Consider the following 72,089-nt stretch of genomic DNA (forward strand, 5'->3'; position numbering starts at 1 on the left):
AAGGACAAGAAAAGCAAAAGACGGCCTCCAGGAGCAGTGGATTAGAGTGCAGGCATAAAGCTCCAGCAATAACTCTGAAGGCAAAATAATAATTAATAACAATAATAAAATGGTGTGGAAAATACAATGGTTACATGGGTGGGAATTTGTTAGGATCAGAACCTTGGAGGGGAATAGTAACATTTGATTGTAAAAATGATACATGTCATCCCTTCACTTGAGAAGTTTATAGAAGGGTAGAATATGTTAGGTAATAAATAAGTAAATGTGTGAATTAAAATGTACAAATTACAATAAGGATCAGGGAAAACATGGAACTGTATCATAAAATAGACAAACCTGAGAATATCACTTTACCTGCAGTGTCGGGAAAAGTTTCTCAGAGGAGCTGTCATTTAACTGACAATTAGAGTAGGAGGTTGCCATGATCATGGTAAGTTTGTCATGGCATCAGCCATTCAGGAAGTTGTCAGTAGACAGCTGTATATATGCATGGAGTTCAGAAACATGGTCTGGAAATCATTACCTGCACATGATAGAAATGCCATGAGAACTACCAAAGATGTTCTACATCAGTGGTTCTCAATATTAGTTGCTCCTTGGATTCATCTGGTGCAAATAAATTATCTATGCCCTTACTATGTCCTCCTACACTGGTCTAAATAGAACTTATGGGAGAATAGAATTTGGCACCAATATTTTGTTTTCTTTCTTTTCTCTCTCTTTCTCTCTCTCTCTCTCTCACTCTCATATGCTGCTGTGTTTATTTGTAGAACTGGGGCTTCATTCATATGAGATGTATGATTTCAGTGCTATAGGCCATTTCTCTTTGTGTTCAGATAGACAGACAGGAGAAATTGGTGGGAAATTCAACAATACTGAAACTTCCTCCACTGCCTTAGTACATACCATATAGTACCAGGGCTGGATCCTGGATCAAGTACATGACCAATTAGCACCCCTGCCCCCCCCCCCACAAATATTCTGTGAACTATCTCCCCAGGATAGCATCATTATTTTTTTAAATTATCCAGATTATTCCAAAGTGCTGATAAATTTGAGAGCTCTTGTCAGAAATGTTCATCTATCAGAGTTATGTTAAGAAAGCTGTCATTATTCCTGCCTTTCTTCTCCAGTGATTCATGGAGAATTTGCCACTGCTTGGAGATATTTTACATTGTCACTTCATGAGGTGAGGCTGATACTGGCTTTCAGAATTTAAAGACCAGGGATACAACACAGAGATATCTTTCCAACCAATCACCATCTAGCTCCAAATATCAAGAATGCTAAAGATAAAAACACTAGAATAAACATGATAAAAATAATGGTTCTCAATTTTAAGTGTTCATAATTATCACCTAGAAGTATATATTGCTATATTCTATCACAGAGCCCAGTAGATCTGGAGAAGGACAAATCTGTCTTTCTAATAAATTTACAAGTAATGCTACTGTTGACCTACATGTCAATAATCACTAACCGAGGCAAACTTGACTGATTATTGAACTCGGTAGGTGAGGGTGGAATGATAATGGTTATGCAAAAAGTCTTTACTGTCTGAGCATCCAAATTCCCAGGTTCTATCCTTCCCACCACCATAAGCCAGAGTTGTGCAGTGCTCTTATCTATATATCTGTTGGTATGCTTCTAAAAACCCCTTCTGTTTCATTGGTTTAATCCCCCCTGCATAACACTATATTCTATTTATATAACCACTGTTAACTAAGCACTGACCTGCCTACAGGCCATTGGTTTAATCCCCACTGGTTCATGATGTCTTTTTGCTCCACCCCCTCTCGTAGTACACCCTGATTTGCACCAGTCACTTTGCGCTCCACCCTCTCTACGTCACATCCTGTTTCCACGCTACTTGGCAAGTATATATATAAGGACAGGATTGTGATTATAGTTAGTTTAGATGGCTTAGATTGTGCTGTGCTCCACATGAATAAAGAGATACTGCTGCCAAGCTCAGCCATGAGTCCCTGGTCATCTGTCTCCCACCCACAAAGCTAGCCTGGCATAATGGCACCCAAACAGGGACTGGCATATATCTTTCTTTCTCTCCTCCCTCTGTTTCACTCTTTTTCTCTCTCGCTCTGTATCTTTCTCTCTGCATCTCTCACTCATTAAAATACAAAATAAATAAAACATATTCAAAATGGAGAACAAAATAAATCACTAGGTGAAACTTTAAAAATGTAGATGCAGTTTCCCATCCACAGAGGTGGTGATGCACTGGATTGTTTAAGTCTTCTCATGTAACTCTAGTATTTATCCAATGTTGATGTAAACAGAATAAAACTAGAAGAGGTGGAACTAACCCCCTTGTTGTATGACAGGGTTTGATGGAAGAGGTTTTTTTTTTATTTTATTTTTATTTTTAAATTTTTTATTTAAGAAAGGATTAGTGAACAAAAGCATAAGGTAGGAGGGGTACAACTCCACACAATTCCCACCACCTAATCCCCATAACCCACCCCCTCCCATGGTAGCTTTCCCATTCTCTATCCCTCTGGAGCATGGACCCAGGGTCGTTGAGGGTTGCAGAAGGTAGAAGGTCTGGCTTCTGTAATTGCTTCCCCGCTGAACATGGGCGTTGACTGGTCGGTCCATACCCCCAGTCTGCCTCTCTCTTTCCCTAGTAGGGTGTGTCTCTGGGGAAGCTGAGCTCCAGGACACATTGGTGGGGTCTTCAAGATGGAAGAGGTTTTGACAGAAGAAGTGTTTGACAAGTTCAGTGGCAGAAGAAAGAATAGAAGATGACATGATCATTGATGTAGGTGGAGAGAAAAGACTGAATTCTTCAAAATGGGGAAACTGGACTGCTTAGCCCAGTATTCTATTATTTTAAGAATGTCAGCCTGCAAGGTCATTGCTAATCTATCACTAACCTATGACATACTCACCCTATAACTAGACCTTAAAACTTAAAAAAAAATAAAATATTTATTTCCAACTGTCTCATCTCAGATAGCTTGCTGAACTCTCTTCAAGGACCCATGTGAAAGACTACCCTTGACAATACTCAGTTAAGAATCCAAGGGTGCTGAGATCTATACTGCCTGCTCTCCATAGGCCCAAGGCATGATAAGATTAAATGCTCTTGTTTTATGAGTGATAAAATAGAGGCTTAGAAGGACAGTGCTTTGGTTTGTTATCCATGTTCAGACAAGAACTCAGACTTCCTAGTTTTCTTCTCCATGTACTTCATACTCAACAAATCCTTTTCATCTGAAAAGTCTTCAAAGTAAATTTCTGGAAGGAGTGTCTTAAGATCCAAAATATCTCCTGTTTGCAAGCTTTGCTTCACTGTTTGCTGGTTGGAGTGTGTCAGGAATTCTTGCAGGCAGAGCCAGGCCAGAGTTGGGGTTTCCCTGCTGACTCTTGCAGGTGGAATGTGTTAGCTAACAAGTCAACACTCGTGTGAGGCAGGTAAAGGCCCACATCCGTTGGATCAAGGACCTGGAATCTTTCATTAAGTAATTTGTTTCCTTTGTACCAAGCCCAACTCTTTGACTAGAGCCCTGGGATTCACCAGTCAGGTCCTTGCTTGGCAGTGACCTTGCTATTAGTGAGGTCACATTACCAATCTAACCAACCAAGCCCCAGTGGATGTAAATTCATTTAGACATAAATGAGCTGAGGGAGTTTTATAAAAATCCTTCACAAAGTTTTCATTCCACAAGTGGGGTCTTGAAGTTGCTTCAAGGGAAGTTCTTTCTTTCAAAAATCTTCTTGGGGATAAGAAGAATGGAGAGGTAGGATCTTAGCTGAACAGGGAATCATACATACCTGCTAACTTTGTCCTTTTTTTTTTTTTTTGTATGTTTCACTGCTAGTGATGTGTCAGGTTTGCTAGATTCCAAAAATTAGGTTAACCACAAATGAAAAACTCTAGTCTTCCCAATATTGTATGTTAAGGTAAAAATCCATCTACCTTTCTATCAATCTGAGGATAAGTAAGTTTGTGAATGCAAACCGACATTAGAAATAAAGAATAAGGGTGGGAGTACAGCATAATGGTTATGTAAAGAGCCTTTCATGCCTGAGGCTCTCAAGTCCCAGGTTCAATCCCCCAAATCCACCATAAGCCAGAGCTGAGCAGTGCTCTGGTAAAAAAAATAAAATAGAAAAATAAAAAATAGTAAACCTTCCAGTAGAGGTGAGTGTATATGGAACTCTGGTGGTGGGAATTATATGGAATTGTATTCCTCTTATCTCACAATCATTCAATCATTATTAAATCACAAATAAAATAAAATAATAGAAATAATATGAGCTAATAAAGTAAGCCTCCTTTTAAAAAGTATATTTTATTTTATCTAGTATAGAAACAGAGAAATTGATAGGGAAGGGGAAAGTAGAGTGGAAAAGAGGGGAGAGGGACAACTGCAGCATTGCTTCAGCACTCATGAAAATTTCCCCTGTAGGTTGAAATCAGGGACTTGAATCTGGTTCCTTGCACATTATATTACCACTACCCCAGCCCTTGTTAAGTTTTCAAGGCTCTATCACTTTTCTTTAAACCTGCCGCAAACTTACAGAAATCTTTCTTTCTCTCTTTCTGTTTCTCTCCTCCTCCTCTCTCTCTCTCTCTCTCTCTTTCTCTTCTCTCTCTCTCTCTTTTTTATTTTTAGTTATTCTATAAATCAACAAAGAGTTCTGGGCCAGGCATGTTTTGTTGGTATTTTCGTGTTCTCGTGGGCCTATTCCAGAAATTAGGTGGTAGCTAATATATCTAGGATAGCCTCACTCACAGATCTGTTGTGGCATGTTGGTTGGGGTAATATAAATGATTGATTCAAATATCTCATCCTCAACAGATAATCTTTAGGCTTCACTAGTTAGTAGCTTCAAAGTTCCAAAGAGCAGAAAGAAGAAAAAAAAACAGCCTAAATTCTCAAGGACTTTTCAAGTCTCTGCTTGTACCCGTGTTTGCTGTTGTCTCACTGGCCAGAACCAGTCACACAGTTGATCAGAGCCACAGCCAACTCTATAGGACCATAAGAGCTGTAGAGTCCTCTTCCATACTTCCTCATATTTCATGCTACCTGAGTGGCATGGCTTGTTCAGTATCCTCAACATAGCAGTTACAAATTCTAATTGCTTGGTGGTGGAGCGGGCATTCTAGGATAGAGGCAGCAGTAGCTAAATTAGATCTCACTTGACTCTTTGATTTTTTTTTTAATTAACACATCAAAAGCATCCCAGAAACTCATGCCCCAAGCAGGAATAGAATTAATAATAGAATGCATGACAAAGTCAAACATTTATGCTTATAAAATGTAATAAGAAAAATAACTTAATTAAGAAACCCCCAGTGTAAGGAAGTAAAAAGTTCAGATATTAGTGTAACTGCAGTATAAAAGTGATAATGTTTTATCAAGTTCCATGCATTCTCTATTTCCTACTGGCTTATGTATCAGACTGGTGTTAGATAACCATTTCATACAATAGAAAGATTTTTTAAAAATTTTTTATGGAACTTGGGCCTTACATATGTGTGATTTTATGATTCCAAGCCCCACTATTTTCATTCAGACAGAGAAAATAGTGGTGGTGGGGGAGGTCATTGCACTCTTTCCATCCTCTTGCTACCTTCCAATTACTCGACTATTTCCCGAAGATAAAGAAATAGCAAAGTACTATGGTTTAAGTACTAAACACTTATACAGTCAGGAGGAAATGCTGACCCAGGGTAAATTGTGTACAGAGTGGGAGTTTAACTCTCCTGAGAGATGCCAGCTCTTCCATATACAACATGTACAACTAGACTCCAGTATTCATATGTAAAAATATCCAGTAATATTTATAACGTGTGCTTGTGATTCGTGAAAACATGCTTATGTGAGCATAATCTTAAGGCACCATGTATATCCAGATACATATACATATTAACATATTGCCATGTGTATAGTGAATACTCTTGGTTTCCCTCACTAGAGCTCTTTTACAAAGCACTGAACATTGTACTAAATGTTCAGTGTATTTTACACTTGTTCTCTTGTTTGGACAATGTCCTTGGCCAAACTAGATCCATCTTGCCTAGGTTACACTTTCAGTTTCAGGGAACTTAGGAGAGGTAGCCAATGATTAACATACAATGAGATTTAAAAAAAAAAACCAAAACAGTGAAAACAGTTGTCTTGCCTCAAGGCAGGATAACTAATGTATAAATCATGCTCTAGTGTTCCCCAAGGAAAGAGGCTGAAGCTCAAATCCAGGTAAATCTGTCCATTTGCTTAATACTTTCCTTAGATCACCCTATTCCTTTACTCCCTCTCGCTACAAGCGTGTCTTCTATATGTCATGTGCAGTAAACCCCCATCTCAGAATATGCATGTAGAGATCCTAACCTGAGACAACCCCTCATTACTGCTCAAAAATTTGTCAAAACCCAGAGCCCAAAGTGAAGACTGGATTTGGTCTAACTCCATATCTAGCTTAAAATCTTTTTATTTACTTAAATATTTATTTATTATTATAGAAACATAATTTGAGATGAAAGGATAAATATATATGTTTATATATATATATATATATAATGATATATATCATTTACATAAGCAACAAAGTTGGCTACTTTTACTTGAGCAGCCTAGAACACTGCTATAGAAGTTCAAAGTTGATTTGCCTTCTGTACAGTAATGTATAGATTGGGTTACTTACTCCATGTGAGAAGAAAATAAAGCTTTAAAATGATGCTTTTGAGACCATAATCAGTCTTGAGTTTGAAACCTACAGGCAACTGGCATAAAAGTGGTTACCCTATCATAACAATACTCATAACAATATCATTTTCTGGAACCAATGAAGCAGACTCATTCTTTGATAAGCTCTGACAGACATAAAATGTCCATTATTTTCTTATAATCTTCCTCATTATGCAAATCCAATGCTCTTTTTCTCACTTATACAATTATTTTTTCTGACTTTGCATAAACACTCTTAAACATTCTTAAAACTGAAGATAGAAACACTTCAAGTAAAATGAAATGAAAAGCTTAAGTTATCATATCCGATAGCATATCATTATAGTAAACACTTCTAAGGCAGGTATGTGTCTTGGAATTTAATATATGTATCCACAAGTCAATTTCAAACTATTTTTTTCTATCTTTTCACCAGACACAGAAATGAGCAAATTAGACACTATGCATACTAGTTTTCCTTGCACCCATCATACTTCTCATAACTAATGTTCACTGAACATTATTTAGAAACTTGTTGCTTTAAACATGATTTATGCAGCATCAGCATCATCTGGGAGCTTATAAGAACTGCAGAGTCTGGGATTGGGGAGACAGCATAATGGTTATGCAAAAGATGTTCATGCCTGAAGATTGGAAGTCCCAGGTTCAAACCCCAGAAACACCTTAAGCCAGAGTTGAGCTGTGCTATGGTCTGTTTCTCTCTCATTAAATACATAAAATAATAACTTAAAAGAAGAAAGATAGTAAAGGTAGTGGCAATAAATGCTAGAGAAGTTAGGGGGACAAAGGAACCCTCCTGGATTGCTGGTGGGAATGTCAATTGGTCCAACCCCTGTGGAGAGCAGTCTGGAGAACTCTCAGAAGGCTAGAAGTGAACCTGCTCTATGACCTCCAATTCCTCTCCTGGACATATATCCTAAAGAACCAAACATACCCATCCAAAAAAGATTTGTGTATATATATGTCCATAGCAGCACAATTTGGAAGCAACCCAGGTTTCCCACAACAGATGAGTGGCTGAGCAAGTTGTGATTATATATATCACAAGCTATTAAAGATGATGAATTCACTTTCTTCATCCCATCCTGGATGGAGCTTGAAGAAATCATATTAAGTGAAATAAGTCATAAAGAGGATGAATATAGACACTCACTCATAGACAGAAGCTGAAAAACAAGATCAGAAGGGAAAACCCTAAATAGACCTTGGACTGGAGTTGGTGTATTGAACCAAAGTAAAAGACTCTGGGGTGAGGGTAGGGGTTCAGGTCCTGGAACATGATGGCAGAGGAGGGCCTAGTGAGGATTGTATTGTAATGAGGAAGTGTTATGCATTTACAAACTACTGTATTTTACTCTTGACTGTAAACCATTAATCCCCCAATAAAGAAATTTTTTAAAATTATAGGAGGTCAGGCGGTGGCACATTCGATTAAGCCACACCATTGTACTAAGCTCAAGGACCTGCACAAAGATTTGGGCTCAAGTCCCCAGCTCCCCACCTGAGGAGGCATGCTTCACAGTGAAGCAGTTTTACAGCTCTCTCTCTCTCTCTCTCTCTCTCTCTCTCTCTCTCGCTCTCCCTATCTCCCCCTCCTTTCTCAATTTCTCTCTGTCCTGTCCAATAAAATGGGAAAAAAATGTTCTCCAGGAGCAGTGGATTCATAGTGCTAGCACCAAGCACCAGCAATAACCCTGGAGGCAAAAATAAATAAATATAAAATAAAATAAAAACATGTTGGAGGGTAGATAGCATAATGATTATGCAAACAGACTCTCATGCTTGAGGCTCCAAAGTCCCAGGTTCAGTCCCCCATACCACCATAAGCCAGAGCTGGACAGTGCTCTGGTAAATAAATAAATAAATAAATAAATAAATAAATAAATAAAATAAAAACAAATTATAGTGCTGAAGTAATAACTTTTACTAATTACTATTTGCCTTTTATATGCGTAGCATCTAATTTAAAATTAAACAACTACTGTCATTTCCCTAACAGAGTTGGGAAAATTGAAGCTCAGACAGACTATATAAACTTGCCAACTGTCAGAGATATTTCTATTATAGTTTCTGTGGGGTTGGACAAAGAAAAGTGAGGCTTACGTTCCCTAACTTCTTTTTCTTTTTCTGCTGCTGGGGCTTCATTCCTACATAATTCTACCATTCTTGGTAGACCCTTTTTTTTTTTTTTTTTCAGATAGAGGGTGAAATACAGAGAGGGCTGGAGGGTGAGAGAGAAACACTGAGAATGAGAGATACCATAGCATTGCTCCACTGTTCATAAAGCTTCTCCTTCTTATTTTGCTCCTATGTGGTAGCCAAAAGCTTGAACCTAGGTTTTCACTTAAGTGTGCTCTCTACCAGATGAGCTATCTCCTGGATCCCTACCACCTTCTCTTTAGTTCTTTAAGATATCTATGTTGACAAAGGTTGAACATATGACATGTAGACAATCCAGACCACCTATTCAAACTTTGTCCATACCCTAGCACACTGCAAATCATTGCCCCTCAGCCTGAAGATATTTACGACAATGATATTGTTCATTCTTAGCATGTTACCCTAAGAGAAATGGTTCTTGCAGCACTGAAAAGAAGTCAGGGTAGTTTGGTAGGAAGTCCAAGTTCTCTGATGTGTATTCTAACGTGGGAAGTCTGAGATCCTGATAGGCAAGCATTCCCAGACAAGCAGACTATTCCCACAGGGACAACTTCAATCAAGTATAACCATATATGAAGTCCAGTACAAGAGCCCTGGTTAAACAACTCTGAGAATGAAACTTGCGCCATGCCTAAGAAATGACTGAAGCCAGGATTACCTCCAGATCCCCAGGAATCTTTACTAAAACTTTGATTCCAACATTCTGCTAGAAATTAGATTCCTCTAGTTTGTGAATTTCTTTAGCACAAAAAAGGAATCAGTGAACCATCCCAATGCTTTTTATTCTTTTAATTGGAGTATCTGTATTCCTTGGAATGCAACATTGACTAGAAAAATAACAAACTGGCCTTTAAAAGTGTAGATAATCAATAGCAATTCTTAGCAGAATTCTTTCCATACTTAGAATGCTTCTCTCAAAAGTTCAAGGTCTAGGCAAATAATTAACAAGAGTATACATGCCTGCCCACCTGGAGGCAAAGAAAAGAGAAGGTAGGAAGGAGAGGTTCAAGGCTTTCACCTCATGGTAAATTAAGAATCAGGTATGACTAATGAGAGCTAGCACCTAGCTTCTGTTTGGAGTTTATGATACTCCATCAATATTTCAAAACTTGAATTTGTGAGGTGAATTTAAGTATTTGACTCTTCTTTCTTTGGTATTATGATTTATCTTTTGGGGGGCTTGACATTCTTATTAATGCAGCTGATGTCAATCTGAGCACTCTCTGTACAACAGAACAAATATTTCACATCACTATTTCCTTAAAGAAGTTTGACTTTGGATGTATACCCTCAACATTCCTTAAAACTTATAGATGCAAAAAATCTGCCACCTAAAAACTTCCTCAGCTCCTTAAAGATTAACCTCCTCCAACCATTACTGCAAATGATACTACCAAAAGTCTCAACAACCTTTCAACCAGCAACCTATATACAGAGATATGATGACCCACTCTTTTCTCTAACATACAAAATGCTGAGTGGGCAAGTACAAAGCAGACTCTATCTTCTTAATTTCTATGAAAAAATCATGCTCAGTCATGCGGGAGGTGTGTATGTGTTGTGTGTCCTTTGTGTGTGTTGTGTGTCGTGGCCGCGTATATGTGTGTGTAAAGGGAGGTAGAGTCATTCATACCAGTGAATTAAAATTAAATAGATACAATTGATTTACCTCAAATAGAAAATAAAATAGAAAAGTAAAATTATATGGAAGTAAGTGTGTTACTATACACATACACGTCCATATACCCACAGAGACATAGTTATAGATGTAAAGCTATCTAACAGGATAACAGAAACCATTTTATTTCTACCTCTTCATATTAGAGAACTCCACTGTTTTATAAAGAAGCAAACTAAATGAAAATACCTGTGTTTGTTTTTATAAAAGACTGGGTTCAGAATATTTCAAAGATGTTCGGTGAAATAGCTACACACAAAAAAAAAAATGGAATGAGATAGAAAACATTAAAGAATGCATGTAAATGTCTAAAGACCACTAGTTGAGTATTATCAAATATAGAAAACACTAATTTAATCTTTAAATTCTGTAACTATATCTTTTTTTAGTGATTTAATAATGATCAACAAGATTGTGGGATAAAAGGGGTACGATTCCATACAATTCCTGCCACTAGGTAGCTGTAATTCTTAACTCTCATAGCTGTCATGTATTCTCCACACATTGAGAGGATGAAAAGAACTGTTAGCTGGTAAGATAACTCAGATGGGAAGTGCTCGCTTTGCCATGTGTGCAACCCAGGTTCAAACCTCAACCCCCACAGCACAGGGTCTCTCTCTCTCTCTCTTTTTATCTCTCTGTATGTCTCTCTGTTTCTTTTTAGTTCATCTATTTATTATTGGATAGAGACAGAAAGAAATTGAGGGAAGGAGGAGATAGCGATGGAGAGAAACAGAGAGACACCTACAATAGTTTCACCTCACTTTAAGCTTTTCCTCTGCAGGTGAGAACCAGGGACTTGAACCCAGGTCCTCGTGCACTGTAGTGTGTGCACTTAACCAGGTGTGCCACCAATTGGCCCCTATGTCTCTTTGTTTCTATATTAAATATTTATCCTAAAGCAGTGAAGCCCCAGAAACCATTAACCCACCAAAATAAACAACATAAACACAGCAATGTTTGAATTGGAAGATTTTATCACCTATCATGAAGCTCTTCTTGAACTTCATGCAATCTTATGTAGTTGTTCCTAATTGATGTTTGAATCCATATGGATACAACTCTTTGCAAATAACCTTGAGGGATTTATGTAATTTTGGGTACAGATAAACCTGAATTCCTAAAAAAAAAAAAAAAAAAAAAACCCTCTCTTCTCATTAGCCAATCCTTTTCCTTCTATTTCTACCTATTTTTGTCTATGTTGCAAAGGACAATATAGCATATATTGTTAATGCCTCAATCATATCCAGTTGTTATTGCCATTTCCATGAATGCTGACCAGATTCCAATTTCCAGCTCTTGGGTTTTTTTTAGCATTATTTATTAGACATTTAATAATGATTTACAGTATTGCAAGTTTGTTTGTTTGTTTGTTTTCTTCTAAGAACTCTTCCTGGTTACTGGAGCCTACTCTTTATATGCTATACAAAAAAAAAAGGAGTCATCCTCAAAGATCATGCAGAAATTCATTTTCTACATTGCCTCTGGACTTTCTTTTAGACTGAAAGTCCAAATTGCATACAAACACTTGTTTGTTTATACACTATTTGTTGACTTTTTTTTAACCCCTTTTGCTTCACTTCTCTTTGTCCTTACTATTTGTTCTTGTAAATAACCCCTTTCTGAATTAAAAACTAGTGGGGGACTGGGTGTTGGCACACCTGCTTCAGCGCACGTTACAGTGTGCAAGCTCCTGGGATAGAGCTCTTGGTCCCTACCCACAGGGAGAAGGCTTTGCAAGTGGTAAAGCAGTGTTGCAGGTGTCTCTCTGTCTCTCTCCCTCTCAATTACCACCTTACCTCTCAAATTTTAGGTGTCTCTATCCAATGAATAAGTAAAGATAATAAAAACTAGTTATATTCTAATTTTTGTTTCATGATCAGATGAGGAGGACTCCAATCAAAGAAAGATTGCCGGAGCTAATGTAAGACCTCCCAGAGAGGCTTCAACATTCAATTCCAGCAAGCCCTACTACTCAAGTGGAAACTTATGCAAATGCAATATTAATAGTAAAGTAGTAAGCAAGGTGAGAAGGAAGAGAATAGAATATAAAAGGAAAATGGAAGAGGTAGAGGGAAGGCTTTGGTTAAAGAGGAAGAGGAGGACAAGGATAAGAAAGAAGGAAGAGGAAAAGATGGAAAAGACAAAGAAAGAGGGAGAAAGAGTAGGAAAGGGTTAGTGGCAAAGGGCAGGAGAACAACAGCAGCAACATTGCAAATAATATTCTCCAAGTAGTTGTCTTCCAAAGCCAAGACTTAGATCAGAAGTTCCAGGGTACCTAGTTTATTTGTCAAGCCAGGGACAGAGTGATTTGTTGAAGATATAGGTTAGCATTTTACCCATGCTTTGGACTAGTGCTGAGTGTGTGAACATGGCTTGGCATTGCAAGGGAAATGTTAAACTAAAGACTTGGTAAATGATTTCTACTTTTTAAATAATATTCTGAAGCCATTCCTCTAACTTGGTTGTTAATGAATAGTCTCTCTCTCTCTCTCTCTCTTCCTCCTTCTGATTCTCTGTCCTTTTTTTCTTGATTATGATAAACAAGTGTTATATTTATTTCAACGGAAATGAATTAGTAAAGAAAAGCACAGTTATGTTCCCTGAAAAGAATGAAGGTCTATTCAAATACCAGTAAACTCATTAGCTTGGATCAAGAGAAGAAGACAAGTTGGGAGGTCTCTTTCCATTTATGTTGACAATATCAGCTTATAACCCTTAGACAATTATTAATATATTGTTCAGTGTTTTCAAGAAGCCATAAATTCAAACATTTACAGAAAATCTTCATGTAAGTATTTCAAATTATACTATTGTTTCAAGTTCAAAAATTTTGAATAGGGGGCTGGGTGGTGGCACATCTGGTTGAGCACACATATTACAATGCACAAGGTCCCAGGTTCAAGCCTCTGGTCCCCAACTGCAGGTGGTGAAGCAATGCTGCAGGTATCTCTCTTCATTTCTCCCTCACTCATCCTCCCCTCTCAATTTTTCTATCCCTATCCAACAAATAAATAAAATACTTTTCTTTAAAAAATGTGAATGCATAATTAAGACTATCACAATATAGATCACATGTACATATTCTGGAGTTTGTTTTCTTCCTTTGTAGTCAGGTGTCACCACTGAATTTTATAGACAAAAAGGACAATCTTGGTTACAACCTATTAATTAAAATATCCCTCACCCTAGAGTCACCCAGGAACCCTCTTATTTGATTTGCTCTGAGATTAGGACAATCAAATTTTGGGAAAGCTTAGTTCCTCTCCCCCCCCAACCCCAGGCACTTCTGGTAATACCTTGAGCAAACAAGCTTTTCAAGGATGTCTTTTTTTGTTGTTTTGTTCTTTATCAGCATTGTCCAAATAAACAAAAGCCTCCATAGACTATCAATACACCACTCCCAGATGGTCCATTTTGGGGTCATCTGTGTTGGTTACAAGGAAGTGTGAATGGCATCACCTACCCCAAACAGAACAGACCTTGTGCCCCTGGGGAAAAGCAAACATCCTTTCCCTGAATATTTAACTAAAAAGCCATTGCTTATCAGTATTTGGCACAACTGAGTTGATCCAATCTGTCTGTGTTCTAAAATATGTACTAGGAAGATGATTAAAATGTTTTCTGTGGTGACTTCCATTGCCTTGGGAGCCTGAAGCTTTATATAAGGCAAATTTTAATGAAATTGCTTCTCCCCAAGTCTTCTTCCCTGAGAGTCAAATTCAAAGTACTTTTGCCTGTAAAGACTTTAAAGGTTTATCTGATTTATCTTATAACAGAAGCACTGGAGATAAAGGTGTCCACTATAGCATCAAGTTATTCCACTAATGTAGTTGTTATAGAACATTGTTGATTTTGGAGAGATTCTGGGGTAGGAAATGAATATTTAATGATGATAATGTCATGACATCTGAAAAAAAGATAACATCAAGTTTGACCTAGAAACTATACATGGATTTCTTGAAATATGAGACTAGAACATTCTAGGGAAACTATATATATATATATATATATATATATATATATATATATATATATATTTGCAGAATAATGTGAAGAACAAACTGCAATTCATTTAAATGTAAATTTCTTTTATGTGGCACTAGAGAATAAACTCAGCCTATATGATACTATACTATTATACTACACGTCAACCTCCTCAGCCAAAGCTTTTCTTCTTCTTTTTTTTTTTTTTTTGAGAGAGAGAGAGAGAGTAAGAAGGGAGAAAGAAATACACTACAGCATTGCTCCACCATCCATGATGCTCTCCAGTGCCATCCATGGTGCTCCCAAGTGGTACTTGGATTCAAACCCAAAACCCATATACAGTAAGGTGTATGGTCTACCATGAAAGCTAACCTTTGATCTCTGAAAAAAAAAAAAAGTTAACCATTCTCAGACCTTCAAATAACCTATCATATCACACACTACAACACAAGAAACCTAAAAATCACATCAACATATAGTAAGAGTAAGAATGATATAACTGGGAGTCAGGCGGTAGCGTGGCAGGTTAAATACAAGTGGCACAAAGCACTGGGACCTGCGTAAGGATTCCAGTTCGAGCCCCCAGCTCCCCACCTGCAGGGGCGACCCTTCACAGGCGATGAAGCAGGTCTGCAGGTATCTTCCTCTCCCCCTCACTGTCTTCCCCTCCTCTCTCCATTTCTCTCTACCCTATCCAACAACAACAACAACAATAATAACTACAATAAAAATAAAAACAAGGGCAACAAAAAGGAAATAAATAAATAAATGTTTTTAAAAAAATCTCTAGAAAAAAATAATAAAACTACACAACGTGCACAAAGTAGCACCCAATAAGGAGCTTACGGTGACACCCTCAATTTCCAGGATACTACTGTTTCTTTAGATGGCTATCAGAAAGCAAATTCTAATGCTATTTTCATTGTTGGGCACTAGAGGTGCCATTTCAATTTTTGCAAAAAGGCAGAGAACCTGAATTTTCAAAGGTACAGGGTGGTGTGAGAGGGGTGTATCAGTACCAAGGTTTATACATTTCAGGACTATTCAAAAGATTCCCTGCACCCCAAAACAACCATTTTTAAATTTTTTTATTAGTGATTTAAAAATGATTAACAAGGGGGCCGGACAGTAATGCATCAGGCTAAGTGCACATATGTGAAGCACAAGGATCCCTGTTCAAGCCCACAGCTCCCAATTTGCAGGGAAGTCACTTTGCAAGCAGTGAAGCAGACCAGCAAGTTTTTCCCTCTCCCTCCCTGTCTTCCTCTCCTCTCTCAAGTTCTCTCTGTCCTATCCAACAACAACAATAGCAACAATAATAATGGGAGAAAAAGGTTGGGTGGAAGATAGCATAATGGTTATGCAAATAGACTCTCATGCCTGAGACTCCAAAGTCCCAGGTTCAATCCCCCACACAACCATAAGCCAGAACTAACCAGTGCTCTGGTTAAAAAAACAAACAAACAAAAAAATGGGAAAAGGGGGGGGGGATCAGGAGCAGTGGATTCATAGTGCAGGCACCAAATCCCAGCAATAACTCTAGAGACAACAACAACAAAAAAGATTAACAAGATTGTAAGATAACAGGGGTACAATTCCATGCAAGTTCCTACCATCAGAGTTTCATGTCCCATCCCCTCCATTAGAAGCTTCCTTATTCTTTATCCCTCTCTGGGAGTATGGACCAAAAATCTTTATGGGGTACAGTCAGTGGAAGATTTGGCTTCTGTAATAGCTTCTCCACTGGACATGGATATTGGCAGGTCTATCCATACTCCCAGCCGATTTCTATATTTCTCTAGTGGGATAGGGCTCTGGAGAGGTGAGGTCCCAGGACACCTGGGTGAAGTTGCCCAAGGAGGTTGGAATGGCGTCGTGCTAGCCTCTGAAACTTGGTGGCTGAAAGGCAATAAGATATAAAACAAATTGTTCAATAAACAGAAACCCAAAGGTAGGAATAGAACAGATGAAAATAGAGGCTTTCAAATGGGAAGAAGCTGTGAAGTCTATTTTAGGTATGTTCCATGTGGCCCATGATTTTAGTAATTTTTGTCTGAGTTTGATAGCTAATATACAGGTAGACTAAAAGTATTGTCTGGGAAGATGGTGTCAGAGTAGTTTCTTAACCTATTAAAAGATACTTAGGAGGCCCTTCTAACCCCTTCTACTCCCTGCTGGGCCTCCTGGGTCCAGACTCACATGAATTCACACTGGGGACTGTGGGCTTCAAATCTAGAGCTTCAGGATTCCACCACTGTTGTGGCTCTGCTGGTGAGGGCTTATTTTCTTTCCTTTACTGCCTTTATGTAAGCTTGAACCTCTGAATAAGCTAGAAATTTTCAACAATATAGAAGTCTTGCAGTGATTCTTTTTAAAATAAGCACAATATGCTTTGAATTTGCCTTTAGAAATTTACTCTAGATTCATACATCTGTTAAAATATTTATAGTGTTAAAAGTGTCTCTCTTCTGGAGACTCTGGTTTACCAAAGAGAAGCTCTACCACATAGCAAATACTGTACCTCTGTTGAGAACTGAGTCTTCTTCCCCTCATGTTCTCTGATAAGAGAAAGCTGTGAAAGCTGTGAAAGCAGTGCTTCTCTTAATTGCCCTTAATCAACTTTCGAGAGAAAGTTGGGCCTATGTCCCAGTCAAGAAAATATTTCAGTAACATTGAAAATCATAGCACACACATTACACATTCACCAATGGTTTCTGTGTCTTGCAGAAAACAGTTAAGAAACTTGAGAAGATATTTACACAAGGACTTAGTTGGATCTGAACTTTAAGTGGGAAAATCAGCCTTCAAATTTACTCTTATCTCAATAGACTGAAGAAAGCTCTTGGGGCAGGGATGGATAGCATAATGGTTATGTAAACAGACTGTCATTCCTGAGGCTCTAAAGTCTCAGGTTCAGTCCCCTGTACCACTATAAACCAAAGATGAACAGTGTTCTGGAAAAAGAAAGAGAGAGAAGAAGAAAGGAAGAAAGAAAAGAAAAGAGAAGAAAAGAAAAAGAAAAATGCTTGAAAGTTTTAATACCAGTGTGGGAATCTTATCATATTCTGATTCAAAATTGGACAACCATGCAAAGATATAAAATAAAATAAAAATAAAACCAGTTGTGTCAGTTAAGCTTCTTTACTTCTCTTTTACTTCATCTCTAAAAGCTGAAAGAAAGTAGTCTGTATCTGACTTGGGATCAGTATAGACAAGTCAATCAGTGAATGTAGAAGTCTAGTCCTGTCCACTCCCCATGCCCCCACTCCATTGCCATGTTTTTCAAGTGAAGCCCCTCATTTCTCCTCCCATCAGTGGAAGACAAAAATCCAAAATGCAATTTCAATTGTAGCAGTAACAAATTCATGACACTTGGCATCTGTCTGAATAGTATGTCAACCCTTTTTGCTAGTGATGATGAATACCATGTCACCAACCATCTAAACAAATAAGAATGTGAGTATGGGAGCCCGGCAGTGGCACAGCGGGTTGGTTAAGCACACATGGCACAAATAAGAGTGAGTCTATGAGTCTCTGCAAAATCCAAATAAGCAAAGCAGATTTTCAGATTAATAACAGAACTTTTGAATCTCCATCCTATTATCAGAGGTCAAATTTATCACTTCGTATTTGAATCATTTAGTTAGGACCTTCATTTAAAAGTTCATGAGGCCAAGCGAAATAGTGTTGATAAGAAACTAGATAGATCTAATATATATATATATATATATATATATATATATATATATATATATATATCATTTCAAACCTATCTGACAATTTCTAAAATGTAACAACTGCTCTATATTGTAGAAACTTTGATAGTAGCTAGTGGTTATTTTATGTGTATATGGATATATAAACAGAACATCCCTTATAAGAATTTTTCTCTATTCCAGAAATTAAATTGGCTATTTTGTTGTATTTAAAATCCACAATGACTTTATGAATTTTACCTATTGTGAAGATAAGAATTTGAGTATCTGAGTCAGGAAATAATTTGTTTATGTTCCTATATCTATAAATTCTCAGTTATTAACTTAAAGTCCAATCCATCCAACTCCAGATACTATAGTCTAACCATGACCCAATACAGACCCCTTCCACATATAAAACACAGCAACAGAAATGTTCCATTTCCTGATGAGAACCAGTCTAGGCAAATCACTGGTCCTTTGGAAGAAGTGACAGGAGTCTTGGCTGAGCAGGATATGGAACCAGGGAAATGTCAGATCAGCCAGAAGTAGACAGTCCACCCAGGGGTCAATTCACTGAAGCAAGCTCAGAACTGTGGAGCAAAAATGGGACACAAATGAAGAACCTCAGGGTCAAATTTAAAGATTTTACTAATAATAGCTAACTTACAATTAATAAGCTACTCTAGGAGTTTTGCATAGAATTATTCATTTATGCATAACATTTCTCTAATATCCATTTTGTAGGTAAAAGATTGAGACAAAGCAATGTTAAGTAACAGATTTAAGATCACACCAGTTATGGATGACAAAATGGGCATTTAAACCCAGGAAATCTTGTCTAAATCCTGTCTAGGAACATAAATGCATAGCTTTTCTATATAGTTATGCCCTATGCTCTCAAATGGAAGTAGGTATAATTTTGGTTGAAATTTTGCATGAAATAAAAGAACAAAAATCTCAGAATCTATATATGATCTCTCTTGTTAATAAGCACTAATTTTTCTCTTTATGATAAAATAAACTGTCTACAGCTCTGGATAATAATGAGCTCTATAGCCCATGGTAGCCAAACCACTATTTCCAAAATTATGAAAACCATACTAACTACTAACAATAGTCATAGTGATAAGTTATATTCCAATTCTGCTTTTTTCCAGTTGACACCTGGAAAGCAAGTGAAGTCAGGGTGGGTGGTATCTCATCATTGTTAACTGATATGGCCCTCTGAAAAAGTACTAACATTACTGGAGGCATACTAACCATCATTAATAATCTATCAGTTTAAGGATTTTAAATGTAAAGATAGGTGGTCTCTAACTTTCTATTCCTTTTAATGGTTCTCTTTAGTCTCACAAATGGAGACAAATTATAAATAGGAGAATCAATTCTACCACTTGGAAATAATGAAAGCACACACATCAAACAACAGCTTCTTTTATTCTTTCTAATTAAGTGATCCATCCCAGAGGAATGCTATGTTGGTCAGTACAAATATAAATTACACTAAGTAAGAGTGTTATAAGATCAATGTAAAGGTCTCTATGTGTCCCTTCTTCTTCCTATACTTTCCAGACATAAAATTACTGTGTGGGTGATGGCAGTAAGAACATAAAACATGATTTCAGCTGGCAAGAATCAGAATCCCTCACGATAACAAATCATGTTCATCTGTCCTAAAGAAGTCATTAGTCACCAAACTGGCACCAAGGGAAAACTCACCAGGGTTTCAACTGCAGCCCCGTCTTCCCCTTAAGCATAAAAATATCAACAGATATATCTGGTTTCTGAGTTATTGGCTCAAATTTCCTTTATGTAGAGGGTGTGAGAGAGCGTGAGAGAAGGAGAGGTACCACAACAATGCTCCACTACTCATAAAGCATCCTTCGTGGAAGTGCTCCAGTGTCATGGCCAAGGGCTCAAACCTGAGTCCTCAAGCATGGTAAATAGTGTATGCTCTACAAGGTTGGTTATCTCCTGAACCCAGTAGCTCAGGTTCTGAAGAACATCTCAGCAATTTTTTTTTCTGGGTTGCTTTATTCTTCATGATATATTATCTTTGAAGTGAAGGGTTTATCAAAGAAATCATTAAATTTTTAGCGTTGCCTAAGAAGTCAGGAATAGTAGAATGGAACCCTGGGGTGCTAAAGGCCAAATCTGATTCTCTGAAGACCTTTAGATAGCTTTTTAGGTAATTTCTAAGTTAACTTAGGAATTGCATGCAGTATTAACTCACCAGCCATACCATCCTTTAAACGACTAAAATAGGACTAGAAAACAGCAAAATGTGAATAAATTTTCAATGTATTTTTGCTCATGGGATATAAAAACCAATATTATTTACTTTAATGAGATTTTAGAAGATTCTTTTTTGTTGTTGTTGTTAGTGATTTAACAAGATCAACAAGATTGTGGGATAAGAGGGATACAATTCCATACAATTCCCACCACCAGAATCCCATATCCCATCCCCTCCATTGGGAGGTTCCCTATTCTTTATCTCTTTGGGAGTATGCACCAAAGATCTCTACGGGGTGCAGAAGGTGGGAGGTCTAGCTTCTGTAATTGCTTCTCCTCTGAACATAGGCATTGGCAGGTTAATCCTTATCCCCAGGCTGTTTCTATCTTTCCCTAGTGGGATAGGGCTCTGGGGAGGTGGGGTTCCAGGACACATTGGTGAGATTGTCTGCCTAGGGAAATCAGGATGTCATCATGGTAGCATCTGCAACTTGATGGCTGAAAGGCAGTAAGATGTAAAACAGGAAAAATTGTTTAATAATAGGAACCTAAAGGTAAAAATAAAGTATGTGGGGAAAAGCTAGGAAGTCTATTTTAGGAATATTCCAAGGGGCCTATGACTTTGCTAATTTTAGACTGAGCCCAATAGCTAACATGCAGGTGGACTAAAAGTGTTGTCTGGGTAGATGATGTCAGAATTTTGAACAGGACTACAAAGCTGGACTAGGGCAGAGAGTAGCTCCCAAATATGGAGGAAGTATATAACTACCATTAGCTGTAAATCCTACTGATCTGACATAGGGTCCATGTCTATTCATATTTAGCACAGGAGACTGTGTAACCTCTACATCCCTGTCAGTCTAAGTTTATAATCCATGGTCAAAGCTAGAAATATTTTAGGCTGTACTCATTTCAGGACCAGTTTTCCTCCAGTGGCAAAATAGGTTCACTTCTGAGGAGTGGGGCACTTTCTACCATTGTTCTACATTAAGGGCAAGTTCCTGTAGAGACTTAACAAATGACCAATATCTTCAAGACTCCTGGGGGAAGTATACATAAATATCTTAAATCCAGGGACAGAAAGCAGGGAAGAAAATAATGAGTCCAGGGGCCAGAGGATAGCTCATCTTGTAAGTACTTACCTTGTCATATGTTGCATCCAGATTGAAAGCCCAGCACCACATCGGAATACCATGGTACCAGGGAAACTCCCAGTACTATGGCTTCTCTCTTTGTCTCTCTGTTTCTGACTCAATCAATATAAAATAAAGATGATAAAGTATGTAAACCCAAAAAAAAAATCACAAAAAGAGATCCCTTACAGAATGGGAGAAGATCTTCACGTGTCATACATCTGACAAGAGATTAATCATCAAAATTTACAAAGAGCTCAACAAACATAGGAACAAAAAAGCAAATGACCCCATCCAAAAATGGGCAGAGGATATGAACAGAACATTGACTACAGAAGAAAGCCAAAAGTCAAAGAAACACATGAAAAATTGCTCCAGGTCACTGATTGTCAGAGAAATGCAAATAAAGACAACACTGAGATACCACTTCACCCCTGTGAGAATGGCATACATCAACAAGGACAGTAGCAGCAAACTCTAGGAGGTTGTGGGGGGAAAAGGAACCCTTCTGCACTGCTGGTGAGAATGTAATTTGGCCCAACCTCTGTGGAGAGCAGTCTGGGAATTCTCACAAGGCTAGACATGGACCTTCCATATGACCCAGTAATTCCTCTCCTAGGGATATACACCAAACTCCATTACACCCAACCAAAAACATATATGTACACCTATGTTCATAGCAACACAATTTGTAATAAGCAAAACCTAGAAGCAACCCAGGTGCTCAACAACTGATGCGTGGCTGAGAAAGTTGTGGTATATATACACAATGGTATACTGCACAGCTATGAAGACCAATGCACCCACCTTCTCTGACCCATCTTGGATAGGAGGTGTACTTCTTTTATCCTATGGTTTGTCAATGTTTCCTTTATTTATTTATTTATTTCCTTTTGTTGCCCTTGTTGTTTTATTGTTGTAGTTATTATGTTGTCATGGTTGGATAGGACAGAGAGAAATGGAGAGAGGAGGGGAAGACAGAGAGGAGGAGAGAAAGATAGACATCTGCAGACCTGCTTCACCACTTGAGAAGTGACTCCCCTGCAGGTGGGGAGCTGGGGGCTCGAACTGGGATCCTTACACAGGTCCTTGTGCTTTGTGCTACCTGCGCTTAACTCGCTGAACTACCACCTGACTCTGGATGTTTCCTTTTTATAAATAAAAAAATTTAAAAAACAATAAAGTAATCCAGGAGTGATGAAATTACATAAAGAATATATACACACACACATACATCTCCATAGAGGAAACTTTTCAGAATTTTCAAAATAGCACTGCATGATGGGCTGAAAATGAGATATTATTATACATTTATGATACAGTCCTAGATCTAGAGTAGACAGTCTAATTAATTCTTATTGCCAATGACAGAAATTTTGAAATGCATCACCCCAATTTCCATGATGTTAACACCCAAAATGATGTATCTTAGAATTGGTAAAAGATGCTGTTCAACAAATTGAATCTGACTCTTTAATATATAGTCTGGAGACCTGAGAGACTATTGAAAGAAAAAAGTTGTTACTACTGTGGTATTTATTAGGTTGCCTGTGAATCACCTGCAACCATTTCCCACAGCAGCAATAGTTCCTAGCCATAACTACTCAACTCTTACTCTCAGTAAATGAAATACGATCATTGTTCTTATTAGGAAGACAAATCCTTCAAAGAGAAGCTGTTGATACAAGTCTGGACTGTTTCATATTTATATACAAAGGAACTTATGATCATCTGTTCACACTATTTCACCTATTACATACATAGAGAACAACTGTCATTGAACTTTCTGATTGAAATGTCCCTGTTGACAGTCTCTAAGCCTACCCTGCCTGAGGAAAGCTTGAGTCACCAAAAACAGAGTAAGCTCTTCACAGTAAAGATGTACCTAAATAATACAATAATGCCAGACTAGTTTAAATACTTTAAATATATATATATATATATATGTTATTTCATCTTCAACTTCAGGTTCATCCTATCTAACCTGTTGTTGGAATATAATAATCTTTCAAAAATTTTTTAAAGGAAAAACTCAGTCTCTATCCTGTTTGAAATAGAAACCATTGAATTTTAGGATAATTGGCATCTACCCCTGTTTCTCTTTTCTTCTATGAGACACTGTGTGTCCTCTCTCAGGTTTATACTTTGATCCTTTTCATACACAGAATTGAGACGTTTCAATGGGTCTAAGTGTCTCATTTCAAGTCAAGACTTTATAATAAAAGAAGGGAGTCATCACACTGTATCACTAAGTTCAAAAGTATTTCTGTCATTTTGAGATTAAATTAAAAATAGATCAGACTTAACTGTACTTTGGTAGAGCAAATCTATTATTTACATTTTCTGACTATTGTCTTTCTTAAAATGAAAACATAACAAATTGTCATTATTGTATTTTCATATACAGCTTCAGTGTCATAAAGAGAGAAACTCAGAAGTTGCTTAATCTGACAGCCTTGGAAAATATTGTTATATGTGCGGTAATTCATAATTCTAGGTGGAAAAAAATTAAATCTTAGCAAAAGATAATCTAAATGTCAGAATTACTAATGTGCACCAGTGTATCCTCAAAGTAACAAAGATAGCACACAGAAAGGAGAGTTTAAAGAAATGATTATTAACAGTAGGTATACAGAGTGTAAAATATCAATACAGAAATGGCAAGAGATGGAGCCTATGTTGACCTCCTGAAAAAGAAAAAACAAGTTAGAAGCAGTTACTAGAATGCTAAATGATTGCTGTTGGAAAAGACTGGCTAACAGTCATGTTATCCATAACAGGACCAACTGATGTACTCTTAGGTGTCAGAGAAGAAATCACAGGAAAAAAAAATTTCATCAATATTCTCTTTTCCCTTGTTCTCTGTGATCTCCCATTGACCAACTAAATTAAAGTCAAAGAAGATCCACATGGGTAAGAATAAGACAGATAAAATAAAATGGTAATGGATCTAAAAAGGCAGATGGAAGGTACCAGTATGTTGTGGGATATTAGATTGTGTCTTAGACAAGGTAATTATATATCTCTGATATCTCCTAATACTTTTATCTCATCTCTTCCTACTCCATAGATGATCCACTATCAGATAGTTCAGCATTCTGTGATACTTATGTGACTATCCATGATCAGTTTAGAACCTCTACATGTTTGTTTTCTTTAAATCACAGTCCATATTTCAGATTAGTATGGGTCTTGTATTTCTACTCCATGACTTTCTATATCCTAGCCATACAAGAAACGGTATAATTCTAGGTAGCTACTCTAATAAATAATTTCACGCAGTTCTCTAATACCACAGATTGGACATCATCATAGATACTATTGATAGAACTAGAAGAGTTCTCAGCAGTTACTTCTGACAGTGTCAAACTATTTGGAATACTAATACAAATAGGCAACAGATACTTAATAACATATAGTTATTATCTTTAAAAATTTACATGCAGTACCACTTAGAGCAATGCAGTACCACTTAGAGCAAAATAATAATAATAATAATAATGCTTAATACTCCAAAAAAGTCTATTTATCCTGAAATATAGGACTCACCTTACTTAGGTAACCTTCATACAAATCAAGAATATGAATCACATAGTGAGAAAATTCTTTTTATACTCAACAATTTATTATATCAGAGACAAGGGCTTTATTTGGAATTAAGGCATCTTAATCCTTCTTTACTTTCTGCATGTCCTGTCTAACATAACAACAAATATCAGGCACAGACTTCAAGATTAGGCAATAGTTAAGAGATTTGATTTGATAATATTTTATATTATTTGAATAAATATTTTGAGTTACTTTCTGTTTCATAAAAAATATATGAGTTTTATTATTGCCTTCAATTTACACTGACAGTAATACTTCCTTTCTAGTACATTTTTTAAGTTTTAAAAGCAAGCAATTTAAAGAAAAATATATGTAAACAGAAGTTGTTTGATGTTCAAATAATAAAAGTGTCAAATAAAGCAATGTAGTTTGGAAAACACAACTTTTGTTGAAAAAGTTGTATCTGTAATTCTGCAATTACATAAATCTAAATTACCGATGTTTTGTATGTCTGTATTTGTAGTGACTGAAAGAATTTTAACATGAGCTCAAATAATCCTTGGTATAAATTTTCTATAGAGTTACTTTCCATTCTGAATAAGCAAAACCTAAGGATATGATGTAATAATTATTATATTCTATAGCAGAATGAGATATATAGATGTAATTAACACCCCTATCAATTAAGTTTCCATTAATCAGAAAGGAATTTATCTCAGCTATACTTGACCTTATCAGATAAATTATGTGTAAGATGAGAGTCGGGCAGTAGCACAGCAGGCTAAGAGCACGTGGCTCAAAGCACAAGGACTGGCATAAGGATCCCGATTCAAGCCCCCGGCTTCCCACCTGCAGAGGAGTCGCTTCAGGTGGTGAAGCAGGTCTGCAGGTGTCCATCTTTCTCTCCCCCTCTCTGTCTTCCCCTCCTCTCTCCATTTCTCTTTGTCCTATCCAACAATGACGACAACAATAATAACTACAAGACAACTAGGGCAGCAAAAGGGAATAAATAAATAAATATTTTTTTAAATAATGTGTAAGAGGAAGAAAGAGCATCAGATGTTCTTCTATTGACTTAGAAGGAGTCAGTCTTCCCACTGCAAAAGGAGAGGACCATGTGGTGCAGATGTGAAAGCTACATCTAGGAGCTGAGAGGCACCTAGAAGAGAAACTAGAAAGAAAATAGACCCAAGCATTATAGTCATGTTGAAAATGTCTGCTTACAACCAGTGAGCTGGAAGAAGAACCTGGCATTCAGAACAAACTCTAAGTAATAAGTTTTCCTTTTATTCTGCTAAGACACTGAACATATGACTCAGTTCATACCCAAAACTTTGATTCACAGAAACCATGAGGTAATAGATTTGTGTTATCTTAAATTGCTGTTTATTGTAAGTTGTGACACAGTAGTAGGAGAGTTATGTATCTGTAAACACATATGTATATGCATATGTGCACTAATGTTTTCAGTATAAAAAAATCTTGGAGAGACTGAGGAGACAGCATAATGGTTATGCAAAGAACTTTCATGCCTGAGGCTCCAAGGTCCCATATTCAGTTCCCAGCACCACCATAAACCAGAGCTGAACAGTGCCTTGGTCTTTCTCTCTGTATTTCTCTTTCATGAAAATAAAATAAAATAAAAATATTTTTAGAAACAAAATTCTTGCAAAATTAATTGGAGATAATATTTATGAAAACCGTTATAATATACATAATCTACAATGCTGCCTATATCATATAGATATTATATAATTATGCAACTACCTATAGAAACTGTTCTTTTTTATTATTTATTTATTGGAGGATTAATGTTTTACAGTCAACAGTAAATACAATAGTTTGTATATGCATAACGTTTCTCAGTTTTCTGCATAACAATAGAATCCCCAGTAGTTCCTCTGCCATCATTTTACAGGACCTGAACTCTCCCCCCACCCACCCCAGAGTCTTTTACTTTGGTGCAATACATGAACTCCAGCCCAAGTTCTGCTTATTGTTTTCTCTTCTGATCTTGTTTTTTAACTCTGTCTGTGAATGAGATCATCCCATATCCATCCTTCTCTTTCTGGCTTATTTCACTTAACGTGATTTCTTCAAGCTCCATCCAAGATGGGCTGAAAATGGTGAAATCACCATTTTTAATACCTGAGTAATAAATACTCCATTGTGTATATACACCACAACTTGCCTAGCCATTCATATGTTATTGGACACCTGGGTTGCTTCTAGGTTTTGGCAATTACAAATTGTGCTGCTATGAACATAGTTATACACAAATCTTTTTGGATTGGTGTGTTTTCTTCTTTAGGATATATCCCCAGGAAAGAAATTGCAGGGTCATAGGGTAGGCCCATTTCTAGCTTTCTGAAAGTTCTCCAGACTGCTTTCCATAGATGTTGGACCAATTTACATTCCCACCAGTAGTGCAAGAGGGTTCCTTTGTCTCCAAAACCTTTCAAGCATGTTGCTGCTATCTTTTCTGGTGTATGACATTCTCACAGGATTGAAGTGGTATCTCATTGTTGTCTTTATTTGCATTTCTCTGACAATCAATGACTTGGAGCACTTTTTCATGTTTGTTGGCCTTTTGAATCTCTTCAGTGGTGAATATTTTGTCCATGTCCTCTTCCTATTTTTAGATGGGGGTCATTTGTTTTGTTATTGTTGAGTTTGGTGAGCTCTTTATATATTTTGGTTATAAATATATATTTTTGGTTATGTATTTTGGTTATTAGTCTGATGTATGGCATGTAAAGATCTCCCATTCTGAAAGGGGTCTCTTTGTTTAGGTAGTGGTTTCCCTTACTATGCAGAAGCTTTTTAATTTGATGTAGTCCCATTGGTTTAGTCTTGCTATAGTCTTTTTTGTAATTGTATTTGGTATAGAAACTATTCTATCATTCACATAGAATCACTGAACTTTCAAGAAACAATTAGTATTATTTTTAATTAATTAATTATTATTATTTGTAATTTTTATTTATAAAATGAAAACACAGACAAGACCATGGGATAAGAGGGGTACAATTCCACACAATTCCCACCACCAGAACACCGTAACCCTTCCCATCCACTGATAGCTTTCCTATTCTTTAACCCTCTGGTAGTATAGACCCAGGATGATTATGAGGTGCAGAAGGTGGAAGGTCTGGCTTCTGTAATTGCTTCCCCGATCAACATGGGCATTGAAAGGTCGATACAAACTCCCACCCTATCTCTCTCTTTCCCTGGTGGGGCAGAGCTCTGCAGAAGTGGGGCTTCAGGACACACTGGTGTGGGCGTCTACCCTGGAAAGTCTGGTTGGCATCATGGTAGCATCCGGAACCTAGTGGCTAAAAAAAAGTTAAGATATAAAGCAGAACAAATTGTTGACTAATCATGAACCTAAAGGCTGGAATATTGCAGATGAAGATTTGGAGTCTCTGTTTTTACAGACTAGTGCTTCATTGTGTACATAAATCCCTGGAGTATCTTGTTAAACACAGGATCTGATTCAAATAGTATGGTTAGGGGTCCTAGAGTCTGCTTTACTACCAAATTCCTGGTAATGTCAATACTGTTAGTGCAAGTATTGATTGTTCTGATCCTTGCTCCTTTTGCTGAATAGAACTTTAAGATATAGAAAATGATTTCCCAATGTGTTTAAAAAATTATCAAGATGATACTATCTCCTTCCCATTGTGCAATGTGCCTGAGCCCTTCTGTTCATTATCCATTCAAAAATAAAAGGTCATTGGGAAAAGTAGATAGCTTAATGGCTATTCAAACAGACTCTCATGCCTGAGGCTCCAAAGTCCCCCATACCACCATCAGCCAGAGATGAGCAATGCTCTGATAAAAATAAATAAATAAATAAGTTAATTAATTAATTAATAATAAAATAAAAGAGCACTGAGGCTTGTCCATCTCAGAATTTAGATAATCAAAGCTGAGTTGAGCAGTCACTTATGTGATGTAAGGCAGGTCACCTTGAGACCAGAAGTTCTGTTAAAATATACATCCAAGATTTGCAGCATAGTCTAACTCCTATTCAAACTTCTGAGATTATGAAATTAGCCTGGCAGTCTCCACATTTATTATAAGATTCCTGGTATTTCCTGTTCCCAGACACGCTGACAATATCACAAGCATAGCTTCTCCCATGGTTTTTGGTGCTCCTACTTACCATTCCACAGAGAATCAAAATGAATAAATTAGTGCATAAAATATGCAATTTTCCAAATAAAAATTGTGAGAATTTTGTTCATGTAAAGTCCTAAGATGTTTCATCAGACTTTCAGTGCAATGATGACAGGTTATTTCTTCAACTATATCAAATCATGTTCCTGATTTTCCTTCTCCCACTCTACCTTTTCTGCATATTTCATCTCATTTTACTGGATTGCATTCTAAATCTGAGAGTAGAAGGAAATTTTAAAATATTATCTGTCTGATCTACTCATAGTAAATCAACCATCATTTGAATATAAATGTGCTCATTGATTTGTTTGAAGTTTGGGATAAACTGGTAGCATTTCCAAAAGAATCTGAAGGGTTGTCTTGATTCATGATGCTTCCCTTCTTATGTTGACTGTAGAGAAGCAAGAAAGAGTTGTAATGGAATGATTTGGATAGCTCTGGAAAGGAAGGAAATTGTGGCTAATTAAAAGGGAAATATATTTTTAAAAAATAAGAAAAGGAAACTTGACAATAACTACAACAATAAAACAATGAGGGCAACAAAAGGGAAAATAATTAATTAAATATAAAAAATAGGCAAAGCAAACTATAATACAAAAATGCAGTCTGTTTTTTTTAATATTTATTCCCTTTTGTTGCAGCCTTGTTGTGGTTATCATTGTTGTTGATGTCCTTCGTTGTTGGATAGGACAGAGAGAAATGGAGAGAGGAGGGGAAGACAAAGAGGGGGAGAGAAAGATAGACACCTGCAGACCTGCTTCACCGCCTGTGAAGCGACTCCCCTGCAGGTGGGGAGCCGGGGGCTCAAACCGGGATCCTTGAGCCAGTCCTTGCGCTTTGTGCCATGTGCGCTTAACCTGCTGCACTATGTCCCAACTCCCCAAAAAGGCAATTTTGATGGAACACAACTAGCAGTATTCATAATAATAAGACTGGGACATAATCAGCATACGGCTGATGTTAGCCTAGGGGCTATTGTGGGTATGTCAAAGAGATTGTGAGTATGTCAAAGTGATTCAAGTGCCAGACGGCCAGAAGTTGCTTTCTATTCCTGTTAACTCAGCTTCAGCTGTCTTCTTCCTGAACTCTCGGTGCCTTCTCTTGTCCCCAAGGATCTCCATGGCCACTTCTCCCAGGGCCTGTACACATGGAGTTCAGTTCTGATAAAACTAGCTGAAAAGACTCTCTCCTCTACAGCGATGACTAGCTGATATTTGCACCTTTGCCTATTTTGCTGTACCTAAATAATATTGTTCCATACAGCATACTGCAATGTAATAAACTCCCCATTTTTCTTAAACTCCAACCACAGCTGCCTCCAGTTTTTTTTTTTTTAATTACTATACAATCTGACAAACCTTCCCATCAAGTTACTGATTCAACCACTAGTGATTTGTCCAGATATAAATAAGTAAAATATGAGCCTAGCTGTTGGGCAGTACGCCAGCTTCCCCCTGCTTATCCCTGCGGTCTATTTACATAACCAGTTACCTAGGAACTGCCCTGCCTGCAGGGCATTGGTTTAATCCCCACTTGTTCACAATGTCTTTTTGCTCTGCCCCCTCTCGTAGTCACTCTGATTTCCACCAGTCTCTTTTCGCTCCACCCTCTCTACGTCACATCCTGTTTCCACTCTACTTGGCGAATATGTATTCAGCTGCTCTTCTGTTTTAACACACTTGGGATTGCCTTCTGGCTCCGAGAGTTCCAGAGTCTATCTAACTCCTGCCATGCTATCAGCATGAGTTCCTGATCCCTCTCCCATGCAGTAGCCTAGGTTGGCTCCAGTTGAGTTCTCTCCAACCCAAAGAGTACTTGCTCGGGAAGAAGCACCCTCAGGCTATCCCAACACCTAGCCTCTACTGTTCTGGGGGAATCTTTAGTGTTACAGTGTTCCCTCTTTTTTTTCCCCCTCTCTCTTTCCCACCCAGGTTCTCCTAACTGCGTGATTAACTGGTTTCTTAGCCTTTATTTCAGCATAAATCCCATCACTTCCAAAAGGTCCTCACTGAACTTCCTTTTCACTCCCCAAGTTCTCTTTCCTCATGCTATCTGACACCATCATATTTATCATTCTATAGGATCCAGCCTACTCTTGCACTTTCTTCTTCTTCTTTTTGAAAACTATTTGCATGTTTTATTTTATTACAACATTATGATATTACAGAGTATAGTTCTACATCATGCTCACCACCAAAGTTGCATGTCCCTAACCCCCACCGATATCTTATCTTCTTCCTCTCTCCTCTGTCTTTTTCTTTCTATCTGGAAAATCTAAAACAGAGAAGTCCCCTTGCCACTAAACAATCAGAGGATGGGATATCAGCATCACCTACCCAGTGTGCTTTTGAGAATATCTTTCAGATTTTGGATCAAAGTTTTGGTGGACTAATGTCAAGAAATGTGTGTTCCTTGATGTATTCTTTGATGCACTTTCTAAAGGTTCCCTTATTCTGGAGCAACCTTGACTCTAGCCATCAAAACCTCTACTAACACCTAGTTTCCAGGTTTGACTTAGAGTAGAAGACCACAAAAATACCCTAATGCAAAAGGCTCCTCCACTCGAGTGGTCCGTCGCAGATGTGCCAGCAGGAGTGTTTAGTACCTACACTGCTGTTAATAATGGTTCCACTTGCAGCAAAGGCGTAGAAATAAACAGGCACACAGTTTATTTCCCTATGCATGCACATATAGAAATATACACACTCTATAAATATGACATATTCTTTTCTAAAAAAATACCATTTTCACTTATTTTTTTTGCTGTCACATAGCTTCACTCTACAAATGATTCACAAAGCTGTATATATATATGTGTGTTTATGAATACATGTTCACTTGTGTGAACCACTTAAGATAGCCATGATGGAAGGCCAACATGATTCTTAAATGAAATGTGTTCGCATGATAAAGGACTAGGCACCAAAACAGGAGACCCACAGTACAGAGGAAAGATAGATAGCTCAGTGGGATATCTTGAGGGCCTGACACTTGGAACCAATAATACAAACTCTTAACTATAAAATTCTCACATAATTATCATACCTCTTCACAAACATACAGAGAGAGAGAGAGAGAGAGAAAGAGAGAGAGAGAGAGAGAATGTCTACCTGAAAGTTCCCCAATAAGATTACCTGCTACCCATCCATTTGCTAACATATCTAGGAATAGAATGTGTCCTGTTTTTCTCTTTTCCTCCGCCAGCACCACCTCAGTCAACACTACTCAGACTTCCTAAATCCACATGCTTGCCTCTGCCTCCACATATGACACTAGGAGGAGAAATAATATCATTTCAAGAAGCCACACATTTCTGACTCTAGCTAGATTTTATTCGACATCTCTGGTTAATCTCAATTGAAGACCAACAAACTATAACAGTGAAAAGTTAACATATTTTGGGAAGCAAGTTGAAACCCTATTCAAGGATGATCATACAGGAGATAAACTCTCCCAGTGAGGATATATCTTTGCCCTGAGTTTGAGCCTTGGCACCACATGAAATCTCCATGGATAGGGGAATGTTGTTGTAGTATTCTCTCTCTCTCTCTCTTCTCCTCCCACTTCCCTCTCTTTCCTTCTCTCTCTTATGAAAATATCACAGAGCAGTGAGCCATGGAAATCAATCAATCTGCAGTGGTATAATGCACAACAAGTGAGATTCTGGGTTCATTTTCTGGTGTCTGATTAAAGGAGAAAAAAGAAATGATCACAAAGATCAATGAAATAAAATATGAAAAATAGAGTAATCCCCCTCTTGAGCAATGGTTTCATTTTCTGTGCTTGCAGTTAGCAACAATCAACCTCAGCCCAGAAATACAGTATTTGCAAAAAGATCTTGAGAGACAGAGAGAAGCTTCATTCACATAGTTCTCATTATAGTAAATTGCTGTAATTGTTCTATTTTATTAATAATTATTGCTGTTGAACTTTTACTGTGACTGATATATATATATATATATATATATATATATATATATATATATATATATATATCAAACTTTAGATAGGTATATTTGAAAAAATATAGTATACGTATGTTTTATTACTGTCATAGTTTCCACCACCCACTGAATGTTTTGGAATATATTCTCCCAGTTAAGGGAGGACTCTTATCACTCTGTCAGATAACTGTGGTCGACTTCATGACTTAATGACTTCTCTGTGACTTTCATTTGTCTGTCTATGCATTTGCCTCTTGATCCTTTGATTTATTCCCTACCTTTACCCAGTTCTTTTTGGTACTTGAGCTACCTCATGCAGGATAAATCCCTTAGATTCCCTCACCCATGTATTTTACTCATTTTTTTTAACAGAGACAGGGAGAGGCAGAGAGAGAAAGAGAAGGAGAAGGAAAGATACCACAGTATGTAAATTTCTTTTAAAGCAATTGGCCAGGACTAAACACGAATTGTGCACATGGCAAGGCAGTGCACTCTCTAAGCAAGTTATTTTGTCAGCCCTCCACTGTTTTCTAATTATGTTGAGACAATGAGAAATACTGCCCTAAGGAACTAGTGATAAAAAAAAGGCAGAAGTCAAGTATTTCATCTCTTCTCTGCTTTGCATTCTATTTCAGACAGTATTTGTCTCTCTTTTATGACTACAGCTGTTGCCAAGTGAGCTTTCCTCCTAAGATACATATTTCTCCAAGAAAACTCCAAGTTCTCCTAGATTCTGTTCTGCTCAGCCCCCAGTCATGAGAATGGTAGTAGTTTTCTGACATTTAAATTGTCTTTACATTGCCTCACTGTCCTTCATTTTCAACCCTTGCAATATACCTCTTAGTACAGTTTCTATAATATATCCTATAAAATCACCTTGTAGTGTTTGATTTTCTTTAGAAGTTATAATAGATACAATATGATTAAGAGGAGGAAAGAACATACCTGTGTCTTGGTTTTCCATAACCTCTTCATTTTTCTGATAACTTATTGACCTCTCCTAACAGAGTTAGCAAATCCTACTAAGATACTTCTGCCAGTTTTCCCAAAACTCTACCTCCTAAACCCAGGATGTTGTAGCATAACATAAAAAATATCTTCTAGGATACTGCACAATCTAGAGGCCAGTCTAGAGGCTGTCATCACAGCCAAGTCCATAATTAAAACTCCTAGGAATGCGAGTGGCTATCCCATAGCTGGAGGCCAGTTTCTAGAACCCAAATGATTCCCACAAAGACTCCAGTTTATCCAAGTGACCCAATGACTTCGCTCCTCGAAAGTCAATTGGAGAAGAGTATAGTCCACTGACCCCTAGAATCAGACCCTCCAGGGCTGGCTTAGCTTTCAATAATACTTAGAACTTACACAGTACTTTCTATCTTCAAAGAACTATGCAGACATTAACCAATTATTCTGTTCTTGGCCCTCTGCCGGGTTACACTATCAAGATTTGACAAACTCTTTGTACTCACAGTAGTTCTGTAGGAATGTAGGTTTGACTATTTCAATCAAAACTGAAGCCAAGCTGGGACCTTCAGCTGAAGGAAGCCTTGACGATTTAATATTTAATACAAACATCCTGTTCTCATAAACTGATCCTCTTTAGCAGAAAAAAAAATGTCATTAGAATGCAGCTGAGCAAAAAGGAAAAAGGTTATAAACTTTGAAAAGAACAAAATAGTTAATGTTTGGAGCTTTTAAAGTGTTTTCAAGAGGCAGTTGTGCAGCTGTGGTAACTTGGGGAGGGGATTTGACTCCATCTCCTTTCAACTGCCTATGGGTGCCTATTATTAAAGGTTTACATTTTGTTTATGCTCTCCATGATGTGCAAAGATTTTCTTTCCTTTTTGAGTTTCTTCCTCCTTGCCTCATCGTTCAGATGCATTTGCCTTTCAAACATTGAACTGGCAAAAAACAAGACAGAAATCAGTCCTAGAAAATAAAGCTGTCTACTTAAAATAAGATCATACACTTCAGAGGGAACTGCACTCTACACCTCCTCCACCATGCCCTTTCTTGAATGTCACAGTTCACCCTAGAGGACCACCCTCTCCCTTTAAGCCTTCCTTATGCTTCATTTCTGAGCCATGCTTCAGAGCTGGCCCTCTTCAATGGAAATCAAGGCAACTGGCTTCGAACACCAGAATTTCACTGTGGCAAAAATATCCCTAGTTTTCATTAGACTTCTGAGTATTATACAACTGGAATACAACCAAGACCCACCAAATACTGTTTGCCATCTGGTTTTGATTTAAAAGCTAGCCACATGGCACTTGCACTTCTCTTTGACTGACAGATTCACTCACAAGCCACTTGTCCATGGAACTTTAGGTAAGTAACTTTAGCACTGCATGTACTCATAAGTACCCTATCAAGGCATGGAGCTATACAATCATCTCTAAGATATAAGTGGCCAGTCCTAATAAAATTATACCACAAAGATAGGGAAAGAATGGAGACACTTTGGGTTTCAAATAGCATTAGCAGTCAACAAGTTGCTATTTCATGGTGGGTACTTGGTGATTTAAGTTTCCACTGGATATCCAAGCACTGTTAATGGCTGACATTTAGTAGAGCAAAGAAAAACATAGGTTTATAATAATCTCCGAAAAATTCCCTCCCACAGATTCCCAAGCACAACATCCCACTTAACAATGTATTGAAGTCATATTCTCACTGAAAACCTCAACTCTGGCAATGCCAGCTTACAGTATTTTTTATTGTTTCTTATAATCCCTGTATAATCTATCCCCTCCTTTCAACATGACATAAGAAGTATGTATATATATATATATATATATTTGCATATGTAAATATGCCACATTGTCTTTTAGCAATATGATATTCATGACTATATTCATATGTTCTGATTTAGCTTAGGGAAATCAAATAAATAGTTATAATGGGAAAATAATTCTGATAGCTTAAAATAAGTTAGCCATATTTCGTCTTGTGTCTCTTCTCTTTTCCTAATGTACTTATTCTTAATTCCATTTTTATCTTCTGAACTTTTTTAATTACATACAAAAAAATTTGAACTGGGTTGGAAAGTGCATTGACTTCCAATTCAGGGAAATGAGTTTGAGTGTTAAGTTAGTCTTAAACTGAGTAGTGCTGAACAGGAGAAAAATTCTTTCAAAACTTTAGTTTCTAGTATAAAATATTTCTTCCTGAAGTTACTATTAAAATAAATACTTTTTTTTTTGTAAAGCATTTGGTGAAAATGGAGGCAGAGCCAAGATGACAACTGAGAAGTAGCTATTGGCCTGAGTTCCGACAACATCTGCTGGAAACGGTAGGATTTTTTGCCTTCATCAGGACAACAAATTTGGGGTCCTAGCTATGACACCAAGGGGGTGAATATAGCTCAGTTTGGGTTAGAATATAGAGAAAAAAGAAAGGAAAAATGTTTTTATTGTCCCTGAAGCACACTCCTCCCCCCCATAACCAAACCCTGGGTGCCAGAGAGCTGCTCCTAGCAGTCTCCCCTGCTGAACTTCTTTCTTTACCAAGATTCCTGGCCCAACAAGGGTTTCATTCCAATCCTATTCCTTTCTGAAACCCTTGGCCCTTTTTCTTTCTGTCTAAGTGGCCAATTGGACCTACAAAAGGGAAAGACTGCCCTGAGGTGTTTTTTTGTTTGTTTGTTTGTTTGTTTTGGGGTTTTTGTTTGTTTGTTTTACTTTCTTAACAATCAGCTTCCTCTGCTCAGGTGGCTTGAGGCAGTTTGGAGCCATCCAAGCTGAAGACAGGACAGGTTTTTTACCCTGCTCTATTTTATTATTAATATTATATATAGGCATATCCCCCCCCCCTTCAGGTTGACCAGAATTAATTCTTAGTGTATTTTCCATTGCTAGGGTACTGGGAGTCTTATCCATTATGAGAGGAACTTGTTTCACTACTCCTACCTCCTCTACCCACTCTCCCCTTCTCCCTCCTCCTAGCTAATTAAAAAATAAAATATCCCCAGGAGAGGAATTGCAGGATCATAGGGTAGGTCTATGTCTAGCCTTCTGAGAGTTCTCCAGACTGTTCTCCACAAAAGTTGGACCAATTTACATTCCCACCAGCAGTGTAGGAGGGTTCCTTTGACCCCACACCCTCTCCAGCATTTGCTGCTGTTACCTTTTCTGATGTATGACATTCTCACAGGAGTGAAGTGGTATCTTGTTGTTGTCTTTATTTGCATTTCTCTGACAATCAGAGACTTGGAGCATTTTTTCATGTGTTTCTCGGCCTTTTGTATCTCTTCTGTGGTGAATATTCTGTCCATGTCCTCCCCCCATTTTTGGATGGGGTTATTTGTTGTCTTGTTGTTGAGTTTGGTAAGCTCTTTATATATGTTGGTTATTAAACTCTTGTCTGATGTATGGCATGTAAAGATCTTCTCCCATTCTGTGAGGGGTCTCTTGGTTTGGGTAGTGGTTTCTTTTGCTGTGAAGAAGCTTTCTAATTTGATGTTGTCCCATAGGTTTCTACTTGCCTTAGTCTTCTTTGTAATTGGATTCATTTCATTATCTTAAGAAACCCAACGTATCCATCCAAAAAGATCTGTGTACACATATGTTCTTGGCAGCACAATTTGTAATAGCCAAAACCTGGAAGTAACCCAGGTGTCCAACAACAGATGAGTGGCTGAGCAAGTTGTGGTATATATATATACAATGGAATACTTCTCAGCTGTAAAAAATGGTGACTTCACCATTTTCAGCCGATCTTGGATGGACCTTGAAAAAATCATGTTGAGTGAAATAAGTCAGAAACAGAAGGATGAATATGGGATGATCTCACTCTCAGGCAGAAGTTGAAAAACAAGATCAGAAAAGAAAACACAAGTAGAACCTGAACCGGAATTGGCATATCGCACCAAAGTAAAAGACTCTGGGGTGGGTGGGTGGGGGGAATACAAGTCCAGGAAGGATTCAGAGGACCTAGTGGGGGTTGTATTATTATATGGAAAGCTGGGGAATGTTATGCATGTACAAACTATTGTACTTACTGTTGAATGTAAAACATTAACTCCCCAATTGAAAAAAATAAAACTATTAAAAAAAAAGAATCATGAAAAAAAACAAAAAAATAAAATAAAAATAAAATAAAATATATAAATAACAAATAAATAACTCTTTCCTTTCACTGCTCTTTTATTATAGTTCTTTTTCTTATCGTTTTTCTTTTCTCTCTCTCATTTTTCTTCTTTATTTCCTTTTTTTTTTCTTTTTCTTATTCTTGTCTTCCTTTCTTCCTTCCTCCTTCTTCGGTTTCTGAATTTCCTGATACTCATTTGTGAATTAATTTGGGGAAGAAATCTGACTCAGAGTGGCCTCTCTATGTGTGTATCTCTGTTCTACTTCCCTTTCTCCTCTTGCTACCCTTAGAATATACAGTGGATAGTAGATTTGCATAATTGTCTATTCTTGCTATCTCTTTTTTCCTTTCTCTTTATTCTTCACTTGGACTTGGTTGCTATTTTTTCACGGACTGGAGACATTGTTTGGCTAACTGGTAGTGGTCAAACTGCTTCAATCCTTGCTTCAGTTGCTATTGTAATTTCTGAGGTTGGTGATTGCATTTGTCATAAAGGTATTTAGTACAGTGTTGCTTGTACTCAAAACACAACTGAGGAACAACAGAACATAAAAATAAGAAACACATTAATCAAAAAAAATGGGTAGATCCAGAGCAAATAAAACTGCTACTACAATGAATGAAGACAAGAGCCCAGAAGAAACTACAAATCAGCCAGAAGTAACCATAGATAAGAAAAGTATGCAAGCAATAATAAACTTATTAATCACAGAAATGAAAACAACTTTGGAGGAAAGGAATGGCAGTATTAGGGAAACAACAGATGAGACCCTCAAGGAAAATACTGGTTACCTTGAGGCAATTAGAGAACTGAAAACTGAAATAGCTGAACTGAAGAAATCAGCTGAGGGAAGGGAAAGCAGACTAACAGAAGCAGAAAACAGAATTAGTCAGACAGAGGATGAACTAGAGAAAACTAAGAAAGAGGTGAAAGAGCTCAAAAAGAGATTGAGAGACACTGAAAACAACAACAGAGACATATGAGATGATCTCAAAAGAAGTAGCATGTGGTGAAAATGAAATTAGTTCATACGTAGAGGTCACCCCCTCCTCATACTCTTGGACAACTGTTTCCTAGTACAGGTTTTTCCAAGATGAACTTGTAAATATTACATACTTACTCCACATAGGTATATACATTTGTTAGTAGCTGAGCATAAATTGGAGTCATCCTTACATGTATGAATTATAGCGATAAAGTCTACCAAGTTAAAAGCTAACATAAAGCATAGACACTAATTCATAATGCCCATACCAGGCAACTGTAATAGTGAGAAGAAAACAGAAAGTTGAACAGAGAATACTTTTCACTGTAGGAACAGCTAGGAGTTGGTGGGGATGGGGCAGAATACTCCTGACTCCAACAATATAAGAACTTACTTCTCTCTCTTGTAACTGCCCAGGCTAATCTACTCCTTCAGGTTATCCTGGAACCCAGGTACACAACTATCCAAAATCTATGGGTGGAATTGAGGACTTGTGAACTACAATAGGAAACTTATTTTCTATCTTGCTTTTCAATAACCTCTAAATGACTTTGAGTTGTTTGTTCTCCTTGGATTTGGTGACAATACTCATGGAAAAATACAGGTCCTGAAAAAGGATGACAGTGGACCTAGTAGGGTTGTATTGTTATGTGGAAAACTGGGAAATGTTATGCATGTAAAAACTATTATATTTACTGTCAAATGTAAAACATTAATCCTCCTATAAAGCGAAAAAAGTTCTGGGTATGTTGAGACACAGAATATGGTAAAATCATAACATCTGATCAGAATGCCCTGCTTGCCAGTAAAACCCAAGATAGTTCACAACTTCCTGTCAATATACATTTTCCTAGAAGAATAGAGTTCACTAGTCCCCCATGTAAGAAAAGAGTGACATAAAATAAATAAGTCAATAGCAGTCACTTTTCTCACTTACTGCCCTAGGCCTCACTTTATGTTGTCTACCTTATCAGTTAACTGCCACCATAATGTCTACACAACAAGTCATCTCAAAATTTGGTGGTTACAAACATATAAGCACTATTCTTTAAAAAAGGGCAAAGACTGATCATACATGAGGAAAAGAATGGGTTTATGATAAAATATATATAGTAAAATAGTAGTGTCAGATATATGACTGTGCACTAAAAAACTTAATTTCCCTAAACGACTAAAATTTTTCACCAAAAATATGGAACAAAAATCCAAATATATACATATATAGATTTATACACATACATACACATAGGTCTTCTTTACTGCTATTTCACTGCAAACCATTGTCCAAAAGAAATACTGCATAAGGTCAGTCAGTCCAGATTCAAAAGGTTGGGAAATTAATAAAGACGGTAAAAAGAAAAATAGAACCATTTTCTTCTATCTAGCTCACTTATCACCCTGGAAGCTAATTTTTATCACAAAGCAATGGGAACTCTGCAGTCAGATTTACAACCTCACTCAATTTTGATCACTGACAGAACTCATAGGCATAGGACTTCCAGAGTGCCAATGTTTTTGGAACTCCCAAAGAGAAGGTGGCTAGTCTTATATCTGAATATTGGCCTGGCCTGATAAAATTGGTAGTTGCCTTTCTGAAGCAGTACTCAAGAAGTGAGGTCTACCATCCACAAGGATCCTATTACCTCTAGTCAACTCCTTCACTCAGGCTTATGGCTTTCCCTAAACCTACAGGTCTCCCTCATCAGCTCCTTTCCTGATGCTTTATAAAATATTTTATTTACTTATTGAATAGACACATATAATTTGAAAGAAGAATAGGAACTAAAAATGAAGAGAAAACAAAGAGAGAGATAACTGCAAAATTGTTTCACCACTTATGAAGCTTTCCCCCTGCAGGTAGGAACCAGGGGCTTGAACCCAGATCCTTGGCACACTGTAGCATGTCTGTTCTACCAAGTGTGCTACCTCTTGGCCTCACTCCTGGTGCTTCTTGAAGAGTACATCCCCCCTACCTGCCCCCCAATTTCCTTCATTTACTACTTGCATTCGACCCTTTGTATATTAAAGTCACTCATATACCTTTCCCAGAGTATAAGCCTCCTCTCTGCTTAGCAAAGATTTCCACACTTAGTAAACCAACCATCTGTTATCTCCTGATGCTGTTCACATTCAAGAGAACTAAACCACAAGAACAGGGTAGCCATAGGTCAGAGAAAATACTGTCTTTGTACTCAGTTATACAGGTATGCGTGGGGTGAAAACCCCAGCATCATTAGCACTGTACTGACAGACCACTGGCTCAGACAGCTAACAAGAGGGCCAATGGTAAACAGTACACTTTAAAAACTGGGCAACCTGGTAAATATTGCCCTTTTCAAAGCTGAGGTCTTTCAACAATCTTATGTTGGCAGTCTCAGTAAAGAGAAACAGTGAAATTACTTCCTAATAAGGACCATTGAGTTATTACTAAGCAAGCTATGGAATCAAGTCTTTCTTGTTAACCACTTACCAAACTCAAAGACTATGAGATTTATTGGTTTTTAATTAGCCATTTCATTACATCCTTAGTACCTTCCCTATGACTGCAATGCAGAAAGATCAGAAAGTTGTCATTTTTATGGTGTTTACTGATAATGTTACATGATTAAAGATGACAACTAGGCCTGCCTAACATTCTTAGGAGCTGATGAGAGGGTGACTTAGACGGAGAAGTTAGGAGGAGTGAGAGGCAGGGTATTAGGGACAAGCAAACACTTTTAGGGCAATATAAAGAAATCACAGAACCCTTACCCCATTCTCCTCCTCTCATCTTCTATCCTCTCCTCTCCTCTCTCTCCCTTACCTCTCCTCTTTCCTTCCTTCCTTCCTTCTTTTCTTCTTTCTCTCTCTCTCTCTCTCTCTCTCTCTCTCTCTCTCATAAAAGGTATTCGTGTGATCTTTATGTAATGGAACCTCCTCAATTCATGAGGGAAAAAATGGAAGTAAACTATTTCTAACAATGATTCATTTTATACCAAATCATAGATCATATGATATTCAAGATGAAGGCCACACCCATCTTAAGTACAAAGCAGGCACTTCTGTCTACTAGGCTTCCATTTATACTCAAAGAGAATGGTGTGACTTGCAGAGCCCAAGATAAGTGATTATTTTACGTGCACATCTATTTCTCCATTTGTAAAATGAGGGGTTAAAGACTAGGTCCTTCCTCAACTATCTTCCCCCACCTGTATTCCAGGACACAGAAGCCAATCAATTTCTAATTCCTTCTCCTGTTAAATCCCAGTTATAATCCTAAAGGTTAGCGTCATTCTGAACCTCATTTTACTAAAAGTCCAACTAAAACAGAAGTTCCAAGATTTGGATTCCATCCCACTCACAGCTGGACCAAAGAGAAACAATTAAGACATCCCTGGCTTACCAGAAATCCAGAGTCTCAGGCCCCAAAACATGCCTGTAAATTCCTATCTTTACTAGGACAGATTCCCCCAGGAATTTTATACTGAGGTCTCAAAGAGTAAGAAAGAGAGCATGTCATAAAGTCACTCAATGTCAAAACCAGAAAGCAAACTCAAACCCTATGATACTATATCCTGTTTAGTTCTGCTTCTAAGTTGTCATCATAATGAAAGCCAATATCTGAATACCCTTTGCACTCTCTCTAAAGGTGCTTCTTAAACACCTCACCAAATGATCCTCTGCATAGTTCATACCCTGTCCCTACACCCATATATAATCTTTAACACAAAGTGTCTACATCTTCAATGGCTTTGGAAATTACTCAAAGTACATGTTTTCAAATAACTTTAAGGATAAGGCCTAAGAGAAAAAGCACATTTTTTTTTCTATGAAAAAAAAAGAAAGAAAGAAAGAAAAGCACTTTCCTTGACGATGGGATGGCAAAGGGCCACTTCAAACACCAGAAGGACTTTAAAAATTGACCTTGGCTTTTCTCCTGATCCTCTGATCTAGAAGACATCAGAGGGGACCTCCACTTAGCTGTAGACAGTGACAGCCTGGAAACCTCCCTCCATCAGAATGATCCCCCATTAGTTGGGTTACTCAGGAGTTGTAAACAAGGAGCTCTCCCAATATGTTTTCCAAGATGATCTGTATATAAAGCATGTGTGTGTCGGGCGATGATAGCTCGCTTGAGGCTTTCAGCAATCGATGTTTACAGACTATAATGGAAACCACAAGTTTCTTCTTAAACCCAAGTCAGTATACATTCCTTCAACCCACAGGCAAATTGGAGCAGCAAGGGGGGGGGGGGGCTGGGAGGGGCTCACAATGAGTCATCATTTCACATTTTTAACAGCTTAATGAGCATCTAGAAATGTTGTATTAGCCAGCAAAAATACAGTCTACACCCCCACCCACCACCCCCAACACACACCAGATTCTGCAATGAATAACCCTATTTGGAGGTACAATTCCTGGAGTATCAACTTTAAGTGACTTCTCTCATGGAAGATGAATGACTAATGTCTCTACCATAGAGTCACAAACAAAAACATATAAAAGCAGCCACAACTGACTTCAAGTTAATAACCTTCCCTTATCTTGCCCCAGGTTTGGGAGGCAGGAAGGGGGAAAATTGTTTTCCTAAGTTCCATTAGTCCTCTGGAAAGCCAAGGCCAGGGTACTTAAGAGAAGAGACACAGTTCTCAGATTTGCAGGCAGCTCTCCAAGCCAAGATTCATGGTGCTAACAGACAGATGGTAAATATATTGGGGTTCTAAAGCCACAGCTGTGTGCCTCTGGATCTCTCAGATCTATGTGTGTGACCATTAAATTTTTTCAGCTCATCTAAATTAACAGTGTCTGTGTGATCTTGGCAAATTTGATCTTACCATCTTTCATATTTTACTCAAGGATCCACATTTGCATAATCTAAGTGATATACTGAAGAAAAAAAAGACAAAAAAATACTTCCCAGAGTTTCTTATGTCTTGCAAATATGTTCATATATAAATATTTTCACACTATGTTACATAGTAGACTAGACAAACCCTTAGAATTTCAAAATCTTTTTGGTAATTGAGGAGAAACTGAGTTATCTCCAAGTTCTGTTAAGAGTCCCAAATAATATATCTCCTGTTTTTTCAGTCTTTTTTTTCTCCAATCCTTTCTTATACTTACAGCTGCTTACTGGATTCCAAACAAAAGATGTGAAGCATTTTATCTGTTTTAGACCATAATTTGACAATTCTGCATAAGTCTAGAAGAAAATTTCAAAAATAAGTTTTATAAGAGAAATTCTGTGAAATTTTCTTCTTGAATTTACAAAATAAAATATGATGCAAGTATGTAATTTCTATAGTCACGTTCTTTGAAATTTCAAGAACATCCCTACAGAGTAGCTTCAAAACTACCTGCTATTTCAGATCAATCATTAATTTAAAAATGGAATTGAAATGTTTGCAAATTCTGTGGCAATACATAATACCATTTCTGGGGGCCAGGTTGGGGCACACCTGGTTGAGTGCACATGTTATAATGTGCAAGGGCCATGGTTCAAGCCAGCAGTCCCCACCAGCAGGTGGAAAGCTTCGCAAGTGATGAAGCAGTGTTGCAGGTGTCTCTCTGTTTTTCTCCCTCTCTACCACCTGCTTCCCTCTTGATTTCTGGGTATCTCTACACAATAAATAAATAAAGATAATTAAAAAAGAGATTATTTCTGTTACATAATTCTATATACGTTAAATTGAGGTTCAGTACAAAAGAATATAGAATAACAATGATAAATACTAATAAAATAATGGATTGAATGAATAAATGCATGTTTAATGCCTTCCTAAATATGTTTGCTTATACTGGATAAATTCCTTTGAATGCCACTTATTCAACTTTGTTAATTTTCCTTTCCTGAAAAAACAAAACAAAACAAAAAAACAAAGAAAAAAAAAAAAACTCTAGTAGTCCAGGAGGTGCCACAGTAGATGGGGCATCAGACTCTCAAGCACAAGGTCCTGAGTTCAATCCCTGGCAGCACATGTACCAGAGTGATGTCTGGTTCTTTCTCTCTCCTCCTATGTTTCTCATTAATAAATAAATAAAATCTTAAAAGAAGATCTCTAGATAGCTCCCAATCAGTCTCCCAATCAGAACACATTAGTGTTTAGTATATTCTTTTAAGAACTTCCTTGGTATAATTTCAGCTCATTCTTTTCTTGCGTGTGATACCAGGTAATAAACCTAGGACCTCCTCATACATTCATGATACTGTTGAGTTCCTACAAGCACATTTTTTAATTCTATATATTGAGGAGAGAAAGAGAGAGAGAGAGACAAAGAGAGACCAAAGCACTACTCCATTATCCATGGAGTTACACTGGTTTTAACCTTAGTCCTTAAGTATAGTATGGTGGTTCAAATTCTGCTAATTGATCACTTCCCAGGCTCTTACTTTTCTGTTTACTTGAGCAAGAGGAAAAGAATCAAGTCATGGCTGTGGGCTCTGATATGATCCTGTGAATATACACAAGTTAATTTACAGCAAAGTAATTTCCATAATTATATTTTCATTCATTTATTGCTTTTGTCAGCAATATTTACTGAAAACTTAGGTTATGCGCTAATCTGGGTTCTGGAGTGGTTTTAAAACTGATAGACCTATGAATTTATTTGAGGTTTCATTTAAGTGACATTGAAAAGGTTGTATGGAAATGAGTAATTAACAATACAATATAAAAATTAACTAAAGGGAATCGGGCGGTAGCGCAGCAGGTTAAGCACACGTGGCTCAAAGCACAAGCACTTGCGGAAGGGTCCCAGTTCGAGCCCCTAGTTCCCCACCAGCTGGGGAGTCGCTTCACAGGCAGTGAAAGTCTGCAAGTATCTATCTTTCTCTCCCCCTCTCCGTCTTCCCCTTCTCTCTCCATTTCTCTCTGTCCTATCCAACAACGACAACAATAATAACTACAACAATATAAAACAAGGGCAACAAAAGGGAATAAATTTTTTTTAAAAAATTTAATTAACTAATAAAAATGTCAAATTTCATTATGTCTGTGAAAAAGATTAAAGATAAGTGATGGGGAAGCCGAGCGGTAGCGCAGCGGGTTAAGCTCAGGTGGCGCTAAGCGCAAGGACCGGCATGAGGATCCCGGTTCGAACCCCGGCTCCCCACCTGCAGGGGAGTCGCTTCACAGGCGGTGAAGCAGATCTGCAGGTGTCTTTCTTTCTCTCCTCCTCTCTGTCTTCCCCTCCTCTCTCCATTTCTCTCTGTCCTATCCAACAACGACGACATCAACTACAACAACAATAAAAAATAAAAAAAAGACAACAAGGGCAACAAAAGGGAAGATAAATAAATAAAATTACAAAAAAAAAAAAGAATTCTAAAAAAAAGAAGATAAGTGATTTGTAGTTATTTGAAAGAGAAACAAATCTATTGTAACTTGTTTTCAAAAATGTGAAATTAGGGAGTCTGGCGGTAGCGCAACGGGTTAAGCATACATGGCGCAAAGCGCAAGGACCGCAGTAAGGATCCCTGTTAGAGCCCCGGACGCCCTGCCCGCAGGGAAGCAGGTATGCAGGTGTCTTTCTCTCCCCTTCTCTGTCTTCCCCTCATCTCTCCATATCTCTCTCCTATCCAACAACAATGACAATAACAATAACTGCAACAATAAAACTACAAGGGCAACAAAAGGGAATAAATAAATTTTAAAAATGTGAAACTAATTTGAATATTACTTGATAAATCAATTGTAAAAGACATTGTAAGTTTATTTAGAAATATCAAATATAAGCTATATTTGACAGAGTTAGAGGATAAATGTTATTCTTTGTTGGATAGTACAAAAGAGACAGGTGAGTCCTTATCAGAGACGATTCTGAATTGCTAACTAGTGAAGTTGTTAAGAATTGTTTACAATTTTCTCAGAAAAACAAAAAAAGAAAGAAAGTAGAGATAGAAGGTACAATGATAGCAGAAAGACAATAGTAGTTAGAGCAGTGAAATAAGGACAAAGGATTTACTGTACTATTTTTTTTATACTTATATGTGTTTTAATATCACTAAGGGATATTTACATATAAGTATATATCTAAATATATATATATATATATATATATACACATAAAGAAATTATGGTGTTCATGTTTCATTGATCAATTTTTTGCAATCAAAAATATTATATTGTGTCCTTTGAAACAAAATGGATGGAAGTGGAGGTGATTGTGATTAGTAAAATAAATAAAGAGATAATGGACTCCTAATCAAAAAAAAAAAAGACTATTAACACACGGTTTAATTCATATGTGTAATTTAGAGGACTAATATGCATGAACTTGCAAAAATAAATAAAGCCAAAACCAAGCATACTATTTCTAAGACTTGTGAAAACTATGATGATTATCTTTGGGAGGTGAGAGAGTGGGGACACAGAACTTTGGTGGTAGGTGTGGTGTGAAACCATATCCTGTAATCTTATAGTTTTGTAAGCCACTATAGTCACAAATAAACTAAGACAGCATTAAGGGATCAGGCAGTAGCACACCAGATTGAGCACACACATTATATGCACAAGGACCAGGGTTCAAGTTCCTGGTTCCTATATGCAGGGGGGACACTTCATGAGTGGTGAAAAAGTACTGTAGATACCTCTCTTTATCTATCTATCTATATACCTACCTAACCCTGCTTCTCTCAGTTTCTCTCTGTTCTCTCAAATAAATAAATTAAAATGTATCTATATAAAATATAAATATATATCATTAAAAGTAATAATAATTAGATGATGCTACATTGCACTGGGAATGCAGCACTAGTATGTTTTGATCACTTTCATGTAACACAAGTCTTATATCACTGTGGTTCTCTCCATAAGAGCAATTGGATAGACCTCATTCAAAATTTGGTTTAGATGTCCAGAATGATGATGTCCAACACAAATCAAGAGGGTATGAAAAGCGTTGTTGTTTATGTCATGAGACTTGACAATGAGCAGTGCAGGTCCCCACCCCCACCCCCAAACTATTTTGAAAATGGTTTGATGTTTCTATTGGATTTGTGGTATGCCAAGGTAAGGACTTCCACATGCAGACAGGCTTGACTCTTCCACTAACTCCAAAGAAGAAGCATTGGATTCCGTGGGGAAGCAATTACAGAAGCCAGACCTTCCACCTTCTGCAACCCACAATGACCTTGGATCCATACTCCCAGAGGGATAAAGAATGGGAAAGCTCTCAGGGGAAGGGCTGGGATACGGAGATCTGGTGGTGGGAATTGTGTGGAGTTGTACCCCTCTTATCCTACAGTTTTGTTAATGTCTCCTTTTTTAAATAAATAAATAAATTTTAAAAGAAGAAGAAACATTGGAATTTCTTCTCAGGATTCCTGAAAATAGAACGTGAAGAAGAGAAAGACAAGTGAAGTTTAAAAAATAATCAGACTTCTGGAAATGGAGCCAGACTATGACAATTTGCTCATCTAATCTTCACTAGGAGCTTTTAAGTTAGGTTATTAGTTTACAGAGGAGAACACTGAAACTTTTCAAGTTTAAGGGCCTGATGTGAATGCCAAGACAACAATATAAGAACTAGAGCCTACTGTCTTAAACACAATATGCTTTGCTATATTCTTTTACATAGTGTCAAATACACTTCTAACTGCAAGTATCACATTTGAACCACACTCCAATCTTGAAAAGTGAGTAGTGTTTACTATATCTAAATCCAGTAGAGGAAAGTGAGATCCAGGCCAGGAAGATAGTATAAGGCAATAAAAATGGCATGCGTAAGAAACACATTAGCTTCTCTGCTGGGAAGTTACTTTTCTTCTTCTTTAACTTTGTTATCTTTATTTATTGGATAGAGACAGCCAGAAATCAAGAGGGAAGGGGGGATGGAGAGGAAGAGAGACAGAGAGACACCTGCAGCACTGCTTCACTACTCGTGGGGACACAAACCTGGTTCCTTGTGCATTTGTTTTTTTTTGTTTTGTTTTGTTTTTTTAATTTTTTTATATTTATTTTATTTATTTATTCCCTTTTGTTGCCCTTGTTGTTTTATTGTTGTAGTTATTATTGTTGTTGTCGTTGTTGGATAGGACAGAGAGAAATGGAGAGAGGGAGGGGAAGACAGAGAGGAGAGAGAAAGATAGACACCTGCAGAGCTGCTTCACCGACTGTGAAGCGACTCCCCTGCAGGTGGGGAGCCGGGGTTCGAACCGGGATCCTTATGCTGGTCCTTGTGCTTTGCGCCACCTGCGCTTAGCCCGTTGCACTACAGCCCGACTCCCCCTTGTGCATTTGTAACCTGTGCTCAACCAGGTACACCAACACCCGGGCCCAATTTTCTTTTCCTCTTTTTAAAATTTTTATTTATAAAAAGGAAACACTGACAAAACCATAGGATAAGAGGGGTACAACTCCAAACAATTCCCACTACCAGAACTCTATCCCATACCCCCCCCTGATAGCTTTCTTATTCTTTATCACTCTGGGAGTATGGACTAAGGGTCATTATGGGGTACAGAAGGAGGAAGGTCTGGCTTCTGTAATTGCTTCCCCACTGAACATGGACATTGTCAGGTCGGTCCATACTTCCAGCCTGACTCTTTCCCTAGTGGGGCAAGATTCTGGGGAAGCAAGGCTCCAGGACACATTGGTGGGGTCATCTGCCCAGGGAAGTCCAATTGGCACCATCTTCACATCTGGAACCTGGTGACTGAAGAAAGAGTTTACATATAAAGCCAAAAAAAAAAAAGTTGACTAATCATAAATTTAAAGGCTGGGATACTGCAGGTGAAGATTTTGGATCTTCATTTTGAAGATAGCTAGTAAGCCTATTTTAGTTATATTCCTAAAGGCCCATGACTATATTAATGTTTTTTTTGTTTTTTGTTTGTTTTTTGTTTTTAACTGAGCCTGACATCTGATATGCAAGTGGACCCAAGTTATTGTCTGGGGAGATGATGTCATGGCTGGAAAAAGGGCCAGAAAGCTGGATCAGGGAAGAGAGTATCTCCCAAATACGGGAAAGGTGTATAAATATTGTTAACTGTAAACCCAATCAATTTGATTGGATCTGAGGCCCATATTCACCTTGGGAGCCTACGTGACCTCTGCATCCCTGTAGGTCTGAGCTTACATTCTGTGGTCATGAGTAGGAACATTCCAAGCTGCCCCAATTTCAGGACCCATCTTCCTCAGGTGGTAGATAGAGTATGTTGTCCAACCCCCGTTCGGAGGATGGAACATTCTCTACCATTGTTGATCCAAGTTTAGGGCAAGGTCCTATGGGGACCCACAAAGGGGTCTATTGGAAATTACTTTTCTACTGAATCAGTTAAGATCTCTTTAGCTGTACATCACAGAAATGGCTTAAACAAAAAGTAACACTTGATTTTATTCTATGCATTAGACTAGTAGCCTGGGACACTGAGATTTCACCATTGTGTGTCCTACGAATCAGATAAGTTTTATCTATAAAGCTATTGAATAAAAAGATATTTAAACTTCATTGAGCATTCCACCACCCACCTGTCCCCACCTATTTCAGAACCACTGAGTTTTCCAGTCCCTCCCAGCTCTCATCTGTTCTCTCCAGTGACGGAATGCTCACTAAAATATTTTACTGAACAATTAGAAAAACTGTAAGTAGCCCCACACAGGAAGTGAAGATGTGGGGCAGGATCCAGGGTGGGTAGATTTAATGGTTCAGCAAGGTCCTCAAAGGTCCACCTTCTCTGCTTTATCATGTATGCAAAAAAACCCAGATTCAAGTCCAGCCCTCCATACTAACACCACCCCCTAACTCCCCATGGAAAGAAGCTTCAAGGAAGGATGAAAATGTAAGGAAGGAAACAGACTACGTTGTGGGCCAGGACCTCATAGCTCAACTAGAACACGTCCATTGATTAAAAGTGACCTTTAGATTGTCAGCGTGCAATCTCTGAGCTAACGAATTACAAAGAGTTGTACCCCTCTTATCCTATGGATTAGTCTGTTTCCTTTTTATAAATAAAAAGTTAAAAGAAAAAGACTTACAAAGATTCCAGCCCAGAAATTCTAATTTGACAGATGAGAATGAAACTCCTAGGAGATATTACTGAACTGTTAGCCACAGATGACAGGGTCCAGTTCTATACTCTGCTTTGCTGTCCTCATCCCTTATGTAGTAACTGAATAAGGCTCTAGATTTCAGTCACAATCATGGCTATATATATACTCTTCACATTTCCTATCACTTAGCTTCCTAGATGCCTACTCATACCTCTCCTTTCTTCTTGCCAAAAGCACTTTTTAGGAGCAATTCTGCATTCTCAGATTGGCCACTTTCCTTTTCCTATACCTCTCCCTAAGAGAAATGAAATGAAACACACCATGATATAGAAAAGCAGAAAGAACTTCAAATAAGCTGACTCATTATTCCCCTTTACAAATGAGGGAAGGCACAAATAAATAAACACAATATTGCTGAAAGGAATTAGTGCAAGCTAGTCCTGGTTTCCACCAAGCAGTGACCTCCTCTAGTGAATTAAATGCCCTGATTCTCATAGTCTCATCTGGTCCTAATTTTGAGTAGGCAGTAAACTGATATGTTCTTTTTTTTTTTTTACTTTCATTATAGCTTATTTTCATCTAGTTTATATTTCCAAATGTACTGGTTTTCAAGCCTGAACTGTCATACTAAAAAAAAAAAAAAAAAAAGTGTGACTTCAAAAAATGTAGACTAGGTGACCCAAGGCATGGGGGGGGGGGGCAGACTTGGGTTTGTAGAAACTTTTTGGAGACTTTTTTTTCTCTGACTTAGTCCCATTGGGAGACACTAAGTGGGTAGGTAGGGTAAATGGAAAGTAAGCATGGAGGGGCCCAAACTACCTTTCTATGGAGAGGTATGTTGAGCAAGGAGAAAAAATAATGCAGGGATTCTAGAGACTTCCACAATGTACACTTCAACCCCTCCTAGAAAAAAATGCAGAAAAACTTTGAGGCAGTGGAAGGTCTGGCTAGGGGTCACCAATCTGCTGTGGAAACCCTGTCAGAACATGGAGAAAGGAGCTCACTCTCCCAACCAGTGATAGTGGAAGCTCTTGTTTTTTGCTCAGGAGGAAAGAGCCAAAACCCTTCCCTCTGACTAAGTCTCAAAAGAATTAGTCAGCAAATGGAATGAACACAATTGGGAATGAGCTATGAACAATCCCAGCACCCACCCTGAGGTGCCTGAAAAACACACCCTACTGCAGGAAAAAAGCCATCCAGGCTGACCCTCCTGGAGGACTGCCAAGCCTCCAGCTGCACCATCATCAGAGAATCTGAGCTCATTCCCTGGGGCAGGGGCCTCCCTCTCTAAGCTTTCTGCAGCTGGGTCAGGAAGGTCCTTCCTCTCCACTGCAGGAGGTATGACTTTGGCCAGGGAATGTGAGGAGTGTGAGTGTGGTAAAAAGGCTCACAAGTTCTCCAGTAGAGCTCAACAACCAATGGTTAATACTCCAAGAGTTTCTGGCCACTCTCAAGTCTGTGAGATGATGTGGCAGTGAATTGGGATTCTTTACAAAGCAGTCCCATTTTCTGTTCTAATTCTCCTTTACACAGTTCTAAATCACAGAAAAGATTTAGAATATAACCTCCATTATAGGCTTTCCTACCAAGGTTAATTTTTTGTATAGCAGCATAACAAGTATTTTAAGTGTCAACCTTCATAGTTTTTCTCTGAAGTTTCTTTTGAAATTATTCCAGGATTTATTCTTTCTTATTCCCTCCATCTTTCCTGCCAAATTTCTTGTCAGTCTCTGGATAGCAGTCATCTCTCTAGCAGTCCTCTCTCTTCTGAGGATATATTAATTCTGTTCTCTAGTCTCTTCTCAAAGCTTCTAAATCTGGTGTAAGTTCAGGATGTCAAAATTGTTTTTGCCAATTCTTTATCTTAATTTCCTTTTGATGATATGACCATTCTCTCTTATTCTATTATTTCATTTACACACATACACATCTCCTGTCTCTCTCTCTCTCTCTCTCCTCATTCCTATTCTTCTATTCTTAATATTCTGAAATCAGTAGAGTATTACAAGAAAGAGGAAATTTATATATTATATTAAAAAGTGATATGTCAAGTCTTAAAATGGGGAAGAAGTGAAAAGGAACACCATAAAGTTAATATAGGAATTCCTCATTAGTCAAAAGTAGAACTGATTATGCTTACAGGCTTGATGATCACTTCTTTTAAAGAGAGGACTTCATTTGTCCCTCAAATAATTCTGTGGGTGGTTAACCTCTATATAGCCCTTTGAAGATACAAAAACGTACCGCAATTAGGACAAAGTAGACAATTAGTAGGTATTGTAGTCGGGAATTTAATCTCTCAGCTGTCAGATTTCAGGGTCTCTGCTTCAAACACAAGATGAGCTAACTTTTCCTCCCTCCAAGTGTTCCAGAAAAGATCTGATGAATCTTCCTTTAGAACTAGGCATAAGATACCCATGCCTATAGCTTGGCTTAAGTACTTGGCATCTAAGAAATAGTCAAAATTCTCCTGTACAGGAATTCTCTGTTTTAGCAGGCATCACATATCATAACAGATGCCATTCCCAATCTAGGATATTCCCCTATCTAACACTTTTGGTATTCTTACGTTCAAGTCTTATTCCAGTATAACTATGTCCAAATACCTGGAAGTGGAACCCATATATCAATATTGTTTTTAGATTTTCCCTTGTTGCTACAACGTATTATCAATACAAATAATCACTACAATAGTGAATGCCAGGCAGCATCAAATGAGAAATCCTTTTTATGAATGATAAGCTATTCCAACAGCTAAAGTAATGATATTAAATATTCAAATGCATGTTTTTCCTCTGTATCAGGTCAGCTAGCATGATGCCTATCAAACAGTATCTAAAATGGCAGATGGTTGAAAAGAAAAGCATTTCAAACTTGGAATTTATAAGGCCTGGATCTTACTACTTTCAGTCTGACATGTTCCAACTATGGCTGTTTTCAATTGTACTAAATATTTATAATATCAAATGTATCATCTAAACCATTTTATGTATATAGTTCATTAGTATTAATCAAATTCACATTGTTGTACAAACATCATTAGCGTCCATCTCCAGAAGTCTTCATGTCATAAAGTCCATTAAGTAGCAACTCCTCTTCTTCCTTCCTCCCAGTCCCTGGCAACCACTGTTCTACTTGCTGCCTTCTGATTTTACCATTCTAGGTTTCTCATATATGTAGGATCATGCAGCCTTTGATCTTTTATGATAAACTTCACTTAGTATGAAGTCCTCTTTTCACCAATATTATAGTGAATACCAGAATTTCCTCTTTTCTAAGGCCAAGAAATATAGCATTGTGTATACCTTTAACCCTTGAACAATTCAAGGACCAGGAGCACTGATGTCTCTTTCTCTCTCTCTCTCTCTCTCTGTCTCTGTCTCTCTCCTTTCTCTTCTCTCTCTTCTCTTTTCTTTTTTCTCTCTCTCTCTCTGTCTGTCTCTCTCACATACACACACACACACACACACACACACACACACACACACACACATCAGAAAAAAATTGTGTATAACTCGGACTCGCCCAGACTTAACTACTAGTAACCTGGTATAGACTGGAAGCCTTACTAATAATGTAAAGAGTAATTTAACACACATCTTACATGTTATATATAATATATACTGTATTCTTTCAATAAAGTAATCTAGAATAAATACAATGTTATTTTTATTAAGAAAAACACATTTCTTTTTTATTTATAAGAAGGAAACATTGACAAAACCATAGGATAAGAGGGGTACAACTCCACACAAATTCCATAACTGCACTATATTTGTTAGACCTTGAAGTTACATCACTATTTACAAGGAAGTTCTTAATTGAGTCTATACAATTCAACCTATAGTATTCTGTTTATCCAACATACAAATACTTATAAATACTTTCTTTTTTAAAGATTTTTATTTATTTATTAATGAGAAAGATAGGAGAGAGAGGAGAGAGAGAGAGAAGGAGAAAGAGAACCAGACATCACTGTACATGTGCTGCCGTTGATTGAACTCAGGACCTCATGCTTGAAAGTCTAGTGCCTTAGTCACTGTGCCACCTCCCGGACCACAACTTATAAATACTTTCTATTGTAGTTATACTGCTGTGAATGTGAGTGTGTAAATATATCTCCTGAAACAGAATAGAAATTTCATGCTTGAGGACCTAGGTTCAACTGGTCTGGTCTCTCTTCATAAACATAAACAACCAAACAAATATATATATATATACCAAAAGAAGTACTGTGTTGGACAACTAACTGAAACTTTTTGAGTACACATTGCCTCATATAAAAAACTTACTATGCTTATTATATGTGTTCTTAGGAGCTAAAAATAAATACTGGAGTAAACAGACCAATAAGGTATCTACCTAGAAGAAACAACACCTATAGAGGTCCCTAAATTGACTGAAAGGTCCTTTCTAACTTTCATCGCAAATTTATGAAATTAACTTATTTGAGAGTTTGTGAGTGATGGACACAAAGTTTGAAAGCCTAGCTAGATAGTGGCACACTTGGTTGAACATACACATTATTAGTATTTCCAAGGACCCAGGTCAAGCCGCCAGCCTTTACCTACAGAGGGGTGTTGGTATGCTTCTAATTCTGCTTCTAAAAACCCCTTCTGTTTCATTGGTTTAATCCCCCTGCTTAACACTGTATTCTATTTACATAACCACTATTAACTAAGCACCACCCTGCCTGCAGGGCATTGGTTTAATCCCCACTGGTTAATGATGTCTTTTTGCTCCGCCCCCTCTCTTAGTACACCCTGAGTTGCACCAGTCACTTTTCGCTCCACCCTCTCTACGTCACATCCTGTTTCCACGCTACTTGGCAAGTATATATATAAGGACAGGATTGTGATGATATATAGTTTATCTTAGCTTAGATTGTGCTGTGTTCCACATGAATAAAGACTGAAATGCGTACCACCCAGCCATGAGTCCCTGGTAGTCTGTCTCAGGCCCGCGAAACTAGCCCGGCAGAGGGGAAGTTTCAGGAACAGTAAAAATAGAACTGCAGGTGTTATCTCTGTCTCTATTTCCCCTATCCCTCTCAATTTCTCTCTGTATCTAAAACAACCAAATAAATATAATTTTAAAAATAACAAATTTTGGAAGATCTCATGCTCGATCCTTGAAGGAAGAATTGTGTAATTTCTGGAATCATGGCTGGATGAGGAAATGGCTAATTCTAGCCATATTTTCCCATGAGTGTAATATTAATAAAAATTCATTCCTTCCCACTTGGAGCCCCCGGCTCCCCACCTGCAGAGGAGTTGCTTCACAAGCGGTGGAGCAGGTCTGCAGGTGTCTATCTTTCTCTCCCACTATCTGTCTTCCCCTCCTCTCTCCATTTCTCTCTGTCCTATCCAACAATATTGACATCAACAACAGTAATAATAACTACAACAATAAAACAACAATGGCAACAAAAGGGAATAAATAGATGGTTTTTTTAAAATTTCATTCCTAAGCAAACATTTCAAATACCCTTTTTTTTCAGGAAAGGAAAGTGGTGATGAGTTTTTCTCACTCTTGCTCTCTCAACCATGGCCATGGATGATTTAAAGGCTATTCACATTTCCTTGTGAAGACTTGAGTTGTGTATTAGTGTCCTTTAACTAAGGACTAACTTCCTAAAGAAACAAGGAAGATAGGTGAAGTAGAAGTGACCTTTTGATAAAAATGGAGAAAAACACAAAAACACCGATGATCTAATCTCTTGTTGGTTAGTCAACCTTACTGAGGTCTAATTTGCTACAATAAAATACACATAATTTAAGACTGAGGTTCCATAAATTTCAGTGAATGTGCATATCTTTGTAGTAATCCACTTCTATAGAACTATAAAATATTTCCATCATCACAAATGGTTCCCTCCTTCGTAGCTGTTTGCAGTCAGACAACTCCTGTTACAGGCAAACACTCACCTGATTTCTTTCCCAATATGTTAGTTGTACCTATTCTAGAAATTCAGCTAAGTGGAAACTACAGTAGGCACAACTTCTTACTGACTGATTTTGCTCAGTAATAATATTTATAAGACTGATCCATAGTACTGAATATATGAGAATTTTGGTTATTTTTATTGCTGAACCATCTTCCTTTGTACAAAGATATTTTATTTGTCCATGCTTTTAGTTCATGTCCTGTATTTGACTGTTATGACTTTAGTTACAATAAATATGTAAAAATATTTTTGTGAATGTAAGTTTTTTTTTGTGAGGAAACATTTAATTAACTTTTTTTTTTAATAAAAAGGAAACACTGACAAAACCATAAGCTAAGAGGGGTACAACTCCACACTATTCCCACCAGCAGAACTCCGCATTCCATCCCTTCCCTTGATAGCTTTATGATTCTTAAACCCTCTGGGAGTATAGACCCAAAGTCATTATAGGATGCAGAAGGTGGAAGGTCTGGCTTCTGTAATTGCTTCCCCACTGAACATGGACATAGACAGGTCGATCCATACTCCCAGCCTGCCTCTCTCTTTTTTTCTTCTTTCGTATTTATTTTTTTGTTGTTGTTTGTTTATAAAATGGAAACATTGACAAAACCATAGGATAAGAGGGGTATAACACCACACAGTTCCCACCACCAGATCTCTATATCCCATCCCCTCCCCTGATAGCTTTCCTATTCTTTAACCCTCTGGGGGTATGGACCCAAGGTCATTGTGGGATGCACAAGGTGGAAGGTCTGGCTTCTAGAATTGTTTCTCTGCTGAACATGGGTGTTGATAGGTTGATCCATACTCCCAGCCTGCCTCTCTTTCCCTAGTGGGGCGGGGTTCTAGGGAATGAGAGCTAAAGGACACATTGGTGGGGTTGTCTATCCAGGGAACTCTGGTTGGCATCTTGCTAGCATCTGTAACCTGGTGGCTGAAAAGAGAGTTAACACATAAAGCCAAACAAGTTGTTGACTAATCATGAACCTAAAGGCTGGAGTAGTGCATGTGAAGAGTTGGGGGGGGGGGTCTCTGTTCTGTAGATAGCTAGAAGGCATATTTGAGTTATATTTCAAAGGGCCAGTGTCTACACTAGTTTTTTGTTTGTTTGTTTGTTTGTTTGTTTGTTTTTCCCCTGAGCCTGAAATCTGATATGCAGGTGGATCCTAGTTATTGTCTTGGGAGATGATGTCATGGCTGGAAAAAGGACCAGAAAGCCAGATCAGGGAAGACAGTATCTCCCAAATACGGGAAAGGTGTATAAATATTGTTGACTGTAAACCCAATCAATTTGATTGGATCTGAGGCCTATATTCACCTTAGGAGCCTACGTGACCTCTGCATCCCTGTAGGTCTAAGTTTATATTCTGTGGTCATGAGTAAGAATGTTCCAAGCTGTCCCAATATCAGGACCCATCTTCCTCAAGTGTAGCACAGAGTATGTTGTACATCCGCCCTTCAGAGGATGGAATATTCTCTACCATTATTGATGCAAGTTGAGGGCAAGGTCCTATGTGTGCCAACAAAGGGATCTGTTGTGTTGTTCCTGATAGGAATGACCAGTAATATTGGAGAGAGGGATGTAGTCAAGGTTGAGGCCCTTCATGTCTGTTTGGGACTCTCAGGACTTCAAATAGGGCCCCAGCTGATGGAGTGGCCTGATAGTGTCTAAAGAGGCATCATTAAAGTATGCCAGTCTCTTGCCCTTATTCAGCTTTTGCAATCCTTGCTTTCTTTTTTTTTTATTTAAGAAAGGATTAATTAACAAAATCATAGGGTAGGAGGGGTACAACTCCACACAATTCCCACCACCCATTCTCCATATCCCATCCCCTCCCCTGATAGCTTTCCCATTCTCCATCCCTCTGGGAGCATGGACCCAGGGTCATTGAGGGTTGCAGAAGGTAGAATGTCTGGCTTCTGAAATTGCTTCCCCACTGAACATGGGCACTGACAGGTCAGTCCATACTCCCAGTCTGCCTCTCTCTTTCCCTAGTAGGGTGTGTCTCTGGGGAAGCTGAGCTCCAGGACACATTGGTGAGGTCTTCAATCCAGGGAAGCCTGGCCAGCATCCTGATGGCATCTGAAACCTGGTGACTGAAAAGAGAGTTAACATGCAAAGCCAAACAAATTGTTGAGCAACCATGGACCCAAAGCCTGGAATAGTGGAGAGGAAGTGTTAGGGAGGTACTCACTGCAAACTCTAGTGTACTTCTGCTTTCAGGTATATATTTTGCAGTAGTTTATAGATACGTGTGAAGATATGCTCTCTCTCACAGAAACTGGTGTATATCTAGGTTTTGGGACTTTGTTAGAAAGTGAACCACCTGAGATGAAATTAGAGTATACTATAAAAGGAAAGGTCTCACCCGAGTAATGAAGCTGAAGGGTTGTCATTCCACACGTGAAGTCTCTGGACACAGTCTGAAGTGAAGCATGTTGAGGTGGCAATCGTTGTGTTGGTTAGGTTGTGATCGGCGGATGCAATATTATTTGATATGGATTGGGAGAGGCATACGGGAAAGTGGGCCCTATCCAAGGGTTCCAGGACTGGGGGAAGTAGGGGCTCTATATTGGAGATGTGAGGTTCCTGCTGTCTTAAGGTTAGCTTTGGAGTGAGTGAGGGAAGTGTAATAGGAAGTAGGTGAAGAGGGTATCTAAGTCTAAATAGACACTATTTCATTGTAACTCACTACAGACTATTGTGTACTTTTGCTTTCAGGTATGTGTTTTGCTTTCAGGTATGTGTTTTGCCCTAATTTATGGATACATGTGAACATATGCTGTATCTCACTGCCGTATATCTAGGTTTTGGGACTTTGTTAGGAAATGAACCACCTGGAATGGAATTAGAGAATCCTATGAAAGGAAAGGAAAGGTCCCACCAGAGTAATGACAGTGACAATTTGACACTCCGTGCCTGACACAGTCTGACACAGTCTGAAGTGAAACATGCTGAGATGGTACTCATTGTGTTAATTGGGCTGGGATCGATGGATGTATGAACTGAGAGAAGCATGCAGGAAAATAAGCCCCACCCTAGAAGTTCCAGGACTGGGGGAAATATAGGCTCTACAGAGGAAGCAGGACGTTCCTGTTATCTTACTGTTTAAGAAGGCAATAGATAGTTATTGCTGTAATCAAGTTATTTAGCAAATGGGTTAACTTTGAAAAATCCCTTTGTTAGGATTTGATGTATCATACACGACATCACCATAATTTATGTCCTTTGACATTATTTGTATATAGCTTTGCCACGGGTTGCTTCTGTTCTCCCTGGTCTAAGCTTTTAAGAGAGTCAGCATATCAAAGATTCAGCCTATGGTCAGTGCATTAAAAAGTTTGAGGCATTCAATCAATTTTCCCCTCATATTAATTAAATAGTGATTTATATGACTAAAAATTAATAGTAGTTTACATAAACACCATTACCACCTACAGAAACTCTTTTTCACCCTGCCCCACCCCCCAGTGAAGCCAAACTTCCATCCTTGCCCTCAACCCAGAGATTTTTACTTTGGTGCCCTACAGCAAATTCAGTCAAAACCTGTTTTGAGTTTACCTTTCTGCTCTTTTTTCTCAACTTGTGTTTATGGATGGGATCATCCCATACTTGTCTTTGTCTTTCTGACTTAGCTCACTTAACATAATTCCTTCTAGCTCCATCCAAGATGGGTCAGAGAAAGTGCGTTCATCCGTCTTCATAGCTGCATACTATTCCATTGTGTATATATACCACAGCTTTCTCAGCTACTCATCTGTTGTTAGGCATCTGGTTTGCTCCCAGGTTTTAGCTATTATGAATTGTGCTGCTATGAATATAGGCATACACATATGTTTCTGTTTGGCATTAGGTAGTTTGGGGTCTATCCCTAGGAGAGGAATTACTGGGTTATATGGAAGTTCCATGTCTTCCCTTGTGAAAGCTCTCCAGACTGCTCTCCACAGAAATTGGACCAATTTACATTCCCACCAGCAGTGCAGAAAGGTTCCTCTGTCCTCACAGCCTCTCTAGCATGTGTTGCCTCTGTCCTTTTTGATGCATGCCATTCTCACAGGGTGAGGTGGTATCTCAATGTTGTCTTTATTTGCATTTCTCTGACAATCAGTGACCTGGAGCAATTTTTCGTGTGTTTGTTAGGCTTTTGGATATTTTATATATAGTCCCACTGATTTATTTCTACTTTAGTCTTACTTGTAATTGGGTTTGTATCATCAAAGATGTCCTTGAGGTTTATGTGGAAAAGCGTTCCACCAATGTTTTCCTCTAAATATTTGATAGTTTCTAGTCTAATATCCATGTCCTTGATCCATTTGAAGTTGATTTTTGTTTCTGGTGAGATAAAAATGGTTCAGTTTCATTCTTCTGCATGTTTCAACCCAATTCTCCCAGCACCATTTATTGAAGAGAGCCCCCTTCCTCCATTTAATACTTTGGGCCTCCTTATCAAAGATTAGATGTCCATAGGTGTGGGTATTTATTTCTGGGCTTTCAATTCTGTTCCACTGGTCTGTGTGCCTATTTTCATTCCAGTAATAGGCTGTTTGATTATGATGGCCTTACTATATAGTTTGAGATCTGGAAGTGTGATGTCTCCATTTCTGTTTCTTTTCCTCAAGATTGTTTTGGTAATTCTAGGTGTTCTCTGGTGCCAGATAAATGTAGTTTTTGTTCTATTCTCTTAAAGAAGCCTGATGGAACTTTGATGGGTATCACGTTAAATTTGTATATGGCCCTGGGGAGAATGTTCATTTTGATGATATTATTTCTTCCAATCCATGAGCATGGGTTTTCTTTCCATTTCTAGGTATCATTTTCTATCTCCTGAATAGTGACTCATAGTTTTCAGTATACAAGTCTTTCACTTATTTGGTCAGGTTTATTCCCAGGTGTTTTATTGATTTTGCTGCAACAGTGAATGGGAGTGATCTGAATATCCTCTTCTTTGATTTATTGTTTGCATAAAGAAATCTCACTTATTTTTGTACATTGATTTTGTACATTGACATGTTGCTATGTTGCCTAATAACTTCCTGTAGTTTTCTGCTGGATTCTTTAGGTTTTTCTATGTATACTATCATATCACCTGCAAATAGTGAGAGCTTGACTTCTTCCCTTCCCATCTGTATTCCTTTGATTTCTTTCTCTTGTCTCATTGCTATGGAAAGAACTTCCAATATGTTGAAGAGTAATGGTGATAATGGACAACCCTGTCTAGTACCCGAACTGAGGGGGAATGCTTTTAGTTTCTGTCCGCTGAGTATGATGTTGGCTGTAGGTTTGCTATATATGGACTCCACTATCTTGAGGAATTTCCCATCTATTCCCATTTTTTGTAGTGTTTTAGCATGAATGGGTGTTAGATTTTGTCAAAGGCTTTTTCTGCATCTATTGAGATAATCATGTGGTTTCTGGTTTTGTTTTTATTGATGTGGTGAATGACATTGATTGACTTAAGTATGTTGAACCAGCCTTGCATTCCTGGGATAAATCCCACTTGGTTGTGATGAACAATCTTTTTGATATACTGTTGTATCCAGTTGGTCAGTATCTTGCTTCATATTTTGGCATCTATGTTCATCAGAGATATTGGTCTGTAGTTTTCCTTTTTTGTTGTGTCCCTATCTGCTTTTGGTGTCAGGGTGTTTTTGGCTTCACATAAGGTGGAAGGGAGTGTTCCTGTTTCTTCGATCTTGTGGAAGAGTTTTAGAAGTATAGGTATTAACTGTTTCCTGAAGTTTTTGTAGAATTTGTTTGTGAAGCCATCTGGTCCAGGACTTTTGTTGTTGGGAAGATTCTTAATAACTGTTTCAATTTCTTTGTCTGTGATTGATGAATTTATGTTTAATTAGCTTTTTAAGACTGTGAATCTGTTTTTCTCACTAGTTGTAAAATTTTATATTTGCAACAGATATGTGATCGTTCCACATCCTGGCCAACACTTGTTACTATCAGTATATTATACTTGATCATTTTATGGTGCATAATAATACTTCATTGATGATTTAATTTTACACTTCCCTTATAACTAAAAATATTGAGCATATTATTTTCCTGACAGTTCTGGAGGTTGAAATTCTGAGATCAAAGCCCAGGAAGGACACGTTCTGTAAGTATTTTTCCTGACTCAAAAATAACCATCTTTTCAATATGTCTTTACTGCACTGATAGTTTAAAAGAGGAAATTCTCTGGTGTTCTATCTATAAGGACACCAGTCCTAACCACATCAGGCATGAGCCCTACCCACATGACTTCACTAGCTCTTCTTATTTTCCAAAAGCCTTACTTCCACAGATCATCCTTTCATTTATTTTTTTAGTTTATTCTTATTAGTGAACTAATATTGATTTATAAAATTGTAAGATAATAGGAGTATAATCCCACACAGTTCTTAACACCAGAGTTCTGTGTCCCTCTACCCTCCACTAAAAACTGTAATAGTTCTCCCAAGAACACTGATATTGGCTGATTTTAGAACTATCTATCTATATCTATGTGTGTATATATAGTCCCATTTTTTAGTAGTCCTACCTTCACATCTTTCTTAAGTCACCCCTATACCTGTTACTACATCTAGATGTCTCTTTTTTTCCTTTATCTCTGTCTCAGATAAGAGAAATAGTGTCTTGCTTCCACTAGTGTTTCCCAGGTTCATTTTCCTTTCATTGTTGGCATAAAAAGATTCCTGTGACAAAAAACACTTCAGGTCCTGGTGAAATAGAGGTGTAAGGCCCTTTTGTTTGTTTCTCCTATCCTTTAGCCTACTGGGAGTATGGCCCAAATTCTTTTTGGGGTGCAGAAGATGGGAGTTCTGGCTTCTTTAATTGCTTCTCCACTGGACGTGAGTGTTAGAAGCAGACCAATCTTTTTTACACATCAGTATTTCAACATACAAACTTTGGAGGAAAACATTCATCCCACAACAATACATATTCCTATAATTTATAATTGAAGCATCCATATTTTTTGCTTGTTTTTGCATTAGGCTATAATCTCCCCCCCCCCCCAACTGGGACTCCATGCCAGCATTACAAATCCACCCCTCTAGTGGCCTTTTAACTTTCTTTCTTTCTTTTTTGTTTCTTCCTATTTTGTTTTTATAGGATAGAGAGAAACCGAGAGGGGAGGGAGAGGGCGAGGGAAAGATAGACACCTGCTTTCCTGCTTAGGAAGCATGCTCCATGCAAATAGAGAGCCAGGGCTTGAACCTAGGTCCTTGTGCATGGTAATGAGTGTGCTTAACTGGGTGTGCCACTGCCCAATCCTACCATCTTCTTATTAATTGTTTTTGTTGTGGTTGTTTTCATTCCACCATTCTCAGTAACCTTTCTCTCCCTCCCTCTCCCTCTCCCTCTCCCCTCCCCTTCCCCTCCCTCTCCCCCTCCCTTCCCCTCTCCCCCCTTTCTCTTGGGAATGAGAAACAGATAGAGATAGAGATAGATAGAGATAGATAGAGATAGAGATAGAGATGGAGAGGGAGGCAGAAAGAGAAGAAGAAATAGCACAGCATTTACTCTATCACTTGTAAAGCCTCCCCCACTGCAGGTAGTCCCATGTGGTAGCCTGGAGTTCATTTGTTTGTGTGTATATTTTGTGATTATAGTGGATTACATGATTGTAAGCTTATAAGGTATAGTTCCATCTTCTCATCAATTAATTGTAAGAGTTACTTGTGTATTTTGGATGAAAAGTTCGCCATCTGATATATTTATTGCAAATGCTTTTCTTAGAACATCCCTGTGCATTTGCCTACTAATATCATTTGAAAAGCAGTTATGAATTTTATCACATGTATCAAATCATTTTTATTTTAAAATTAGTGCTGTAGAGTCATATCTCAGAAATCTTTGCCTGTTCAAAGTTGTGATAATTTTTTGCCCATTTTTTTCTAAGTTTTGAATTTTCAGTTTTACAATTTCAGCTTTTGATTCTTGGGATGGGGGATAGAAACAGGGCCTCATATGTGCATGATTTCACCACTCTAAGCCACTTCACATGTTTCATTCAGATAGAGAGACAGAGAAGAGAAGACACCATAGGACCAAATCTTCCTCCACTGTCATAGTACCCTCTATGAAGTGCTAAGACTGAACCTCACTCAGGCACATGGCAATCAGACACACTACCCTGTGATCTAATTTAAAGTAATTTTGTATATGTTTGAAGAGTTGAATTAAATAAGTTAAATTTTCTTTGCTTCTTTTTCCACATTCAAAATCTTGGGCAAGTTATCATTTCGCTGATCTTGGGCTGACTCTTTTATTCAAATAAAAACAGGAAGAAAGGGAGATGCTATAGCACTGAAGCTTTCCCTCTTGGTCTATGATACCACCATGTTGAGCTTAAACCTGTACCTTGGAAATGGCAAGGTGTGAACCTTACCCAGTGAGCCATCTAGTCCAAGTTAAAATGTCTAACACAAAGTGGACACAAAGTAAAAAATAAATTACATAATTATTATATGAGTTACCAGTCAGAAACATTAAAGATAAAAGTCACCCAGATGCTCCAAAAGACTGGGTAGATTCACATTAAAGAAAATTAGAAAATCAGGATGGAGAAGCACCTACCAAAACTAAAAGCATTTTGCTTATAAGGAGCCTGCTTAAACCAGCAGAGTGGTATTATGGCTGTTTCTCCAGGATTCACACTAAAATCCATTTGGCTCATCCTGAGGGGAATCAGCCAGCAAAGGGCTCCAATATAGGTGGGCCCAGTTCTCCTGTCTGTGGCTGTGGAAGAAAATCCTATCAAACTAAGTCTAAAAGTAGCAGGTAAAGGTTAAAAACTAAGAAGCAACCCATTAGACCAGAAAGATCAGATATATACCCGTAGAGCCTCATCCTCTAAAAGACGCATTCCAAATTTGTTTTATACAGTGGCCCAAAGGGCTGCTAGCCAAGTTCTATTTTATTTAGGTATTCTGTTCTTTCACACTCTTATTGGATGTCTGACATTCCCACTCCCATTTCCCATGCTTTCAATGTGATGTCTAGGATTCTCTTCCAAATAGTTCACTTACCCAAAAGTCTGTATTTGAAATTACATAGACTAAAATAGTGACCTTAGATATGTAGTGCTCTGTACATATCATGAAAGGTGACCCTCCATCGAGGAAGAAAAAGAGGAAGGGGAGAGGCAAGAGCTCAAATGAAAGTAGACAGTCATTCAAAGCAGGGTTTGTTCCAAAACCCTCCATGCTATTACATACATAGCATCCAAAACCTTTGTTCTAGAAATATCTTAGCCAAGTATTTCAAGGCCCTTGGCAAAAACACCTTGCTCAAGGTAGCAGCTTCATGAAATCAAAATGTCTGGGTCAAGCCTGCTTCTACTATGAGACATAAGACACAAGCCAAAGCTAAAGCAGAAAGGACAGTGTCCCAAACACAATATAGCAATATAGGCAGCTTTCCTTGAAAGAACTGTGCACATACATTTCTCGCAGCTGGGAACGTCAAGAGAAGATAATTACTCTTTCCTGCCTCATAATACATATTAAAAATGTTCAAATGTGACTTTCCAGGAAATTCTGCCAGCTAATTTTAGGCACCAGAGCCAGCTCTACTAAATGTTATATAGCCTACTCTTATCTATCATAAAATACTTTCTGAAGCAGTATGAATTTGCAGAAGAGGTTAAAATATATTCCTATACATTAAAAAGCTAATTCATAAAAAAAAAAAATCCTTCAAGGTTAGGGACTCTTGGCCTCTGGCCTACTGTGTCACGAGGAGCTACTTATTGAACGGAATAGAAGTCCTGAAATACTATACATTTCTCTAGGTTTACACTACTATCATCATGCAGAATAAGTCACCACCTCCAAGAAAGGCAATGTGCATGACAAGAAGGTTTTTTTCAGACTAACAATAGACTCTATTACCTTCATCACTATATTCCACAGCCTTTTAGGGTTTTATGGGATCATGCCAACCACTAGGCATAAGCACAAACCCCTCTGTGAAACACTGCTTTCCTTGGAGTGTTTGTGTTGGCCTCTTAAAAAAACGGCTGATTTCCAGATCTCTTTCTCCACCCCACCTTAGTTATATTTATACTGTTTTGCAGAATAAACTTGGATCTCCATTTAAATGTGAAATGCTTTGTGGTCATTCGTGCAAAACTCTTTATCGGGGTCTTGCACATTAACGTCCTTCACAATTGAGCAACAGGCTGATTGTTTCACATGACGTTTCCATGAGACTGCCTTCGTGCACTCACAGGCCTGGCTGGACTTTTCTTAGTTTTCCTGGACAATCAAAAGGAAGTGCAATAGAGCCGACTTGTTGAACACTGGGGCTGCCCCTGTGCCTCCTCCTACCTCAGTCTCTGGTTTTGTTATTCCTCTTTTTCTCAGACAGAGCCAGACTGTAGGTTCGATCTCTCCTTGTGCCTGCTACTTTTTCCCTGCCGAATTAGCGTTAACCTGAAGACAACTCTAATCATTCTTAGAAAGCCAGACAGTGTCACTCAATTTCCATGGAATTGTATTGTCTGTCATGTATGTTGCAAGAGCACAAAACTTTTTTCCTACATATATATATTTCTTGTTGCCAGGGCCTCTCTGCTCTGCATCAGTCACTTTTTAAATTGCAAAGAGACAGGAAAGACAGCAAAGCATGGAAATTTCCCTCAGTCAGATTTAAATTTGGCTCTGTGTACAATAAAGCAGATACCACCTCAGGTGAGCTACCTTGTGGGTTCCATAATCCCTTTTCCTTAAAGAGAAACATACAATTTAGGAAATGGGAATTTCCTTGTTCTTTAATTTAGGAATTGCTTTAACTTAGATATACCTGGGATTCTACCCCTTCTCTTTCTTTGTCTCTTTCTTCCTTCCTTCTTTTTGTTTTATTGTTTGTTTGTTTGTTTCAAGATTTATTCATTTATAATTCTTATGAGAGAGTAAAATAATTATAATATGAATCAGAATCAAACCCAGAACTCCGTCTATACAAGTCTTACAATCTACCCCTGAGCTTGCCCCCAAGTCTATCCATTCTACTCTCATTCTACGTTTTTGTTTTTTTTCCTTTGAAGTGAAGTTGAAACCTGTATACACTGAAGCAAACAGATTTAAGGTTCCCAAGGCACTTTTTTTAAGAGAATGTTCTCACAAGATGATATGGCTAAAGATTTGGTCTCTCTAAGCTACGGTGTTCTCTTCTGTAAGCTAGTGATAGATCACTATTTATCAAGCAATTACTGTAGTTACTAGATACATCAGGTATACATATTAACAGACAGTAATGTTTGTCTCATGTGATGGCAGTGAAGATTACTAAATTAAACTATAGCAAGTAAATCACATAGCATGGAGTCTGACAAATAGTGAGTGTGCAGAAATGTCAATCATCATCATCCTGAATTGTGAGTCATGGTGAGATTGAAGAGATTTAGGAGATAATCATGAATTTCTCTACTATGGTTACTATAATGATGGAGAACTCAGGTTTCTGGGTTAATTATACTTGCCTGCAAACCCCCGCATCATTTCCACCTATGTGTTCTTTGGCAAGAATTTTTTAATGGCTTTATTTTTATAAGAGAGACCAAAGCACCACTCAGCTCTGGGATATGATAATGCCAGGGATAGAAAGAGATTCAACATGGGACATTCATATCATTAAGAGCCCATCACTGGAAAGAAATCAAAGTTCTGAAATACTGTGCCCATCTCCAGGTTTGCACTACTATTATGAATCAAAATAAAACAACACTTTCCAGGAAAAGCTGACAAGAAGGTTTTTTTTTAAGATTTTATTTATGAGAAAGATAGGAGAGAGAAAGAACCAGACATCACTCTGGCACATGTGTTGCCGGGGATCGAACTCATGACCTCATGCTTGAGAGTCTAATGCTTTACCATGGTGCCACCTCCTGGATCATGTGCAAGAAGGGTTTTTTGAGATAAACAATCAACTTTATTACCATGAGGGCAAATAACGTCTCAGGCACCATATTCTATGGCCTTTTCAGATGAGGTCATGTCAACACCTATCAATAAACACAAAATCCTGTGTAAAACATTGTTTTGGTTGAATGTATTAACAAGTTTTCTACCCTCTTTAAGCCTCAGTATTCCTCCTATAAAGTAGAAATAATAAAGTTTCTCAAATGGTTACTGTGAGGATTATGTTGGCATATATGTGTGTGTGTGTGTGTGTGTGTGTGTGTGTGTGTGTGTGTGTGTTGCATCACATATCACAGAATAGGTGTAAATAAGACTGTCTATTTAATGTAACTTTATTATAAGGATATATTACAAAATTAACTCTAAGGACAATGTGTATCTACTCTAAAGATAAAGAACAATATTGTCATAGTATGGCTATCAGGGATGGGGATGTACAAGAATATGGTTTGGGGAATGCAGTGATATATATATGTGAAATCTTATAATTCTGAAGACCAGTGCTAAGTAAATAGTTTAGTTATAAATTATTTTCCTAAGTGAAGGTGATGGTGAACATCCTTTAGCAATTACAGAAGCCTGACCTTCCACCTTCTGCACCCCGTAATGATCCTGGGTTAATGCTCCCAGATAAATAAAAAATAGGAAAGTTTCCAATGGAGAGGATGGGATACAGAACTCTGGTGGTGGGAATTGTGTGGAAATGTACCCCTTTTATCCTATAGTCTTGTCAATCATTATTAAATCAGTAATTAATTAAATATATATGTATATATATGGTCTTCCATGTCTGTTGTATATTTTTAAATACAAATAATGACAGCAGTTGTTCACTTACAAGACAATTTCAGGTAAGAAATGATGTTTTAGATAGGTAGTAGACCCAAAGGTATAAAACTCAAAATGCATAAGGAAACTAGTCCACAAAGTATGTACTTTTAGGCTCTTTCACTATTACAGATTACCTAGAGCTTTCCCCATGAAGATAAAGTAATGTACCCATCTTCTGCTACTCCAAATGATATGTGCTTAGCAAGTAGAATTCACTCTGATCTATTGACATCATGGCTGCTCCAAACTTAGAATGTACTTTGCGAATCACTGTCCTCAGTCAGAATAGATGGTCTTGTTATGTGAAAAAGTGGGAAATTTTATGCATATACAAACTATTGTGTTCTGCTGTCCACTGTAAACCATTAATCTCCTAATAAAGAAATTTTTTTAAAAAAAAGAATATAAGATCCAAAATTTCAAGAGCATGGAAGAGGACACATAAACAGGCTAAAATCTACCAGCATCCAATTTAGTATAGAAAACAAGATGGGGGATCAGGTGGTGGAGCACCTGGTTGAACACACATATTATAAGGACCCAGATTCAACCAGTCTCCACCTGTCAGGAGAGAGCTTCACAAGTGGTGAAGCATGGCTGCAGGTGTCTCTCTGTCTCTCTCCCTATTCCTTCTGCCTCTCAATTTCTGGCTCTCTCTATCCAATAAATAAATAAATATAATGAAAAGAAGGTAGAAAGAAAGAGAGAAAGAAAGAAAGAAAGAAAGAAAGAAAGAAAGAAAGAAAGAAAGAAAAGAAGGGAGAGAGAGAGAGAAAGAAAGAAAGAAAGAGAGAGAGAAAGAAAGAGAAACAAGATGGAAAGTGGCAAATAATGGGAGCCAAGTAGTGGTGCACCCAGTTAAGCACAAATATTACCAAGCCCAAGGACTCTCTTTGAGCCCCCACTCCCCACCTATAGGGGTTCTGCTTCATTAGCTATGAAGCAGGTCTGCAGGTGTTTTTCTCTCCCTCTATTTTCCTGTCTCTCTCAATTTCTCTCTGTCCTAAGAAAAAAGCTGAGAAAAAAAGAAAGTGGCAAGTAATAAAGCTTAAACACTTGTGAAGTATCAGCTTATTGTATGTGGCAGTGGACAGTATGGTAGTGTGTATACAATAATTCAGTCATATGTTCTATGTGAAGTTCCCCAAGGTACACAAAACCACCATACACATTTTTAGCAAATTGTAGTTATAAAAACTAGGAGGTACATTCCTTTCACTCAAAAATCAGAACAGCTAATTTTAGGACAAATTAATGAAATCCAAGTTTACCTCCTACATAGTGGGAAAGAAAACTGGTATTACTTATCACAACAGCTAGTTTAGATGAAGTAGGAAATAGAGTCAAGAAAAAGGTGCAAAGTGGGCATGAAATTTTGTTATACTTTGTATCTGAAATCCTGTACTAAAATGTCTCATCTAGCTGATTTCAGAAGTATGACATGCTTCTAATTCTTATGTTTAAAGCAGTCAACAATATCCAGGAGTTGACACCAAGTAATTCTTTTAAGCATTCACTCAATACTCATTGAACACATCTGTCAAATATCTCTGGGAACAAATGTTATCTTAAGCTCTATAAAGTCATAATATTTTCCAGGAAAAAAATAAACATGTCATCATATTTGACCATTTGTTGAAGCTATGAGATATTCTTTAAACATAGCAAAGGTTGTATTCATAATATTTAGCTATGATAAAGTAGGAGGCACCAACTGGTCAGAATGACACTCTTCTGAAGACTGAAAATTATACTCCTCAAAATTTTTGTGTTAAATCCCAATCCCCAATGTGATAATATTTGGAGGTGGTGCCTTTAACAGGTGATGGAGTTGTAAAAGTAGAGCCCTCATGAATGAGACTCATATCTCTATAAGAGACATCCCAGAGAACTCCCTCACCTCTTTTACCATATGAACACACAGTGATAAATCAGCCATCTTTAAAGCAGTAAGGGTCTAGGAGACACTGAAGCAAGGAATACCTTTGTCCTGGATTTTTTTTTTTTTTTTTACTTTCTAGGTTTGTGAAAAATAAATGTTCAAATAGCTAGTCTATG

Source organism: Erinaceus europaeus, chromosome 1 (assembly GCF_950295315.1).
Source record: "Erinaceus europaeus chromosome 1, mEriEur2.1, whole genome shotgun sequence".
Lineage (NCBI taxonomy): Eukaryota > Metazoa > Chordata > Mammalia > Eulipotyphla > Erinaceidae > Erinaceus > Erinaceus europaeus.